Here is a 67932-nt window from a genome sequence, read left to right as displayed (position 1 = left end):
CCCATCTCACAAATAGCTGGGCACGGTGGTATGCACCTGCCATCTCAGCTATGTGGGAAGTGTAAATCGGATCATTTCGATCCAAGCCTGCCTTGCCAAAAACCTAAGACTGTATCTGAAAAAAAAAAAGTAACAAAAAGGGGCTTGGCGTGTGATATGAGTGGTCATAGGTCGAATGTGTGCCTGCCTAGCCAGATGTAATTGTGTGCCTGCCTAGCCAACATGAGGACTTGAGTTCAACCCTAGTAATGCCAAAAAGTGGAAGAGATACACAAGATGAAGAGAGCATAGAAATCAAAGAAATATCTTCTGTTGAAACATGGTTTCTATGACAAATGAGAGAAGTTTCAGAGAAATTCTAGATCATGATTCAAGAGGGACATAAAACTTCAAATCCACAGCACACAGTCATGAAACTCTGATGCAAACAGAATCTAGACCTATTTGTTGGAAGGTGAGAGTTTGACAAATAGATCTGCATCCCACATTTCTGAACTCTATCCTGCCACCTCCTTTGACAAACACCACCACTAAGAATATGTACACAGATGAAAAATCATGGCAGAAATCACTCCCAATTAATCTCTCATTGTGAGCTAGACCACAACAAGTATCAGGATGCCAGTTTTTGTTTAGTCTTCTAAATGGAGAGATCAACTTTTCTAAGTGAGAGGGACACCTAGCGTCATCCTGAAGCACCAGCTGTACAGAAGAAAAGGATGAAACAACTTAAGAGGAAAGGACTAAAATAAAATAAGATAAAAACGATATCCTCAAAGTAAGTGGCACCTGACAATTCATCTTAAGCCAGTTCTGCTTATGGCCTCTTCCCATGTTGACATCGGAGGAGAAAGTCTTGTTCTCCCCCTAGAGGACATAGTCTGTAACAGCACCTGCCTACTCTTCCACTAACTTTTTTTGTTCTATTATTATTAATAATTATTTTTAATTAGGAAGGTTAAATTTATTGGGATTGAAACCTACAGCAATGAGATGCCTTATTATCAAATATTTCTTGATTTACAAATATATTCTCATTGGATAGCATTCTTTGCTCTTTTGAAATTGCTGAGTAGGAACAAAAGGATTAAAGTGCCATCTAATTATGTATCATAAGTGTTAAAATCACAGCACAAATGCTGGCAATGGCCTACATGAGCTTAATAGTAAGTAAAGAGGTTAGGTGGAGCAGGAGTTTTCATGCTAGCACTGCAGGATGCCACCAGCTCTCTTACAGCACTTTCTTCCTTGTACGGAATGCTGTGCTCCATTCCCCCACACAAGGTGACACAGTTTCCTAAATGTGGCTTTAATTTGCAACCAATTTTAAATTGCACAGACCAATTTTTCTGGTGATTTGGTAACTGCTGGAATAATTGAGTAACTGTCACATGCATTTTTAGTTTTACTTTTTTGTTTTTTCCTTTCCTCTCACCATCCTTTCCTTCCACACATCCTCTCTTTCCCTGTCTTTCTTTCTTCCTTCTTTTTGTTCTTCATTCCCTCATTTTATTTTCTTGGTTTTTCAAAACTGAATCCATAATAGCAATGGCTGTCTTTGAACTCACAACCCTCCTGCCTCATTCTCCCAAGTTCTGACTATAGGTGCAACTCAACACACACACACACACACACACACACACACACACACACACACATTACCCGATTGTGCGTCCAGGAAGAGAAGCCAAGTCTTCTTTGAAGACCAGTTCCTAGCAGGTAGTCCATTTGCCACAAGAGGTCACTAAGGGACAAAAGACCACTGCTTCTGAGCAAACTGAGCTGAATACACTAGGTTTTGTTTTGCTTTGCTTGTTTTTTACAATGACTGGGATCTGAGGAGAGTGATCTGAGAGGACACCAGTAGTCTGTATTTTCCACAGACGCTCATTTGTTTCCAGGTAGTGAGGAAGATTTTTCTTTGCCCAATCATACCACCAGCCACTATTGTAGAATTAGTAAAAGGCTGAGTAAAGAGAAGTGGTTAAGCCCATAGGCTCTCGGGGCCATAAATATTGGGGTCATATCTCTGCTCATGAAAAGTAAGTGAGATAAACTCTTGAGCCTTCTAGTTCTTCATCTGGAAAATGGAGATCATGATGAGTTTCAAGTTAAGACAAGTATATAAAATGTTTAGTACATACTGAAAGCAAGGTAACTCCTAGTTGGTTTGAATCTACTTGATACAGGAGGACAAATGTTCAATAGAGGTGAGGTGCTGGTTAAAATGGAGACAATGGCATGAATAGAGTGAAGCATTTGTGGAGACATTTGTTAGAGTGAGCATTTGTTGATGAGACGTTCACTAAAATATATAGCTATTCTCTCTGGATTATTCAGTCTGGCTATTATACAGTTTCACTACTTTATCCCCAGACCTGTGAGGATTGTGACTATTGTACTTTGAAGACTAAATACATTTGTATTAGTCAGGAAACAGAGAATAACAAAGAGAATAACAGCAGCTTAAAGCAGGATTTTGTTGTTATAACACAGCAGGAGCCAGGCAGGCAGGCACCCTAGGATTGTGTTACCCAGAGCTGGATATGTGGGTGTGTTTGCCCTGTGCAGTCATACGAGACCTCACCCTCAAAAGCACCCAGGGTTTGGTTTAATGATTCGCTGTCACCATCTTGAAAATCTCAGTAATCTTATATCTAAATACATGTTAAGTAAAGTCCAGTAAGAAAAAAGAGCATACACAAGAAGTAGAAACAGGTTTGTTTTTTTTTTATTTTACTTTTTGTGTTTTTTCCTCCCCTTTTGTCAATTTTTTTTATTTCTGGGCCTTTTGTCTTATATATAAGTTTATCCCATCTGGGGAGAGGAAGGAAATGTTGGGTCTAAAGGTGAACTAATTTAGCAGTGATACTGACTAGACACTGTTGGAAATGGGCTATATAACTTGGCAGGGTAGGGGATCAGGAGGGGAAAAATGGGAGAAAATGAGGGAGGGATGACACTGTTGAAAAAGAAATATACTGATTTATGTAACTATAAACCCTCTGTTCATCACCTTTACAATTAAGAAAAGAAATGGAGAAAAATAAGATAAATTTGAGATAAAAAAAGAAAAGGAGCATACACTTAAGCAATGGGGTACATAGTAGTGTGTGTGACTATGGTTCCTTGGTGCCATATTTATAGGTGGTGTTGGTCTATGAGTAGGGATTTCCAGCCAGCCCAGGATGTCTTGAGTTCAGAGAGAGTCTAGCCCCTCTGTTCCATTTAGAACTTATTGCTATTATAGAAAGAAAACAAAGGGACTGTAAGAACTGCAACGAGGGAACCTGGCCACACCCTTTCTTCTTGTATTACTTCCTAGAATCAGATGGCTATTTATTGTGAAAATGATGACAGAAAAGAAGGAAAGAGAAAGCCATCCCTTACTTCCATTTCCTATCCATCCTTCCTTACTCATCAGCAAGTTGAAGGTAGAAGCTATTGATAGAATGGGTGTTATCAAGAAAGTGAAATGGAAACACTGAGTTATTTTTTTTTGCCAGTCCTGGGCTTAAGCTCAGGGCCTGAGCACTGTCCTTGGATTTTTCTCAAGGCTAGAGCTCTACCACTTGAGCCTCAGCACCACTTCTGGCTTTTTCTAAGTATGTGGTACCAAGGAATCGAACCTGGGTCTTCGTGCATGCTAGGCAAGCACTTTAACCACTAGGCCAAACTCCCAGCCCCATACACTGAGTTATTTTTATGTGACATTTCCTCTCTTCTGGGAAGAGTGAAATATGTATGCATGTACAAACCACAGGATGTGAACCGAAAAATGTTGTGATTCCATATACAGGCTGAATGTTTTTATGGTTTAAGTTCAAGCTAGCGCTGTATAATATAAAGATGGATGGTTGATGTGAATGGTTTACATTTTAGGATTTCTATGCTTAGATCATAACTTTGGGATAAAAATAACATGAAAAATAAACAGAAAGGGGGTGTCAAAAGGCATTGTATTCACAGATTGACATGTGGAATTGAGAGCCCTTTGTACAAGTACTCAGACAATACTAAATAATAAAGAAAAGAAAAAGCATATGGAAGGAAGAAAAAGGAACTTGATAATGTTACTACTTACAATGGCTCTCTCTTCTTTTTCCTTCTTTTTTTATAAAGGTGCACATATTGTAAAGCTCCTTTATCAGACTGACCCAGCATTTTTCATGTCTAGCTCAAGAAAATGAAGGTCATATCATTTGGAAATAAAGGAATGCCTGCCCATTGTTAATGCTTCTCTGGGTGGTTTTGAGAACCATCCTAGCCTCACAATCACAAAGGGACAAGTGAGAGCAGGAGACATGAAGAAACTATTCATCACAGCTCAATATTCACCTCCATTCTCCAATATGAATGTGAGCACACACACACACACACACACACACACACACACACACACACACACAACCCTGCAAGCTGTATCTTAGAACCAGATAGATAGACTCAACACACTCCAGCTCTTTGTTCATGGCTTAGTCATTCTGATTCTTATCCAAAGCCTCTGAGATTAATACCCTGAACTTGGGCACAGTGTTCTGCCTTGTTTTTCTTCCAGCCTTCTCCACACAATCTTAGATTATCCTGAAAGGAGAAATCAAATTGGTGATGCAATAATCCAAGCATCTTTGAAGGAAGGTGAAACCTGTCCATGGAGGTTTTATTTTCTTTTTTGAAAGATTTTATTAACACTGATTTTTACATCATATTTCAAATGTCATGTTTAAAAAAAAACAAGTATTCAAGAAGGGAATCTCTATAGGAAATCACAGCACATCTCATCATCATGAGGATTAAACTGGTGCAGTGAGGTTGGGGGTTATGACCCTTGGACCTGCCTGAACTGATTCAGTGAAATGAGAAGCTCTGAGCTAGGACTCAGTGTGTATGCATAACTGTACCCTAGTACTTGAAAGTCTGAGACAGGAGGATCAGGAATGGGAGGCCAGCCTATATTATACAGTAATCTTCTATTATCTAAAAAGAAGTAAAGGAAGAGGAAGAAAAAGAGGAGAAGAAATGGGAGGAAGAAGAAAAAGAGAGAGAGAAAAGGAGAAAAGGAAGGGAGAACTTATTACACAACACCATTTCTGGGATTTCTTTAAAACTGCAGGAAGGCATTGGACTCTAAGAGTGCTAGAATGAATGTTTGACCCAGTCTTCTCTGGACCTAAACATTCAAGAAGGAGCTGAGCTTAACTCTGATGGATAGGCAGATAGATATCTATTCATATTTATCCATAGTCTATCTATCTATCTATCTATCTATCCATCTATCTATGATTTTTGCCTGATCTTCCCTATTAGACTTTCTGTCGGAAAGGACCTGTAAAGAAGGTGCTTTGTAAAAATACCACAAGCGGGCCAGGAGCATAGCCTAGTGACAGAGTGCTAGCCTAGCATGCATGAAGCCCTAGGTTTGATTCCTTGGTAGCACATACTCAGAAAAAGCCACAAGTGGTATTGTGGCTCAAGTGGCAGACCACTAGCTTTGAACAAAAAGTGTCCAAGGACAGTGTCCAGGCCCTGAGTTCAAACCCCAGGACTGGCAAAACACACACACACATACCACCACCACCACCACCAACAACAACAACAACAACAAACAACAACAAAACACCACAAGCAATTTCCCTCAGGACTAATGAGAGGGAAGGTCCCAGAGACAAGATAGGGGGCTTTGAGGGCTGGGAGAAGGGGCAAAAACAGAGTTTAAAAGGACTGACACACTGTGAGCCAGAGGTCTGCAAGAGATAGTCACCAGCACAGCCATATTCATTGCAGCATTATTTACCATAGCTAAGATATGGAACCAACCCAATGCCCCTCAGTGGATGATCAGGAAAATGTGGTATATATTCACAGTAGAATTTTATGCTTTCATCAGAAAGAATGGCATTGCCTCATTTGTAAGGAAATGGAAAAACTTGAAAAATATTAAATGAAGTAAAACAGAGTCAAAGAAACATAAGCAACCTGGTTTCCCTCATTTGTAATAACTACAATATGTCTATAACTCTACAAATAAATATAATGGATAATAAAAGACAATTACACTTGGACATGATTTAATAACACTATAAGCATTCACACAGTAAAAACAAAGGAGAATATTCTTATGAGAGGATCACAATGGCTCAATGACTTTACGTATATAAACATATAAAATGATACTCATTGAAATGAACTCCAAGAAATGGAAACAAGGGTTTTTTTAATGTATTATTATTGTAATGTTTGCAGCTCTTTCTTTTTTTCATATATTTTTATTGTAATTAATAGAAGGGTTACATTATATTTGCCAGATGGGAGTTGCATTAATTCACATACATTGATACCCTTTCTCATGTCTTGGTCTCCATTTCTCTCCCCCCCACCCCCATCCCTCATCTTGTTTTCCCCCCTTCCCTATCCAATTTCAAATAACCAAATACAAATATATCCAATATATCCGATAACAAAGTGAAATACTGTAACAATATGAGATAACCAAGGGACAGCAAAAGAGATGAGAGATAACATAGTACATTAAGGACAACAATCACTCATTATATGGCTTTTGTTTCTGTATCCTAGAGGTCCTTTCATTTAGTGTCATACTATATGGCCTTTTGTATCTAGGTTTTGCTCTATCACAAATCTCTGCTATGAGAGCCCAAGGTTTCTACTGATTATGACAAATGAGGGAAACCATTGAGCCTATGTTCCTTTGAGTCTGGCTTACTTCACTTAATATGATTTTTTCTAAGTCTTTCCATTTCCTAATAAATGGGGCAATGTCATTCTTTCTGACAGTAGCATAGAATTCCATTGTGTACAAATACCACATCTTGTTGATCCACTCATTAACTGAGGGGCATCTAGGTTGGTTCCATATCTTTGCTATGGTAAATAGTACTGCAATGAACATTGTTGTGCTGGTGGATTTAGTATGTCCTTGTTTCTGGATGATTGGGTAAATGCCAAGTAGTGAAATTGCTGGGTAATAGGGGATCTCTATGTTTAGTGTTTTGAGGAACCGCCATACTGCTTTCCATAGTGGTTGAATGAGTTTGCACTCCCACCAATAGTGTAGTAGTGATCCTTCCTGGCCACATCCCCTCCAGCATCTGTTGTTACTAGTTTTCTTGATCCTGGCCATTCTAACTGGAGTGAGGTGGAATCTTAGAGTTATTTTGATTTGCATTTCTTTTATGACCAGAGATATCGAGCATTTCTTCATGTGTCCATAGGCCATTTTTTTTTTTTTGCCAGTCCTGGGCTTGAGCTCAGGGCTTGAGCACTGTCCTTGGACTTTCTCAAGGCTAGAGCTCTACCACTTGAGCCTCAGCACCACTTCCAGCTTTTTGCTATGTATGTGGTACCGAGGAATGGAACCCGGGTCTTCATGCATGCTAGGCAAGCACTCTACCACTAGGCCAAACTCCCGGCCCGCCATAGGCCATTTTTATTTCTTCTTTTTTTCTTTGTTTTCTTTCCTTTGGTTTATTACCTTTTGTCACTGTTTTTTATTTCTGTACCCTTGTCTTGTATATAAGTTTATCTGATTCAGGGAGGGGAAGGGAATCACAAAAATGGCTAGACAAAAGGTGAGCCAATTCAGTTGTGACACTCACTAGACACTATGTTGGAAACTTTACAGCTTCGTGTGGAGGGAGGTTGGGAGGGGAAAAGAGGGAGATAAGAGGGAGAAGGTGAGAGTTCAAAAAGAAATGTACTTTTTATCTAACTTATGTAACTGTAACTCCTCTGTACATCACTTTTACAATAAAATTTAAAAAAGCGAGATAGCCAACTACAATTCTGTTGAGTAAATGACTGCCTCTTTATTCCTCCCACTTCTTGAGGTGACAGCTTTCACATTTCTCCCTGAAATCAAGGGGAATCTATTCTCCCTTAATAAAATGACTCAAAAAAGGAGCAGCAGAAGTGGGCACTGTGCCTCTGGATCAGGAAACAGATGAAGAGCCAAGGAGGCTGCTGGGAGATGAGGATCAGGATCACTGTGTGTGCAGACTTCTGCTGGGTGCAAGGATTGGAAGCAAACTTCGCCTGGCCCCTGGCCACAGAGATAACTTGTTCCAGCCTCCTATTTACACCTCCATCTGTCAGTCCCACATGGGGCTAAGTGCCCTGGGCCTTCTCTGAAGCACAGAGGACATGCTGGTTCCACGAGCCTGGCCGTGTACTCCCATGGAAAGGTGCTGCTGATGAAAGCACTTTGTCTGCCAGCCTGCCTTCATCCAGCCAGCTCTTCAACTTCATGTCCCTTGCCCCATTCCACCAGGAATACTGCCATTTGCTTTCTACTTCTCAAGTCTGTTTCTACCTCATCTGCCTCCTTCTGTACATTATTAGCTGGTTCTTGTCCCAATAGGGGGGAAGTATTTGCTTATTTATTGGTCCTTCAAATTTTCTATTGAAGAAACTTCGTAAGAGCAGGTATACGATTTTGAGATGTGTCCAGCTTAACTTCTCTACAATGTCATCTAGCTCTTAAGTCAAAATCTTCCTTTCTGAGTCTCACACTTGTGTGTGTGTGTATGTGTGTGTGCACGCACGCACGTGTATGCACACACATACACCATGCATATGCGTACATACATCACATGGGTATTAAATTATGTCTAATTTTGTGAAGTAACATGATTGACAACACTAAAGGTTGACAACAGGGTTGTGGGGCTTTATATATTTCAAAGCATCTATTCAGATGGCATCATCTGAGGAACATAGAAACCCTATAAAGCTCGGTAGAACTGATATTCCTAGGACCCCATGCACACCAGTAAGGGAAGAATAGAAGGAGGCTAGACTGTCTATTAAGTTTCCTGGACAGTCTGAAGCAGGGCAGACTTCAGCACACAGACCTCCTGCTTTCTCACTTGGGAGTTCTGCTTCTGGAACAGCACTGGGTAATGCTTTTCTACCTAAAGGCCAATAGTTTGGTCAAAGAGATAAGAAAGAGTTATAAGAAGTACTGGTCTGGGGGTCAGGAGTTTGGCCTAGTGGTAGAGTGCTTGCCTAGCATGCACAAAGACCCTGGTTCAATTCCTTGGTACCACATACATAGATAAAAGCTGGAAGTGGTGCTGAGGCTCAAGTGGTAGAGCTCTAACCTTGAGAAAGTCCAAGTACTGGTCTGGGTGAGGGTCATAAATGACATAAATAACCAATAACCTGATTAGATAGTGAGAGAGAAGTTGGACTTTGAAATGATTGAGCAAAAGGCAAAGAGAGAACACTGATGAAGTAGTAAATAAGCCAGTGGGGGTGGGGAGGTGGGGTATGGGAATGTGGGGATAAATTGGCCACTGAGATCCATAGTGTAACTCTTTCCTGTCAGGTAAGTCCTGGTCCTTCAGTAACTGAAATTCTTACCTAGTCATTCTAGTCTTACGTTATCCTAAGGACACGGCCACATCCCTTCAGATGTGGAAAACCTCAAATTCCTCTCTCTTTCTCCTCCTCCTTCTTTCTTGACAAGATCTCACCAACAGGTACAACCTGACATCACACTTTGTCTTTCCCTCCTGAAGGTTGGCACAACAGGTGGGTATCATGACCATGCTCAGCTCAAAAACCAAACATTGTTTTATGTACATGCATTCTTTTTTTCATGGGTCATGGAGCTTGAACTCAACCTGGGCACAGTCCTTGAGCTCTTCAGCTCAAGGCTACTCCCCTACCCTTGAGACAAGCCCCACTTCTGGAGGTAAATTGGAGATGAGTCTCAGGTCCTTTTGTGCCCAGGCTGACTTTGAACCTTGATCCTCAGATCTCAGCCTCCTGAGTAGCTAGGATTACAGGCGTGAGCCACCATGCCTGGCTTGTACATGAATTCTTGAGGAATAATGAATATGGTTCTAGGCACAATCACTGAAGCAGATTATAGTATAATGAAATGATATGTATTACAGATTTGGAAATATATATATATATTTTAAAATTCTAGACATGATTCTACTAGTTGCATTGTCTAGATGTAGAATGCTTTCTCCATTTCAAGTTTCCTTTTTCATCTCAAGAATGGAATTTCAATGATCTAATTGGAGATAAGCATCTCAGGTCCTTTTGTGCAGGGGCTGGCTTTGAACCTTGATCCTCAGATCTCAGCCTCATGAGTAGCTAGGATTACAGGGGTGAGCTACCACGCACGGCTGCAACAATTTTTTTTTTAATTTTTAAAGTCCTCTACTGTTTCCCAGCCTTAAAGTCTCATGCTATTTGTAAATAGCGTAAAAGTCCATTTTGAACATTGTAAGGTTTATGAGACTTAAAATAACAATAAGAACAAAATTCTTCCAGTGACCTCCCGCAAATGCTGCAACAACAGCAAGCTAATACAATAAAGAGAAACAATCACACAAGAAACAACACAAAGTTAAAAAATAAAATAAAAAACCACACCTCAACAACCCTGCAAGCAGTCTGTTTTGGTCAGCAGATGCCCTTTCTCTAAGGTCCAGTAAGTCATGAGCTTGTCAGAACTTTGCTGGACTTTGAGTTCCAGTTGAACATGAAGCTGGGTGTGTTGGGGGGGGCGGGGAGACGTCACAGGAGCAGGAGCAGGTGGCTCTGCTCCATAACAGGCATGCTGCTGCTCCTCCCACATGCCTGTCCAGGCTGCTGTTCACGTGAAATGACGTCTGCCCTGCATGGCCAGGAACAGCTAGGTCTGCCCACCTAAGTCATAGCTTTCTGATTAATGTGTGTTTAATGTCCAAAGTTATAAACTGCTGAGAGAGGGGATAGGAAAAGGGTTAATCTGTGCTTGTCTGTGCTTGCCAGAATGGAAGCAGGACTGTGTTACACCACTGACTGACAGACTATGTTCTCTGACTCCTTGTCGACAAGTTGCTTACCCTGTGAACCAAAGTTCCTTTGTGCATAAAATAGGAGTCATAATACACCTTACCTCAGAGGGCTGCTGAAATAGAAGATCATGTATGGAAAGAGCTAAGTATATCATAGAATCCTTAAACAAGAAAAGGTAGCTCTTGATAGCATTGTCATTGTTAGAGCAAGAATAACGAGAGCTAGCAGCATTAGTCACCAGGCGAGTATCTTAGCTGCCGTCTAACCATTCCAGCCTTGTCTCCCACCCAGACCATCACTTGACTCACTCTTCATTGTCTTAGCACCATCTACTCCTTCTTCTTCCATTTTTTTAAAGGAAAATCATGCTGGATCAAGTCACTTTGTCCAATCAAGTACTGCATGCTTGTGCAACTAGAGCCAGTTAACAACAGATTGCAGAGTTAGTATTCAGGCACATTTTTTTCTGTCTTGTTGTACATTTTATGTAAAAGGAATATGTTCCAGAGATTTGATTCTACAATTATGGTTATTCTATTATTTAGAGTTCTCCCTCTTACCTCATTCAATGTTTCTCTCAGGAAGCATTTAGTATTTTTAGTTACATTCTCTAGAATTAGTTTGGAGTTTTATCACAGATAAAAATGAATAATGAAATCATACTTGGTATTGTATTGGGGGTCCTGGTGGCTTAATTACTTTGTGTTTAATTCTAGTTTTTAGCAACTTTGAAGACAAAAGTATAAAGGCCGAAGTAGAATGACAATAGTGCAAGTGACTGTGGCTTCTGGGATAAAATATATTGGAGACTGGGGAGGATAGGGAAAACATGGTTTTGCAAAATAAGACATTTGGATTTGATTTTCTACCCCCACCAAAGATACATCTTTCTTTTCATTTCTCTCATCAAAAAAATTAAATTCAAGCGGGGCCGTTGGCTCAGGCCTGTAATCCTAGGATTGAGGTTCAAAGCCAGCACAGATAGAAAAGTCTACGAGACTCTTTTCTCCAACTAACTACCAGAAAACCAGCAATGGCACTGTGGCTCAAGTAAGTGATAGAGTGCTAGCATTGAGCTGAAGAGCTCAAGGACAACACCCAGGCCCAGAGTACAAAAAAAAACAAAAAACAAAATCCCTCACTCAATTTTAACTATAGATTACAGAGTAAATTGTTGGAACGGACTACTAATGAAGCATTAATGATACATAATGAAAATATAGTGTTGCTCACCTAACTTGGAAATGATTATTGGCTGACTATTGAATACAGGCATTTAATAAACTCAAAGCTCCTAAGAAGGGTCCTTTTGACAGAGGAGGAAATCACACTTCAGAGCAAAATAAACAAAAGCTAAAATAAATTAAATAAACAAATAAATGCTACAATAAACAAAAGACCTTGACCAAGGTCATAAGTTTCTTGATGCACAAAAGCTAAGTCTAAGATAACACTCTTCTCAGGACCCCTTGATGGACACTGAAGCTCAGTTATTTGCTAGCTGAATGATTTAGGGGAGAATCTCATAATCCAGTGTGCCTAAATTCCCTCACCCGTTTTTTTTTTTAAAGCAAGTTCTTAGTAACTGCATAATCTTAAAAAAAATGTCCTTTGTAGCTTTAACCTTCAAACATAATGCATGTGAACATGGCTATTAAGAATTGATTGCTTATTACCCAATCAGAGATATTGAATGAACACCTCCCGATTGGCTAGTCTAAGATAAAGAGGGAAGGGCAAAACTTAAAAAAAAAAAAGTCTTGGCTGAGACCTCTATAAAACCATGTGTTTCCAGAGATTCCCTCCCAGGTAGCAGCTGCCACTGCACTGACAGCTTCTAATACCTAAGAGGACTCTCCGCTCCCTCAGACTGTAAGTAAAATTCCTTTGGAAACCTAGGAGGCTCTGGTGGCCATGAGAGTTAATGACAGCACTAAGCCTGGACAGGGGAAAGTTAGTTTGCCTTTGTTTTCAGGGAAAGTTTGGTGTCTGCTAAAAAGAACTATTCATTCATACCTTTCCCAAAAGGTGACAGAATCCTCTGGCTTGATTGCTACTTCCTGTTTACCTGCATGAAATAGTTCAGAAACTTTGGTCTAAGGAGAAGAACTCGTGTGTGTGTGTGTGTGTGTGTGTGTGTGTGTGTGTGTGTGTGTGTGTGTGTGTGTTCAGGGTTTTTTAATTTTTATTTTGGTTTGGTTTTGGTTTAGTTTTTGAGATAGGGTTTCATTTTATATCCCAACTTAGCCTTGAACTTGCTAAGTAGCTCAGGCTGGCTTCAAATTTATCTACCTTTCTCAGTATTGTGACTGTTAGGATTATGGGTCTGTGCCCAAATAACTCAAACATAGCTTAGAAATGTCACTGGATGTAATCTTCCTGGGCCTCAGTTTACACAGAGTCACAGACTGAGGTCACTTATAGCTCTATTTTTACTATTCATATTATTTTGTCCTATCTATCTATCTATCTATCCATCTATCCCAATTAAGAAATCTAAAATGAATGAAGTGAAATGTGAGGGTTTCCTCACCTCATCCTACATACCCCAGAAGTAAGCCAAGACTGACTGTGAATGGCCTATCTACACAGATGTTCAAACAGTGTACAAGTATATCTTTTTTATTTCTTAGTTAAAAATAGGGTGATTTTATGCATTGCATATGTCTCTAAAACTTTGTGGATTATCCCCTCACTTAATATAATGTGAACAACTTCTCAACACGCTTTAACCATAGTTGACCTGAGACTTTAGTGATTACAGCTTAGGGACATAAAACTCAATGCCTATAAGTTTCCTTTCCAGGCTGGCCTTCTTTTTTCCAGTGGTGAACATTGGCCTGTGATCCTGTCTTATGATTAACAGAGGGATAATATTTGTGCTGATGTGGTACAGACCTTTAATCCCTCTGCAAAATTTAACTTCCTTAAACAGAAGGAGTCTGACTTTTCTCTGTTATTCTGAGTCAGATAAAGAAAACAAATCAGTCATAGAAACATCAAGGTCTTTAGGTAATTTTTTAATAAGTTGAAAAAATGAGAGAAATAGTACTATTTGTATTTGTGGTTTTGCTGTCCCTGTTATTTTTACTTGTTTTTATTAGCAGATGTTAATTATACAATGGAGTTTATTATGATTTTTTCATGGATGAATATAGTGTGCTTTGAATTTAATACCTATATTTTGTGTTTTATAAGACATGTTCATGTCTAGGTACAAATTCAACAAATACATTTTGAATTGCTTCAGTGCTCAGGGTGTTTATAGGTTACATGTGAGTTACTTATTCATAAGACAACCAGAGTAAATATTACCAGCACCTAGATCGGTAAACTAAGACTCAGCGAAGTTACCTGACTTGTCCAAAGTAACAGTTATGGAAGGAAGGGCTAGTCATTGAACCCAGGCTGGTCTGATTTACTAACAGTAAATATCTATGTGGATGTGTTAGATGTTTACAATTTGTTCATGTCTGTGGTACATGACTCATAGCGTGAGGTCTTCTCTGAATGTCATCTAAAGGCAAATTTCTTTCACCATCCTCACTTTCACTTGAATAGTAAAAGATCCAACTGTGGACCTTATTACTATCAGTTCTTGGGCAGATAATTTACATTCTCATATTCTTTTTTGATCAGTTAAACAGGAGAAAAGTAATTACTTTCTAAGATTATTGTGAGAAATAAATTAAATGGAGTGTGTCAAGCAGGTAGAAACCTAAGAAATAGCTATTTTTTCATTTTGCTTAATTAAGGAAACATTTTAAAAATTATTTCAACCTTTCTGCAAAAGAATGCACTGAGAGGGAAAATTTGTACTTCAGTTTGAAGTCAATGTCATTAGGTTGGATTTTGTCAGGATGAAAATATGAAGTCCACGCCCCAAACTATAGATCCTTGACTATAATATGAAAAGTTAACTTGTAAACAGGGAAAAATCCTATTTGCCTGTGTCTGGGATGTAATGGAGCCTTGAAAGATCAAGTTTTAGAAACTGATTTTTTACTACCTTTTCTTTGTGCTCCTGTGAAAGCATTATGGTTCTATTCCTTTGGGTTAAAACAAAAACTCCTGCTGAAGTGGACAGTAGTAAGTATGAGGTTATCAGTTATGCCTTCTCAAGAATTATTCAGCAGACATTGACTTTTTCTCTCAAGGCAAAGTATTGGAAGCCTGCCCTGAAGAGATGCAGAAAACCTGAAAAAGTAGGATTGTCATAAAAGACAGGACTGAGTAGCGAATTGCTGTCTCATGCCAGCTTGGAATCTTGGACTTCTACTGAAAAATCTTGGATAGAGTTTTTTTTTTTTGAACTACAGTCTTTCCTTGCTAAAGCAGCAAAGCTGAAAGTCACTGCAACCAAGATTATCATATAACGTTAGCAGCTTCAATGACCAGAAGAACGTCTAATTCAGAAGCATTTAGTGAAAATTCTCCCTGGTCTTAACCAATCTCTCTCAGAGGGTTGTGTGAGGAGCCTTGCACCTCACTCTTTCTAGCCTACAATAAAAGAGGTTAACTTCAAGGCCATGTATACATTTATCCACACAAACTTGTTTCCTGGAAAATAATCCACTGGAAGTGCCAGCTAAAAGAAAGTGGGGGCCAGTTACAAAGTCTAGAGGCTTCACTGTTCTATTCTTCCAGCCAGTCAATGTATCCATTGGCACCAAAAATCCCCAGAAAGGAGAGCTTGCCCATCATTGAAGTCCTTGTTGTCAGATTTTCATGGTCCTCTGGCCCCTATCCAATATGACTACTTGCAACTACTTAAGTGAAAGTAAAACAACAGAACTGATTTCACATCTATGAAAGTGAGCATCCTGGTCATGAATCAATCCCAGTCACCCACATTTCTGTGCATGAATCTCTTGAATTCTTTTCCAGACCTGTCACCATGGCTCACCGATTTCCAGCACTCACCCCAGACCAGAAGAAAGAACTCTCAGATATCGCCCAGCGCATAGTTGCCAATGGAAAGGGCATCTTGGCTGCAGATGAATCTGTAGGTGAGTGTGGGAAACAGGTCATGTCATAGTATACTCTCATTTTTACCCTTAGCAAAGGTAATGTGGTAACTACTCTTCCTCTTGAAGGAAGTAAAGGTTTGTGTACTCACGAGTGGAAACAGAAGAGTCAGAGTCAGTGAGTCCCTTAGTAAGTCTAGCAGAAAGATTGAAGAAAACCAAGGGGGGAGGGACTCCTCCATTGACTAATTTGGACTCAAAAGAGAGGTCATTTGAATCTAGTTAGTAGAAGGTCAGGAACTCAGGAACCTGGATAAGGTCAATGAGAATTTAGTTTCAAGCAGTATAGAATTGCATTCTGTAGTAGAACAGAATTTATGACTGAGGAAATCCCCTTGTGGCCAGGCAGTGCTGTGACACGCTTGTACAGGCCGTTCTGAGATAAGTAAAGAGCCTGCATCCTTCCTTCCATTACATGTTCATCCAGTGACACTGCAAACCAGAACAGGGAGGGCTGGGGCCTGAAGGACTTCCATGTGCCTCTGGGTCCAATGGTGGCTTCCACCCTGGTCCCTGTATGTACAGCACATACACTTCTTATTCAGCAAGAAATGTTTGTACCCTGAGAAATAAACCAGCAAAAAAATAGTCAGAAGCTATGAACATTTGGATACAAAAATAGAGACTTGCTTTCCATTCTGGCGAGAACCACTCAGTATGAACTAAAGTCACAGGAAAGCCCTGGCTTGTTTCTTAATGCTGTTTTCACCACTCCCAACTCTTACACCTTAGGCACCATGGGAAACCGGCTGCAGAGAATCAAGGTAGAAAACACCGAAGAGAACCGCCGGCAGTTCCGAGAAATCCTCTTTACGGTGGACAATTCCGTCAGCAAGAGCATTGGGGGAGTGATTCTTTTCCATGAGACACTCTACCAGAAAGACAGCCAAGGGAAGCTGTTCAGAAATATCCTGAAGGAGAAGGGCATCGTCGTGGGCATCAAGGTGAACACTTTCATTCATACTCACCCCTGCTTCCTCCCAGGCACAGGCCAGCATAGAGCCAACACTCAAGATCCTTAGTGTCTAATGTCATCACCTTCCTATGGAGAAGCAGATCATCTCTTCAACTTTTCCTCCAGTGTGTTTGATTTTTCCTATTTGTTGTTGTTTGATACCTGTTCATCTTTCATTCAGGTTTTCCCTCTCTCCTCTCTCCTCTCCTCCCTTCCCCTCCCTCCCCTCCCCTCCTCTCCCTTCCCTCCCTCCCCTGCCCTCCTCTCTTACTTTTGCTAGTCCTGGGGCTTGAACTCAGGATAGACTTTCTCAGTGCTAGCATTCTCTCACTTGAGCCACATCACCACTTCCAGCTTTCTCTGTGTGTATGGTACAGAGGACTCGAACCCAGAGCTTTGTGCATGCTAGGAAAACACTCTACCATTAGGCCGTCCGTACTCACAGTGCTCATTCAAGTTTTCTACAACATACTTAATCTTTTTGCATGTGTACTTCTTCACTTATTAAAATAAGATTATTTGTATCTACCTCAGGAAGTTCTTTCAAAAATGTTCTGTTCACTTAAGAGCAGCTTCTTTTATTAAAAGCATTTACTTATCTTTTAACTACAGCTCCTATTTCTCCATCAGCTTCTCTGGAGAAATCAAGCACTGACTGAACTTACAATTCAATTCATTCAATCTTTGGCACAATATGAGGAAGTAGACTTGGTTATTATTTTTATATTAGTTGTAAAAACAGAACCCCTGGGCATAATGTAACTTTGTATACAGTCAAGACTAACTCTTCAGTTCAGTCTTTTGCTAGTTTGAGAGTAGAGGTTGCAGCTGTCTTCTCTTTCCTTCCTTCCTTCCTGTCTGACCACAATGTCTGATAGCAGCAAGTGATCAGAAAGTGTCAGAATTGACATTTCCCTACTGCTCCTTCAGAAAAGTATTCATTCTGCTGTTACTGAACTGAACCCTTGCCAAAGGAGCTCTGTTTGTGTTTTCCGGGTACCTGACTTCTGCTAATTGTTAATTATTTGTATCCACAGCTAGACCAAGGAGGTGCTCCTCTTGCAGGAACAAACAAAGAAACCACCATTCAAGGTAAGGAGATTGCCTACGTATACCTCATCCCCATATATTTAGAAATGAAGGCTAGTAAAAACAAAATGGGAACAAGTTTTTTTTTTTAATACAAAGATTGCAGGGCCTTTAGAGCCACCTGCTTCTACTTTTCAGTCCCAGCTTCTCCATATAATGATGAAGCCACTCACCTTAAAATGGGATAGCAATACCTACTTTGTTATGGAATTATACAAAATGTACATAGGTGGCTATTGTAGTACCACTCAAAGAAGATACTCTGTCCTGGGAATCATTTAAAAGAAAAATCCAGCGGCAATAGAGAAGAACGCCTACCAAGCTTTGGGATCAAACACTTGAAACTGAATCCTTGTTCCATCACATGCTAAACAATTTTGCAAAATACTTTACTGAACAGGTACACCATTATTGGCCTCAGCATTGTTTTACCTAAACAGAATTTGAATCTTGTGGTTACTTGCTAGCCAAACAAACTTTATGGTAAAGTCCCTTAATCACTGTGAACCTCATTTTCCACATCTGTAAATGAGTATGTTATGATTTCCCTCTATTCTGCACATTGAGGATCCATTATGTATGTGGAAGCCACAATCCTTAAGTGTGGGCCCAGTATTGTGATGGACACTTTACTTAGGTGTTGTTAGTTCTCAAGGTCTGGCACTGAAAGTGAAGAGAGAACTTCACTTTATCATAGGCCCCTCATGAACAGAAATAGGAGTCTAAGGACATTTTTCTGTCTTTTGTGATTCGCAGGCCTTGATGGTCTCTCAGAACGTTGTGCTCAGTACAAGAAAGATGGTGTTGACTTTGGAAAGTGGCGTGCTGTGCTGAGGATTGATGATCAGTGTCCCTCCAGCCTTGCCATCCAAGAAAATGCCAATGCCCTGGCACGTTATGCCAGCATCTGTCAGCAGGTGGCTAATCTGCTTTTCCCTTGGGCTAACAAACAGCAGGCTAGAGCTTTCTTCAGAACTTTTCAATCTTACCATAACCCTACCAGTCTCACCTCTTCCCTCATTAGTGTATTCTGGTACCAGTTTTGTTTACCACATTTTCTATACTCAAGTATATAGGGAGCCATTTGGCTCCACAAGCCAATTAGAGTCTGACCAAATTGTGGGCACAAAACCAAAGCCAACAACTGCTTCCCTCTGCCCACATCCTTAAGTGAAGCCTTAAACACGACATGGCTTTTGATGCCTGAGAGCTTGCTCCATAATATTCAGGATAGGATCCCTTTAGATCCAGAGCTAAACATACAATCTCTAATCTAGTCCCAGTCCACATAAATACCTGGAGGATGGTGGCTTGATACCAAAGTTTCCAAACAATATCGGATGAAGTATTTCTGGCTCAAAGTTAAGCTTGGTTTGCTTCTATGAATACCTGGAAGTTAAAACTGTACACTCTGCTTAAATTCCTTACCCATACTGTCTTAAAAAGTTGCTATTAGGGTGAAGTTCTGAGGTAACTAGAATACTTTCTAGAGTGAGGTCCAGACATGAAAGGGTTCTATTTGTTTTGTTTTGAATCTGGTTCCTGAAAACTTTTCCTTTATCCTCCCTGTATTTCTTGGGCTAAGCCACAAATCTCAGTAGATACCTCATAATTTATTTTCACCACTTTCAACTCCACAAGGGCTTCATTTTACACCAGCTGCTCTGTTGACTGCTTCCAACGGAAGGATCACATTCAGCATGGATTCACTTCTCTTCCTTCCTTCCATTTTCTCTTTTAGAATGGGCTGGTTCCTATTGTTGAACCAGAGGTAATTCCTGATGGGAGCCACGATTTAGAACACTGCCAGTATGTCTCTGAGAAGGTAAGTCTGATGTATCAAGGAACCAATTGCAGTTTAAAACTTTTACTTTGTTTAAATATCAACTGTTGCTCAGAATATAAAGGATGTCATATTTGAAATACCATTTTGTTCAGAATTGTTATATAGCACAGAGTTTGTAGAGAGGCACTCATCAACCCTTCTCTTTTTGGCCACATAATATGTGACTTATGAAAAAAAAAACTTGCAATGTTGAAGGCTTAGGTTAGAGAATCTATTTTCCCACAGTGGGACCTTGAGATGGTCATGTTATTTCTTCTGGATTTCAGTTTCATTATGTGTCTGCTAAGGATTTTTTAAATAAGATTTGAGGCTCACTAGAGAAAATGTAACTAGAACTTATATTGTTCTCATTTAACTTTCTTGTCATCATAGTTTCGGAAGAGAGTACTTTTCCTCAGGCACTGTGAGAAAAACATAATTCACCAGAGTTTAATTACTTCACTTGCAAAATTATGTAGCTGAAATGGGATATGAAAACACTGAAGTTTCTAAAATGTAGGTTTTTTTTTAATGACCCTTCAAGCTTCTATGAAAGTGAAGAGAAGATGTCTCCAACTGGCTAATAAGTCTCATTAGAAGGTGACACTGAGGAAAGGAGTAAAGTGGAGGAAGAATCTCGAGGAGATTCTTCTAGGAGAAGTTAGAGTAAAAGTATGTGTGTGGGGGAGGAAGTCAGCTTATACTTAATAGCGATAGTTTGCCAAGTACTGACTAGGGAAGGCATAAAGGCTGGTTGAAAACTTTTACACACACAGAGAGAGACAGAGACAGACAGAAATGGAAACAGAGGAGAGAAGATGAAAGGAGAGACTTAGGGATTATAATAAAGGGGATGAGCTTGGTCAAAGTACACTGTATTAATTCTCATTTACTCTTAATGTAAACCAATGGACTTCATAAACCAAATAGCTGCAGCCACACAATATACATTCTTGGGGGATTGAAGTACCCTGATCTAAAACATCTGACTGCTGATTTGGTTCACCCATCCCTCAGGTTCTGGCTGCCGTCTACAAGGCCCTGAACGACCATCATGTTTACCTAGAAGGCACTCTGTTAAAGCCCAACATGGTAACCGCTGGTCATGCCTGCACCAAGAAGTATACGCCAGAGCAGGTGGCCATGGCCACTGTCACAGCTCTCCACCGCACCGTGCCTGCAGCTGTTCCTGGTATGGTCTTGCTCCTCTAACTCTGGCTCTCATCCTCTCAAAGTCCCACAAGCATTTGTGCTTGTGTAGAGTCTGCTTCTGTGCTTGCAACAGGATACCTGTCATCTCAGCAGGCATCCAGTAATTCTCGCACGATGCCACATATCTTTCATGTGTCCAAGGGTTCACACTCATTTATATCTCAACATTTCACCTCTCCCCCTCCTTATTAAAGCCCTTCTCTCCCTAAATCACCTAGCCTCAGCCAGGACAAACTGACTTCTATGATGCAGCTCCATCAAGCCAAGTACAGAAAAGGGTGAAACATCACATTTCTTTTAGGCTTAGTGTTTGCTTTCTCAGACATAACACATAGGTGGGACTAATACCATAGAATGACTTTTCTCCTTCCAGGCATCTGCTTTTTATCTGGCGGCATGAGTGAAGAGGATGCTACCCTCAATCTTAATGCTATCAACCTTTGCCCTCTGCCCAAGCCCTGGAAACTAAGTTTCTCTTATGGACGGGCCCTGCAGGCTAGTGCACTGGCTGCCTGGAGTGGCAAGGCTGAAAACAAGAAGGCAACACAGGAAGCTTTTATGAAACGAGCTCTGGTAAGATGCTCCTCCCTCTTACTTACATGGTCAAAGCTGTTATATGGGCCTGACAATCTTGCAGAGAAGCACTGGTTTCTTTAGGTAAGGAAGGTTTTTTACAGGTAATGCTAACTCCATCAGTAGGAGAACTGAAGCTACAAAGAGTTTTGAATTGCCCATTATGCTAAGTGGGTTGATAACAGTAGGACTGCTAGACAGTTTCATAAGAGGTAGAATCAGAAAGAAGAGGAGCAACACATGAACTTGGGATGCCTGAGAAAATCAGCCTTTAATAACAGGATGAACCAAAGAATCTGGGAAGAGAAATGAGTTACAATAGTAATATGACACCAAGAGATTTTAAAAGATGAGAAAAGTATTTGGATTAGCATTTAGGAGAACATCAGTGATCCCCAGCAAACTAGTTTCAATGATAAGAGAAAAGAGAAGGCTCTTTGTCAGAAAAAGATTCCTAAAGGTGATCAGAAGACATGAGCACCAAAAAGGGTTTATTCAACTAGAAACCACTGTTTCTAAAAATACCTTCTAGGAACCAACAACTGAAGTAAACAAATCAGGCATAGTCATTGCTTTCAGGAAGCTGGGAATTTTAATAAAATAGGAAAGAGACTGCTGGCAAAAGATCCTAAGGAGAGAGTAAAGAATAGGGGTCAGAGATACTTAAAGACAGATTTTTGAAGATGTGGGTTTACATGATATTCAGTATGGGTGGCATTGTTGATTGTGAAGACAAAGGTGAACAAAAGACAGAAAAGGTGAAAGAGAATGGGGTTTGATTGCAGTAAGTTTGTTAGAAATGAAGAGATAAGGCAGTTGAACACGGATTACTCCTTGGGAAAATGATTAAGAAATGGAGATTTCAATCCTGATTGTGGAGAAGGCAAAAATAGATGTTGAAGGAAATCAGCTGAAAAACTGACCAGACATTATGGTCAGACATAGCCAAGTATCAAGTAAGGCGCAGCTGAAAGGAGAATGAATTAGTGATTCATTAGCCTAGTTCCTGAATTTTCCTAACTACTCTCTAAGGCCTTAAGATAGATCCAGAATCAGGTTCGAATGGGTATTACCCAGGTGAGTGAGTAGAATGTTAACAGGAGGGAAAGAGTGGTAAATTTTAGTGACAGCCTCCTTTGGCTCATTGATCATAGAAGAGTAACAGCACAAGATCCAAATCAACCACAAGTTTGGTGATGAGGCTCTCCAAGGAAAGGAATCCCCAAGGAGGCTGAAACCCCATTTCTGGAAAAGTATGAGCCATTCCTTACACTTTTCTTTGATGAAAGGACACAGGGCACGCATGTGATGGCAGATGGCTCACACACAACATGGAGTAATAATTCTCAGTGCAGATTGGAAGGGCCATCCACAAAGAAAGGAAGTTGAAGTTCTCACCTAAGACAGTCATTTTCCAGCTTGAGTGTGTGTACCCTGATCATGAAAAATGCAGTTGCAGAATCCCTCCCAGTGAGTTTCTAACTTAGTCTGAGGTGAGGCCACAGATTGCCCGTTTCTAACGAGTTCCTGGGCAATGCATATAGTTCATGAGACTCTTGGAGAACCACTGATGGGAGTTGTCAAAGTCATGGAGCATCTTGGAGATAAGAGACAAAAGTAACAGTGACTAGAAGTGGTACCAGTGAGTGACATTTGGCTATCACTATAAAATTTCCATAATTCGAGCCGTGAGTTTGTCCTAGTAGTAGAGTGCTTGCCTAGCATGCATGAAGACCCAGGTTCGATTCCTCGGCACCACACATAGAAAAAAAAAGCCAGAAGTGGTGCTGTGGATAAAGTCGTAGAGCTCTAGCCTTGAGAAAACCCAAGGACAGTGCTCAACCTTGAGCCTAAACCCAAGATTGACAAAAAAAAAATTCCACAATTCTATGTTCACCTTTCATAAGAATGAAGGTGGAGAATCAACTGATATTACAGAACAGCTACATCTTTGTGTGAACAAACAGAATATGGAAACATTCTTAAATCAGCACTTCCTTGGAACAGTGCTCAATACTGTATGAGTGGGAAATTTTTCAATTTTAATTTCTAGTAATGTTGCAAGATGGTTAGGACTAAAAAGAGGTTTTCCCAATAACTGATTTGCCAAAGAAATGATAGAAAAACTTGGATTAGAAAAAAACAGATAACATTCTGGAAGGAGACATGCCCGGGAGTATGATTATGAGGGGAGAGATAAATGCAAATGTATAAGTGGTTTCAAATGAGAAATAAAGAGGTTCAAGTCTGGGCTGTATTTCTTTAACTCCATATCCTCTCTTGTGCTCTCTTGTAGGCTAACTGCCAGGCAGCCCAAGGACAGTACGTCCACACAGGCTCTTCTGGGGCAGCTGCCACCCAGTCACTTTTCACCGCCTCCTATACTTACTAGGCACTGATAACCTTTAGTTTGGCTCCAGCTCTTCTAGTATCATGGTGGGAGGCCAAAATGGAGTAACCTTTCAATTACCCCTGGAAAGTAGACAAAGATCAGACTTAAAACACAGTAGAAACCTCAAATCAGCTGGTGAAACATGAGTATAGGTATGTCAAGCTCCTGACAAAATTTCACACAGTAGTTCACATTTCCAGTGCACCATGCTCCAGAGTATTCACCCAAAGGAAAAACAGGCTTTATTTAAAAACGAAAAAACCCCCAAACTACTTCTTTATCCAGAACTGCTGAGTAAAACACACAAAAGCCAAGGGTGAAGTCATAGCATTAGTTGATTATAGAAACAGCTGTAAACAACAAAGAAATAAAATGTTCTGTACAACAGCAGTGGGACTGGGGTTTCATTTTTCCTTTTTTTTTTGATGGACTATTTCATCATCTTTTATTCTATTGGACAAGACTGGCATTAATGGGATTTTCAACTTTGGGTACTGACTGGAAATAAGCAGCAGATTCTTGAGCCAAATCTTACCCTAACTAAATCAGAAATTCTAAATAGGGGGTCCTTCGAATTACTGGACTTTTTTATTTTTTGCCGTACTGGGCTTGGGCTCAGGGCCTGAGCACTGGCCTTGGACTTTCTCAAGGCCAGAGCTCTACCACTTGATCCTCAGCACCATTTCCAGCTTTTTTCCATATATGTGGTACTGAGGAATTTAACTCCGGTCTTCGTGCAAGGTAAGCACTCTACTACTAGGCCAAACTCCCAGCCCCACTATTAGACTTTTAAGAAATTCTCTTGGTGATTCCAATAAGCAGCCAAATTTGGGAATACTTATCTAAATTTCAAGTTGGAGGGTATGTGAAAATCACTGTAATTCGTGGTATCACACCAGCTATCATGTATAATGGTTTCCTCAAACTTGTGGAAGTGTTACGAGTAAACATGATGTTGATGCTTGGACTATTTCTCTGTAAGTGTCCAGACGTAGTGAAAAAGGCGATTTTCCTCTATGCAGTGAAACATGCCACCTAGTTTCGCAACTAATAATGGTCATATAATTATAGTGTATAAACATTAAATTTTCTCAATTAGGCTATAGAAAAAGTATTTCAGAACACCATGGTTACAAAAGAGAATTTAAATATGACTTTGCACAATATAAAAGGCATGATTAAACTGACTGACTAAAAAAAGTGAAAAAGTAGAGGAATACAAAGGTAATCAGGAGTATTACATAAACTTGATAGGTTAATAAAGAGCTAGAGCTACAGTTTAGCTGTAGAACATCTGTCTAGCAAGCACAGAGCTGAGTTCAAATCCCAACACCAATAAAGTAATAAAGGAAGTACATATGCATAATTAAAATGCATATTGCATTTATTATAGATTATAGATGAAGGTAAAAAAAGGAAAACTCTTGTCTTAAATAATATAAAATGATATGTATTGAGATAAATTAACTGAGAAGAAACAGGCTGAGCACCAGTGGCACATACCTGTAATCCTAGCTACTCAGGAGGCTAAGATCTGAGGATCATGGTTCAAAGCCAGCCTGGGCAAGAAAGTCCATGAAACTCACATCTACAAATTATTTACCAGAAGTTCCATGTGGGTCAAATTTGTACAGTGCTAGTCTTGAGAAGAAGAGCTCAGGGACAGCACCTAGGCCCAGAGTTCAAACCCATAACTGACAAAGAAAGAAAGAAAGAAAGAAAGAAAGAAAGAAAGAAAGAAAGAAAGAAAGAAAGAAAGAAAGAAAGGAAGGAAGGAAGGAAGGAAGGAAGGAAGGAAGGAAGGAAGGAAGGAAGGAAGAAAGAAAGAAAGAAAGGAAACATAGGCATTTTGAGGTGTAAGGGCAGAACTAAGATGGAGGCCTGGCTCAAGTGGTAGAGCCACTTGGGTAACAAGGGCTGTGTCCTTCCTGACTTCAAAACCTAGTTCGGAAAATTTTAAAAAAGCAAAAGGGGGCTTCTGAAGACAAAGACTGGGAAGAAAGGCATGGGAAAGATCATTTCTACTTATTATACACCCTCTACAGCATATGGATGCTTATTTCATATACTTCTCGTTACTTTTCTATAAGCAATATTCATCTAAGCAATTTAAGACAAATCTAGGCTATTTAAACAAGCACTTTCACTTTATATATGTCAGTGTCAAAACCAAGCCAGAGCAGTTAAATTACTTGTCAAGGGTCACACCTGTAATGAAGAGCTCAGAGGACAGAATCAGGTTTCTTTCTCTCATAATGGACACAGAGCCAGGAAGGAAGGTATGCTGCCCAGGACCTGGATTTGTGAACATCTTCCCTTAGGAAGATAATAAAATGTGTCACTCAGCAAAATTACAGAGAAATGAAGTGTGATAGTGAATTTACAAGACTCCTTTTATTTGCTTAAAATTTGATCTTCTAATTAATAATTTGCTTCACCTACTATAACACTAATTTATTTCCAGACTCTTTAATATTTATTTACTTCCAAAATTGTTTCCTATAAAGCTGAGTACTGGGAGGCTCACATCTAGAATCCTAGGTATGAAATACAGAGGATCTTGGTTTGAAGCCAGCCTGCAACATAAAAGTCTGAGATTCCACTGCTAAAATAACCAGAAAAAAAGCTGGGTTGGAGGCATGGCTCAAGCGTTAAGAGCACTGGAAGTTCAAACTCTGGTATAAGAAATCATACATTCAGGAGGAATTTGAATAATACTGCCAAACACTGTCATCTGTTCTCTAAATACACTTTTAATTACTCCCTCCTCCTCTTTCTTTCTAGTGTCTTCAAATATTTTCACAACGCCCTGTCCCTCCAAACCACTCTCATTACTCTTTCCCTCTCAAAACATGAATTTCACTTATTTGAAAAATGAATCATTTCAGATGAATTCACATTTTCCCCTTCCCTAGTGAGGCACTAATGGTAAATCTGACCGCTTTTCTCTTGTAAGAGGAAGGTCCCCAAATGCTAGGGCCATTAATGCTGGAATTCATTTTAGCTCATCCAATAATTTAATCAGTTCTCTTCCTACTGTTCTCTATCTTTAACCTTTCCATTAGCTATGTTCCAAACATAGTGGTCTCATTTTTCTTTAATGTCAATCTACAGCCCTCCTTTTAAATTTAAATGACAATGTTATACAACATTCTTTATATCCAGACCAGTAACTCCTTTATTCCTTTGTCAGATCAGGAAAACTGAGTAAAAAGAATGAAAAAATAAGTTGTTGATACTGTCTCAACTAAAACATACATTTAACAAGTGTATCCTCCCATTACTGTGATTTTAAAAATGACTTTTTCACTTGTAAAGGGCCTGATTTCAGAATAAAAATGAATCAATTTAATTTTACAACAGTTCACCCTGTCCTTACTTTTACCAACTGAATGTAATTACAGTAGTTTACTTGTACTGACAGATGATGATTTCTCCAGAAACTATTCAACCCTCTGAAAAAGGATTCCTTTTCAGCCTCAGACGCTGCTAGAAAAATTCTTTAATGGCTTCCTAACAATCACGTTCAAAACTCTTCAGCCCTTCTTCCCATCCTCTGCAGCACTATTCCAGGTCAGTTTCCTGTAGTCTTCTCTTTCTCTTCCAATTAATACTAAACTCATTCTGTTTATACTCCTCAAACCTATCTCCACAAATTCCCTTCACTTTAGCTGAAGCACTATAATCTCCCAATTACTTCACATCCAACTCATACTTTTGAGACAAAAAGAAATTGGGGGTGGGGTAGGGGGTCAGTGGTGTGGCTTGAACTCAGAGCCTAGGCATGATCCCTGAATTTTTTGGTTCAAAGCTAGCACTGTACCTCCTTGATTTATATATACCTATATATGTATATATATATATGTGTGTGTGTGTGTGTGTATATATATATATATATATATATATATTTTTTTTTTTTTTTTTTGCCAGTCCTGGGGCTTGAACTCAGGGTATGGGCACCACTGTCTTTGGAAACTTTTTGCTCAAGGCTGGTGTTCTGCCACTTGATCCACAGCACCACTTCCAGCTTTTTCTGAGTACGTGGTACCAAGGAATTGAGGCCAGGGATTAGTGCATGCTAGGCAAGCACTCTACCACTAGGCTATACTCCTGGCCCCTTAAGACAATAATTTTGCATATAAATTTCTTTTGGTGGTGAATGAATTCTAGAAAACCACATGAAGAAGAAGAGAGATTAATGGAGGAAGGAAGAAGGGACTGAAGGGCACAAAATTGCAAAACAGAAATAAATTGTTTTCAAAAAAATTTCTTTTGGTGATATTGGGGTTTCGACTTGGAGCCTTGCAATGCCAACCATCTACTACTTTAAATCACAGCCATTTGCTCTTATTCTGCACAGGGTCCCAAATTTAAGCCCAGACTACATTCTTACTATGCACACAGCCCATGTAACTGGATGACAAATGAATGACATCATGATTAACTCTTAATTGATGGAGATGAGGGTCTTGAGAACTTTTGCCAAGGCCATCTTCAATGATCCTGATTACCATCTCCCAAGTAGCTAGGATTAGAGGCATTGTCACTGAACCAAGCTGCACATACAATTTCCTGAGCATAACACACACCCAAAAAAAAAAAAAATCTAAGAACTATGGTCTTTTCCATCTATTTTGTGAACAAATACACACTGAATTAAAATACAGTCAACTCACTATGCTTGGGTGTAATATTTGGAAAAGTACACTAGAGGAGTATTTAGGATATCAGTGAGACTATTTAAGCTACATGCTGGTATAAATAATATTGGACACTGGTTTTTGCAAAAACTCAGACCTCTATAATCTAACACATATAACATAATTAAATATATAGCACCACAGAACTTTAGAAGTCTGCAGAGCACAGGAAGCTTTTTGCTCTGTGGCTTCCTTATCTCCTACTTGATTACTGAATTATCAAGCAAACAAGAGTTCAACGCTGTAGCTATAACAGTCTGCCAGATTCTTTACACTGTCACCTTGACTGGTATTCACATTAGTCTCACTAGGATGAGCATCACCTGTTGAAATACTTACCATATTCTTCTTCTTTTAGGTTCTTCCTTAAGAGTGCTCTAACACTATTCCATCATTTTCTTGGGAGAGAAGTGAACACAGCTGATTTAAAGTAAAAACCAATTGTTTGGCTACGTTTTTAATAAGCAATGAATGACACATAAAATTAAGACTTGATCACTGCAATCAGAGTTTTCAGTTGTCACTCCAAATTCATGTCCTTAGTTGCTAAAAAAAATCATTAAAATCATATAATTCATTTGCTCAAACTATTAGCAGGTTATAAAATTCTAAGGTCTAGAATTCTGAACTCAGAAACTAAATTAACAAGACTTTTGAGTGTATGTGTGCTGGTACTGGGTCTTAATCTCAGAGCCTGAGTGCTATTATGTTTTTTTTTGCTCAAGGCTCATGCTCTGCTATGATAGCCACAGATCTATTTCTGGTTTTTGGTAGCTAATTGGAGATAGTGTCACAGACTCTCCTGAAAGGGCTAGTTTTGAACTGCAATCCTCAGATCTCAAGACTCCTTTGTAGCTAGGATTACAGATATAAGTTACCATTGCCTTACACTATCTGTGAACTACACACACATATGAAATCCTAGTTATTGGCCCATGAATAAAAGCAATTACTGTAAAATTTTTTATCTAATTTAAACATCCCAGCAATGTATTCAGTAGGACTGATTTTAATATTGAAGTAACAATTCTTATGCAGAAAAACCAAAACAGATTTTAATTATTAAAACATATGAATTAATAGGTTTATAACAACCACTGAGGGAAGTCTTAGAACCAAGATTTTAAAATAGCATGCAAAAATCTACCAAAAAATCTGAAGGAATACCAAAATATCTCAGCTTTCTAGTATAAGCTTCATGTCTTTGTATTTCCAATTCTTGGTATTCAAAAATTGTACAATTTCACATGTTCCTGATGTGAACGAATAAGCTTATTCATGTAGTATTACAAACATTTTTCACAGATGGGAGGACACAAAAGAACAGTAAATTTCCCCAGGGTTATGGGAGAGGGGACTATGGGGAAAAGGCACTCCCAAAGATTCCTTGATAGCATCTTTGTAGGTTTCTTATCATATGATCCTAAAATGTGAAATTGATGATGCACTTAGTACACTGATTTGGGAACCGCCAAGCATAGGGATTGCCTTTCATGAACCCACATGCCAAATAACTGACTTGAAGGACCATAAGCTTTTGCATACTGATTTCAAAACATTTGTGCTTTGTTTGAACATATACATATGGGTATGCTTAATCGATTGGATTTTCCATGAATAACCAAACATTCTAGTGGAACAGAGGAATTATCATATCACATGATCTCTCTTTTTTTTTGCCAGTCCTGGGCTTGAGCTCAGGGCCTGAGCACTGTCCTTGGACTTTCTGAAGGCTAGCGCTCTACCACTTGAGCCACCACACCATTCTGGCTTTTTCTGTGTATGTGGTATTGAGGAATTGAACCTGGGTCTTTATGCATGCTAGGCAAGCACTCTACCACTAGGCCAAACTCCCAGCCCCGATGATGATCTCTTTTAAATCACTAACAGTTAGTTTACAAGATCTCCCATTCCAACTCAACACTCCCAAATGCTCCGAATTTGGGTTTGATTTCTCTGCTGAATGATTTGTTAAAGAAAGATGCTTAATCCTTCTCCATGATTATGAAAGCAAAGAGCAACTGGAAGTCAACTGCCCACAGGGAGTTACTCAGAGAAATCTTGCCTGAGGCCAGGAAGAATTTGCTTTATCAGTTTATCTGACCCACACTGAGCCACACTAAAACTGCACTTGGGTAGCTAGGCTCAAATTTAATTGAAACTATTTCTCTACATTTGCTGCATCCATGCAGTATGTAATTTTTGATGTTGAATTAGAGAAATGTGGCAAGTGAAGGCTTCACCACAAGCATCACATTCGTGGGTTTCTTGAGTTTTCAACTCTGCATGGATCTTCTGATGGTTGACAAGGCTGCGCTGCTGACTGAAACTTTTGTCACACTTCTCACATTTATATGGTTTCTCCCCTGTATGTATTCTCTGATGTTGAATAAGACCTGAGTTCCGACTAAAGGCCTTCCCACATTCTTCACATTTATGGGGCTTGTTACCTGTGTGAACACCCTGATGGCGAATAAGATTACAGAGTTGACTGAAGCTTTTGCCACACTGTCGGCACAGATAAGGTCTCTCACCAGTGTGGATTCTTTGATGTTCAATAAGAAATGAGCTCCGACTGAAGCTTTTCCCACAAACAGTGCACAGGTAGGGCTTTTCGCCAGTGTGGATTCTTTGATGTTGTACAAGATGAGCACTAACACTAAACATTTTCCCACATTCATCACATTTGTAAGATTTTTCCTTAGGATAGACCTCCTGCTGTATAACAAGACTGCAATTTGGATCAAAACTTTCCTTAGTTTCACTGTATGGAAAAGTCTTCTCCCTAGTGTGAATTCTCTGATGCTGAATTAGACCGGAGCTTCTACTAAAAGCTTTTCCACATTCCTCACATTTATGAGGCTTGTCTCCTGTATGTATCCGCTGATGACGAGTGAGGTTGCAAAGCTGACTGAAACTTTTCCCACATTCTTTGCACTGATAAGGCCGTTCACCAGTATGGATCCTCTGATGTTCAATAAGAAAGGAGCTCCGACTGAAGCTTTTGCCACATTCAATACAAAGAAAAGGCTTCTCACCAGTGTGAATTTTTTGGTGTTGTATAAGGTATGTACTTAGTCTAAAGGCTTTCCCACATTCACCACACTTATGGGGTCTTTCTCCAGTATGAATTCTCTGATGCTCAACAAGTAATGAATTTCGACTAAAGCTTTTCTTACATTTGGTACAGTGATAAGGCTTTTCACCAGTGTGAGTTCTTTGATGCTCAATCAGGTGTGACTTCCAACTGAAAGCTTTCCCACAGTCACTACATTTGTGGGGTTTCTCACCTGTGTGAATTCTTTGATGCTTAACAAGGCTCCTTCTCTGGCTAAAGCTCTGTTTACATTGATTACACTGATAGGGTCTCTCTCCAGTGTGGATTCTCTGATGTCTAATAAGGGTTGAGCTCACACTAAAGGTTTTCCCACAGTAATTACACTCATAGGGCCTTTCCCCAGTGTGAATTCTCTGATGCTCAATAACAAATGAACTTCGACTAAAACTCTTCCCGCATTCATTGCACTGAAAAGGTTTCTCACCAGTATGGACCCTTTGATGTTGAATGAAATGGGCCTTGCGGACAAAACCCTTTCCACATTCTTCACATTTATGGCATTTTTCTTCTGAATTTGGTCTCTTCCGAATAATTTTAGTGTTTTCTCTGAATATTTTCTGTTCCTGGGTCAAACATTCCCGTGGTATTTCCCATAAGAAGATCCCTCTCTGTTTATCTAACCTACCTACAAGTTCAAAGGTTTCTTGGCCCATGGGATCTTGCTCAATTTCACTTTTTATTCTTGTAACTATTACACCTTGTGGTTCCCCATCTTCCTCAATTTCTTCAATTTCTTGTTTCACAATTGGCTCTTCATCCTTATCTCTGTTCAAAACATCTGGAACATTTGTAAATAAAATATGAAAGTATCAGCCAAGTTCTTTAATGGAAATGACAAAGTATCAGAAAAATAAGGTAACCACGATAAATTAATTGACTGAATCTCAAGATGTTATTTATTACTCACAGTATCTTTAGCCTCCTAAAGATAAATTAGTTTATATGTGGAAAGTCTTCCTATATAAGTTCATGCTGGCTGGCCGCAAGCTCCTAAGCTCATCAAATCCTCTGGTAGATGAGAAGCTGGGACGATAGGCATATACCACTGTATCTGACTTAATATTACTATTTGATATTTTTAATTACCTGATTAAAAGAACCAAAAAAAATTTGAGAGGTATATGAAGAGTGTTTAGGAGCCATAAAGTAAGAGTAGGAGTAAGAAGAGTTGAGTAGAAGGGTTGTTAAATCCATAGGAATTATGCTAGGTAACATGGATGAACAACAACAACAAAACAAAGCAAAATACATAGTGGTGGAATGATCAAGGAAAAAAGATAATGAAGGAGAAGAAACCCAGCAGGTTCAGGAAAATTTAGGATGAGGAAGCATTTCTAAGATGTGATCAGACCAAATAATGGACAAAAAGGAACAGATTTTAGGAACAGATTATAGGAAGGATAAAAGGCAAAGAACCAAGGAAAAAGAGACTAGAATTTATTCACTAACCATTAAAGAAATACAGACACAATGTAATGAGCCAAAATTTAAAGGTACAGCATGAAGTCCTCTTCCAACTACAATGAATATTTAATAAGCATTTATATGATTAGTAAATAAAAAATAACTCATAAAGATAAAATGTCTCAACAAAAAACACAAGGCCTTTAAGCGATACAGTGTCTTATGAGCTGACAGAAAGGTATTACCCAGCAACTGCTTAAAACCTTGATTTATTCATTGCCTATTCAATGTTCCTTCCCAAATTACTTTTCACAGACTGTTTCCTTTCACATAATAAACAAAGGATAAAAGAAGTTAAAATTTTTGCCCCATCTTTAAAATTATCTTCAATAGTACATGAACATGGAGTTTACTCATATCCAATGCTAACCCTCCTACCTCTTTCCAGATCCCATTCACCTACAAGCAGTTGTTTAATTACTGCTTCTACTTTTCTCAGCCCACACTTTCCAATTATACATGCCTATTATCATATAAATATGTCTTATTGTATTTTGAACCTGAAATCCTTTTCCTGATGAAAACCAAACTTTGAAAAGATCTTAAGGTGACAGCTTTGTTTCCTGCTTACCATGTTCAATATTTTCTCATTCAATTTCTTTTGTATGCTATTACAAAATCTGTTTCTAGCACACAGGGAAACATCTCACCAAATCAACAAATACAATGTAAAACTTTCAGTCCTTATTATTTTCAGTGACATCTTACATTGCTAGATCATCCACATTTTTTGTGTTTTCTGTTACACTGTTTTAATTTGCTCCCTAATTCTCTGATCTCCTGTAATTAGTTTCCTCATTTATTTCTGTTCCTTTGACAACTAGGTTATGTACTTGTTACTCAGGTTTATGTCCACACACATCCTTCATATCCCAATGCCAGCTCACTAACCTTACCATTATGTTTTTGTCTCTTCCTCTGGACTTTAAGTTCCTGGTAAAAAGGGAAGTCTTTATAATGGTTTTTTTTGTTTTTTGTTTTTTTTGCCAGTTTTTTGGCCTGAGCACTGTTCTTGGACTTTCTCAAGGCTAGAGCTCTACCACTTGAGCCTCAGCACCACTTCTGGCTTTTTTCTATGTATGTGGAACTGAGGAATCGAACCAGGTCTTCGTGCATGCTAGGCAAGCACTCAACCACTAGGCCAAACTCCTGGACCCTTTATAATGTTTATATAACAAAGAGCTAAGACAAATTTGTCTTAGCTACTTGAAGATAACCATGAACGGCTACCTAAGCTTTCTTAATCAAATGAAAATAACAAGAGCCTGGTGGTGACTCACGTCTGTAATCCTAGCTACTCAGGAGGCTAAGATCTGAGGATCAAGGTTTAAAGCCAGCCCAGGCGCAAAAGGACCTAAGCCTCTTATCTCAAAGAAAACAGGAAATGGGTCTTGGCTCAAGGGTAGGGTGGTAGCCTTGAGCTGAAGAGCTCAGGGACAGCACCATGGCTGAGTTCAAGCCCCACCAAAAAAAACAAAAAACAAAAAAAAAAACAAAAAAAAAAAAGAGAGAGAAAGAAAACAACAGGATAAAAATCTGGTATTTGCCACCAAGAAAAAAAGTAAATATCACAGAATAATAAAATATGTGACTCATAGTACTAACAAAAATGTAAGACCAGGATTTAACGTAACAAGGAATGTACAGATATAATCAGTAATGGTGGTACATACCTGTAGATCCAGCAACCAGATCTTCTAATAGTACTATTATTTCTTACCAAACTATTGAGTGAAGTTCACATTCCTATCAAAATTATATGAACCAAGTAAAAAAAAAATATAGGAATCTAAGTTTCAACCAGAAAATTCAAGCAAGTAGTTAAATACACCCTGAAAAGGAATACTGAAGAATGATACCAGATATAAAATATCACCCAAGTAAATAAAACAATGACATAGAACACAGATTAGTATGTAAACAGAACAGGAGGATAAAGAAAATGAGTGTAGGCTTTCAAACAGAGCAGCACTGAAATGACCTATCTATTAGATTGGGACCTGATTATGATGTCAAGCTTGGTTTTGTGATTACACCTAATTTATCTATAGTAGGCAGTTGGCTAAAACTGATTCTCTTCAAGAAAACTAAAACACCTACTTGATTGGAATGTGGCTAGATTGTAACTTAGCCATAATGACAAAGACATATGGTCATAAGAAGAAAAAAATACTCTACTTAGGGCATCCCCCCCCAAAAAAAAACAGCATACAGTGCTATGAGTGAGATGTTGTATCACCTATGAAAACACATACAAATATCCTGACAACTCGTGTGTGGGTATTTGAAGATGAGACCTTCGGTAGGTGATAAGGTTTAGATAAGATCATGAGGGTATGGTCCATATGATGAACTCTACAGTTCTTTGAAGCAAAATAAAGACAAGCATACTCTTCCTGCTCTACCTCTGCTATGTGAGGACAGGGAAAGGAGGTAGCTATCTTCAAGCCATGAAGAAGGCTCTCACTAGGAACCAAGTCTAACAGTATGTTGATCTTGGACTTCCCAGCGTTAAGAACTCTGAGATTAAAAAAAAAAGTCTGCTACTGGCCCAAGAGCATGGATTAGTGGTAGAGTACTCACCTAACATGCAGGAGAAGCCCCTGGGTTCAATTCCTTGGTACCACTTAAACAGGAAAAAGCCAACAGCAGTGCTGTGGCTCAAGTGGCAGAGTGCTAACCTTGAGGAAAAAGTGTCCAAGGACAGTACCCAGACACCAAGCTAAAGCACCAGGACTGGCAAAAAAAAGTCTGCTACGTAAGTCACCAGGTTAGTCTTCAGCAGTTTGTGAGAGCAGTCTAACACAGAATAATCTGACTTTTTGAGATTCAGTTTCTGCTTTTAGCCCTTTTTTGCTCTTCACTTATAATCATGAACGTATGTTCCATAAGACATCCTTAGGTTCCTATAATAATGCCATTGTTGGATTAAGTTAGGTTGAGTTAATTTTAGTAATCTTTAAACAGTTCTAATAATATGGTAGCTTATGGGAGAGACAGTTGGAAAGAAAATGGTAATGTGGAAGTAGATAAACTTTAGGACAGAACAAGACTGGGTTAATATGATAGAAAGCTGAAATAAAAGAAGAAAGTCTAGCTAGATGCTCCTAGCTACTCAGGAGGCTGAGAGCTGAGGATTGCAGTTCAAAGCCAGCTCAGGTAGGAAAGTCTCTGAGACTTTCTTTATCTCCAATAAAGTATTCAAAAAAAGCTGGCAGTGGCATAGTGGCTCAAATGGTAGAATGCTAGCCTTGAGCAAAATAAGCTTAGGGAAAGTGCCTATGCTGTGAGTTTAAGCCCCATGAAAAAGAAAGTAAAGAAAGAAAAGAAAAAGAAAAACGACAAGAGCTTAAAAGCAGAAGATCATGGATAAAATCATTGCCATGCCTTTGTCCAAACAGTATTCAATGCAAACTCCAGCAGTCAGGACTGGCACTGGTCTGGTCCTATCAACCAGGATACTGTTTGTCTGGAAAAACAGTGGCCTAGTGATAGAGTGCTTACCTAGCATGCATGAAAACCCAGGTTCGATTCCTCCTCAGTACCACACACACAGAAAAAGCCAGAAGTGGTACTGTGACTCAAGTGGTAGAGTTCTAGCCTTGAGAAAGCCCAAGGGCAGAGCTCAGGCCCTGAGTTCAAGTCCACTGGCATATTCAATTTTTTAAAAATCATCAACTGATATGGCTGGAGATTAAAATGTTATGAAAGAAATAACAGAATAGACAGAAAATTACAGGCCAAAGCTATATTTATCTTTAGTCCCAATATAAGAAATTAAAATTTTTGTCCTTTTTTATATTGTTGGTTGTAGGGCTTGAACTTCAGGCCTGCATGCTGTCCTTGAGCTCCTTTTTGCTCAAGGCTAGTGCTCTACCACTTGAGCAATAGCACCACTTTTGGTTTTCTGGTGGTTAACTTAGAGATGAGCCTCACAGACTTTCCTGCCTGGGTTGGCTTTAGAATGCAATCCAAAGATCTCTGCCTCCTAAGTAGTTATAGGATTACAGGTGTGAGCCACTGATGCCTGACAAAAATTTTTGTCCTTTAAAGCTGTAAGAAACAAAAATTCTAAGCAATTAATTCATATTTTGGTAAGAGAATATGTGAAGAGAAAGGGAGGCTGGTAGCCAGAGGTTGAAGGCTACGATAATAATCCAGGAAAGAGATACTGAACCCTAAATGAATTGTACTTACTCAGTCACATAAATAATTAACACATACAATGCAAGTCAGGCTCCATAATAAATGCAAAAAATTAAATGAAACCCATAGAAGTTACTGTGGCTAGGGAAATAACAAACGCAGTGATTACAGAACAGGATGATAAACACTGTTAGTATAGATAAAATAGTTCAGAAAATGGAATATTTAGCTCTGGGAAGGCCTTTAAGAACTTATTGGATTACATGGTCTTCAAAAAAAGAAAACTAAGAACTTGAAAGTCAACACAGAAGATGACAAGAGTAATCAATATTTATATTGTACTTAGGACAAACTAGTCAGTGTCCTAAGTGCTACATATAAACTAATTTAGTTAATACTGACAACAATCCTAAGAGGCTTTATATTATTTTTTTTAAAGAAAGAAAAGATATAGAGGCACAGGGGAGTAAAGTAATTCACTCATATTCATAAGGCTACTAAGGGGTGAAGCAGGATTTGAACACAGGCAGTTGGGTTCCATCCTCCCTTTCTTAAGGGGAAATGAAAACACATGATAACCTGTCATTAATATCACTTGACACCAACTGAGTGAAGATAAGGTCCCCCCAAGCAAAGTGAACAGATAGCCAGGAAGTCTGACAATTCAAACAAATGGTGAGAAGCAATAAAGAAGTTCAAATAAGTAAGAGGTGATGGTGCATGTCAATAATTTCAGCATTCCGAAGGTTGAGGCAAGATCATGAGTTTAAGACTGACTTGGGATACACGGCAAGACCCTGTCTTAAGAAAAACCAAACCAATCAAAGAAACAGTTTCAGACATTCACAAAGAGGTGAAAGAAATTATTGTCTTCTGCATTTAACAATGAAGTTAATATTAACCACTATTTACCAACTTAAGGAAACTGGTGAAGACAAGACAAAAAGGCACAGAAATTAATGGAAGGTAAAAGTAGTAGGGAACACACAAAAATTAGGCTGTGAAAAGAATAAACAGCAAGTTATAGAGTACATCAAGAGGAAGACTTTGGCTCAAATGAGAATATTTTTCTTTTCTCCCTTCCCTCAGTTGAAAAGGCTATGATATATCTATTATCAGATTAAAAGTTATATGGGAGAAGGAATAAAGACTAGCTATTAGGGAATAAAAGATGATTTTTCCTCTCCTCCTCCTAAAGATGACTGATACATATCCTCCTAATTTTCCTTCTTGCCAGTCCTAAGGCTTGAATTCTGGGCCTACGCACTGTCTTTGACCTTTCTCAAGGCACAGGCTCTACCATTTGAGCCACAGCTTTTCTGTTGTATGTGGTACCAAGGAATAAAACCCAGGGCTTCATGCACTATAGGCAAGCACTCCACCACTAGGCCACATGGTCAGTCTAAAAGATGACCTAGGCAATAAGCTCTGGAGATTGATGAGTACAACTTTATGGGTGTGGATAAGGGCCAGAGAAGTTGAGAGTTCATGCCTAGTGGCCTATATTTTCTTCGTGAAACGGAAGTGAGGTCCATAGAGTCAAGGAAACTCTAAATTTTAATGTCATTAAAAGATCTGAGAAACATATCAACAACAAAAAAAATGCTCAGATGCGAACTTAGTATGATTGGAAAAAAAGCCACACGTGTTTATAAGCACTGACCCTTTTGGTTAATAAATTTTTTCTTGCTAATCAGGTAGGAGAGGTGAAAAGGCAGATTTTACAAAGACAGGATTTGAATTCTACAGAATAGCATCAGATCAAGGTGAGGGCAATACAGTCTGTCAATTTACATGGGAAGTCAAGCCAGGAGAAGACTGAGACCATGGTGCAAAACCAGACATATCAAGGGGCAAGAAGCACATAAAGAAGAAATACGTTTAGTGTAATGATATAGAAGAAACAGAATGTTAGGGTGTAGCAAGCCAAACAGGGGCAGAAAACATGTCGATTTATTTATTGAATGATAAATAAATGGTCAAAAACGGGTATACAAGGCTTCAGATTTGCCTATTGTGAAAAAAATTGAGGGCCTTATTAACTGAGCAGCTAAATCCGCATGGAAAGCAGGCTCCTTGACATTCACAGGATCCAGATCTACTGAGGCTCAAGCACTGACTGGGTCACTGATGGTGAGGATTAAGTAGAAAAAGATTGTGAAATGTGCTAAAGTTACAGGGAAGGACCAAAGACAAAGCTGACAGATGATGGTAAAAAGTAAAGAAAAACTGTTAGGGTGTCAAAGGAGAAGTTTTGTTTGAAGGTGGAAAACTAATGCATTGGGATCAACACAGAAAAACTAGAAGAACAATGACTTCTCCCTTCCAGCTTTGAGACAAAGGATGGGGAAGGAGGAGGATATGGGAGAATAAGCCACCCCTACTTGAAGGACTGCCAGAGAAGTGAAGTCCTTGGAAAAGTGCCAAGTTTTAGTTAAGGGCAGGAAGGGTAAGGAACACTGTGAAGAGGAACAGGGGCTCCAGAAGGCAGAGTGAAAAGGGGGTGGGAAGAAAACAGTGGGAGGATGTGCCAGGAGGGAGAGTACAGAGCAATATGGGAATGAGATTATGAAGACAGGAAGCCAGAAAAGCTTACATTTTGGTCACTGCAAGGAAGCTAGAAACAAGAGAGTCGTGGCAACAATTGATGGCTGAAGGATTTGAAGCAGAACTTTGAAACAAGCAGATTTGATACTCTCTCTGGTCTAAGCATTCTGGGTCTGAGTTCTGGTAACTTCTCAAGATATTTTACTTAGGGAAATAGTACATTCTTACCCAGTGAGACCAGGTTTCCATAATTCTCCATTATGATATCTTTGTACAGGCTTCTCTGATCTGGGTCCAGATACTCCCACTCCTCCTGGGTAAAAAACACAACCACATCCTTAAATGTCAGCAACCCCTGAAATAGTATGATTTCTGCAGTCAATTCCTATTGTCTCAAGGGCACTTGGTAGGTAGAAATCACCACTTACCATGCCCCAATAGGCTACAGGAGATGTAACTAAGAGGGCCAAAAGGTGTCCACTTCTTGGTACTGACTATAAGAGACATCTCAGACTAGAGGGTTGAGTGGGTTAGATCTGTGTTCTCTGAAGTAAAAAGCCTAAGGATAAAGTTTTGGGGGTTGATCCTTATACTCTAACATTTAAATTTTAGTAAACTGCGCCCAAGGCCTCTAAGTTTTCTTTATCTCTCTAGTCTGTTCCCATACTCTAATCTCATTAGAATACGAGCCTATCTGATGCTCTAAGCACCTACCTTGGGGTTCAGGTATCATGGACAGGCACAGAAGACAATAGGATGGAAAACAAAAAAACAAAAAACAAGCCTCACCTGGAGAAGCTCACAAATGAGGGCTAGCTTGGAGCGATGCTAATTTTCTCCAGTCGATTTATCCAGTCACTCTGGAATGCACTGGAGCGCTGGTGGGCGATCTGCAAATAGACTGTACCCCCAGAGCATCCGGAGGGAGGGAGGCGGAGTCCCAGCCGGGCACTAGCGACCAGACGATGTGGAGCAGCAAAAGTGGGGGGGGGGCGGCCTACCCGCTCCAGGCTAAGTGACAAGATAACGGGGAACCCTAGACTTACCTTTAGCTTCAGCGGGGGGCTCAGGGAGGCCATCACCCGGCCAGAGTGTAGAGGCGCCCGCAAGGAAAGGGGGCTCTGGTAGGGCCTGGCCGGCTGCAGGAAATTAGGCCCAACCAGGACGAGGTTCCTCGACGGGGGCCGGCCAGTTCCTACCTCGGTCCCCAGGAGCAGTCACGTTCCCAGCTGCATGTCCGACGCGCTACCCCACCGCCTTCAATGCCCTCCCCTTGCTGACTTGTGCCGTTTTTCAGGCCTCCCTAGAGCCTCCTTCCCGTGGCCAGTTCCACCTCCTCCTCCTTCTCCTCACAGCCAAGCAAAGCGAAGACCGACCATCCGCCCCCAGACCAGAAAGCGTCACCCAGAACCTTTCCCGGACCCCTTCCAACTACAACTCCCATCATGCCCCGAGGTGCGCCACGACTCTGTCTCCGCAATGATTGCCGAGACTACATTTCCCAGCGTGCAAAGGGTGAGGGCCGATGACCTGTTTACTAATCTTGCACCCGATTGGCTAAGAGTGAGAGAGCCAGCGCGCTTGTGGGGAGGTCAAGGTTGAGACTCTCATCGAAGATGGCGGCGCTCTATGGGTCCGGCGTTGCTGGGAGAGGCTTGACGCGGACATTCTTGGGGTCAACACGCCGAGAACTTTGGTCTCTGTCTAGGTAAAGTTTTAAGATAGCCCCTCCCCTGCAGTGGCTGACGTTCAATGATGGAGAAAAGTGAGGGACGAGCTCTGAGGGCCGTGTGGTGTCCTTGAAGATTGGGCCCCCGGTCCCAAGGCTGATGGTGGAGTTGACCTGGTGAAGTGGATCGGGATTCTAAGATCAAAAGCTCTAGCGGGGTCTCTGCTGGTGTCTAGCCACCGTCACCTCCCTCCGTGCCCGAAACAGGGCTCCCTTTGCCTTCCGTCCCGGGTCTCAGTTTGAGCACAACGGGCTGGCTGCGCATGCGCGTCGGCCACCCCGGACCCCGGGTTTGGAGCTTTTGGTGCCGGCGGGCCAGCTAGCTGTCTTCTCTCAGGTAGGCTGCAGCGTCCTGCGCCCAGTGTGGACTCCTCGATACCCTCAGCCGTCTTAACGACTTCTCTGCAAGGGCATTCCCCTTTTTCTTTAAAAACAAAAAACATCTAAGTATTAAGTAGTTGTGCAAAGCGGTTGCAGTTCCATACGCCAAGTACGACGCGCATGGATCCTTGTCACCCCTGTCCTTCGTTATTCTTCATTCCTCCCCTCCCGCCCCCATGCTCACCTTCAAGTCACATAGTTCAGTTTTTACATATTGTGTGTTGCGTGGAAGGTCTGTGTTTGCTCACCCATCCAACCTCCATTCGTGTGGGGAGAGTGTTTTTCCTAAGTGAATCGAAGCCCTTTCTCTTCTGACTGAAGAAACTGAGCCCCCCCTCTCCCCCAGGAGTGCATTTCCCCAGAATTAGAAAGGATAGAGTGAGAGCTAGAACCCAGGTTTCTTAATTTTCTACTATTTTTCCCACACTGCATTGCATGGTGTCACTTGAAAGTAAACTCTGTTTGGCCTAGCTAATTTTTAACGGTATCAAAACATATGATGGGACCTCCTAAGTTTCAAGTTAGTCTTAACAGGCCAGAAGGATTTTTGCCATCAACTCATGTATTAACCTCTTCTCTATCTTCTCTTTTGCCCAGTGTTTGTTACTGATTACCTTTGAAGTCTACAAGTTTGTTTTTGTTATTTTTTGTCAAGTCTACAAGTTTATTTTGTTACGTCTCCAGCAAATATTTTTAGTGTTGAGTCTATGCCAGGCTGTAGTTTAGGTGAAGGATGGAGTGGCTAATTTAGACCAAATCTTAGTCCTCCTGTGTGCTAGTAGAGGGGAAGAAATGACCAAATCTAGAATATAATTTTCAGGTGGTAAATTATGTAGAAAACAAGAGCATTTAAAAGATGACTAAGCCAGGGGTGATGGTTCATAGTGTGATCTCAGCACTCTCGAGACCAAGGCAAAAAAGGCCCTGTCTCAAAAATGGGAGAGAGTGGGTTGGGGAGGAAGGGAAGAGGAAGAGAGGGAAACACACATACACACACACACACACACACACACACACTTACCTTGTATTTGTGAGGCATCTTTTATAATATTTTCTCTTACAAATTTGCTTTTTAAAAAAATTTTTTTTTTGCCAATCGGGCTTGAACTCAGGGCCTGGACACTGTCCCTGGACACTTTGCTCAAGGCTAGCACTCTGCCACTTGAGCCACATTGCTACTACCAGCTTTTTCCGTGTATGTGGTACCAAGAAATTGAACCCAGGGCTTTGTGCATGCAAGACAAGCATTCTACCACTAGGCTGCACTCCTGGCTCAAAGTTTTATTTATTTATTTAGCCAATCTCAGGGTTTGTACCCAGGGCCTGGGCACTGTCCTTGGGCTTTCTCAAGGCTAGAGCTCTACCACGTGAGCCATAGCATCACTTCCTGCTTTTTTCTATGTATATGGCACCAAGGAATCAACCTGATCTTCCTGCATGCTGTGCAAGCACTCTACCATTAGGCCAAATTACTGGCTCCTGAGGAGTTGTCAGCTATTATGTTTTCAAACAATTAACTCTTAGTTTTTTATTTGTCTGTTCATCTTGTTGTTTTGTGTTGCCAGTCCCAGGGCTTGAACACAGGGCCTGGACACTGTCCTTGAGTTATCTCAAAGCTAGCCTCTACCACTGGAGCTACAGCACCACTTCTGGTCCTTTCTATGTATGTGGTATCAAGGAATCATGCCTAGGGCTTCGTGCATGCTAGACAAGCACTCTACCACTAGGCCACGCTCCTGACCTCCCTCTTAGTTTTTTTGGCTTAACTTTTTTTTTTTTTCTATTTCTTACCTTCTACTGGATTTGTATCAGTTATAATTTTGGCAGTATGCAGTTTGAATGCAAGTCATTTTACTTGCTAGACAAGTGTTCTGCCATCTGAGCCACACTTTTTGTTTTTAAATGTTTTTCGATAGGGTTTCTTACTTTTTCTTTTGGGACAGCTTTATACTGAATTTTTTTTAATGCCTCCCACATAACAAATCATTTAAGTAGGAAAGGAAGAATTGCATTAATAGTAGTTTTCTTGACCAGAGACCATTTCATTTCTAGTGCTTCAGGTCTCTGTAGGGATGATAAATTCCTGTCAGATGTCAAGGCTATAGAACTTCCTAGGTAATTCATAGACAAACCTTATATTAAGCATCCAAATGATAGGACAGGCAGATCCCTTTTCACTGGCCCATTTACTCAGTACTTATCCCAGTTGTTATTAAGTATGTTTTTAAAGAGGCCTTAAAATCAGTAAAACAAATCTGTATTAGGAACTTATAGTTTGGCACAATAGCTCTCAACTGAGACAGAGTTGCTAATTTAGGATAATTAGCAATGAGGTTTGGGTGTCATGCCTGGGAAGTAAAAGTATTACTAACATCTAACAGAAGCCAAAGCTGCTGCCATGCAGCTTATAGTGAATGGGATGGCCTCCTACAATAAGAATTGTGTAGTCCAAAATATAAATGTATTTAACACGAAGAAATCCTGCTCTTGTAAGGGTAATAGAATGTAAATAAAATTAAAACTTGTGATGTCCTTAAAATTTCCTTGTTGAGCAGTATAAAGTGCTGAGAAGATCTGAGAAACATATTTGAAGAAATCAAGTTGAATTTTCTTGGAAAATAATGATGTCATAAAAAGATACTTGCCTGCAGGTGATGTTATCCAAGAAAAGATGGAACTTGAGTTAACAAATGGTATCAGGAAACAAAATATACATTTTTGGGGGGAAAGACAAAAATATAGATTGGTTTGAATGGGCCTGTAGAGCATCTAGGAAATTACTGGGAGATAATTAGAGAAAGTCATTGATGTTAAATATTAGAGAACTAAGGATCTTAGACAACATGACTTACATTGATTCTTAGGGTTTTTTATTTTTGTTTTTTGCCAGTCCTTGGGCTTGAACTCAGCCTCAGTGCTGTCCCTGAGCTCTTTTGCTCAAGGGTAGCACTCTACCACTTGAGCCACAGTGCCACTTGTCCCTTTTCCTGAGTAGTTTATTGGAGATAAGAGTTTCATGGACTTTCCTGCCCAGGCTTTGAACTGTGATCCTCAGATCTCAGCCTTCCAAGTAGCTAGATTTACAAGCGTTAGCCACCTGTTAGAAGTCTTAGAGTATATAAAGTATGCACTTACCTCTTATTTTCTGTCTGTACTAATTCTTTCAATTATAAGCATTCCAAGCTAAAGAACTAAGCTCTTTTGCTTTTCTGTTCTCCACAGTGCTCAGAAACTAGTAAATGTTCAAATGATGTACTGATTGTGATTGATGTGCTAACTTCAGTCAGTTGTCTGCTAACTTCATTAATAAAATGAACTAGAGATTAATGTACTTGCTTTTGGACATTTCAGAAAAAAAGAACCAGCGGTGTCTGCACCAGTAGAAGAAATAAGGAAAGAACCTGTTCTGGTGTGTCCACCTTTACGAAGCAGGGCATACACGCCACCTGAAGATCTCCAGAGTCGTTTGGAATCTCGTCTTCAAGAAGTTTTAGGTTCATCTCTTCCTAGTGATTGGCAAGACATCTCCGTGGAAGATGGTCATGTGAAGTTCAGTCTCTTGGCACACTTGGCTGATGACTTGGGCCATGCAGTTCCCAACTCCAAGCTTCACCAGATGTGCAAAGTCAGAGATATTCTTGATTTCTATAAGGTCCCTGTTAAAGACACCTCTAAGTTTGATGAACTTACTGCCAGTAATTTGCCTCCTAATTTGAAAATCACCTGGGGTTATTGAACAATTCAGAAGATAGACACACAGAATATCATTTTGTTATAAACAAGTTGAATGCTTATTAGACCTTTTGATACTTTTCCTTTTACAAAACAACTTTCTGGAGACGAATAAAATCTGTTTTGCTTTCTTTTCTCATCATGAATCAACAAAAAAGGCCTTTTTGTTATATTGTTTTTCACATTAGCTGAAGCTGTTTTCTTTTTAGTTCAGTAAGGTCACTAATTTATGGAAGTTTTTCTCAAGAGGACATTGTAACTTGGATTTAGGATAGGAGGCTATTACAAGTTCAGATGTTGCCTTTACCATTTCTAGCTATACACTAGTAGTTACATAAAAATGCCCTCATTATGGCTCTTAGATCTAAGATGACATTATACATTACATATACAAATGAAGACATTTCTATTAGATTAAATATTTAAAAGAAACATAAAGGTGTGCTTTATATTTTAAAAAGTTGTTTTGTCATTACTGTTTGAATAGAGAAAATATCCTGTACATTCATGATTAATCACTTAGAATTAAATTTTTTAAAGTAAATTGTGTCTTTAATTTTTAAGTGAAGTTTGTTTTATTTTGTTTTGCCTTGTGATTTTCTTATAGTGTTATAATTTTTGAAAAGTAAGAATATGTGTCAACTATTAAGTGCCCACTTTTAAAAAGTAAGATATATGGGCTGAGGGGCCGGGAGTTTGGCCTAGTGGTAGAATGCTTGCTTAGCATGTACAAAGACCCAGGTTCGATTCCTTGGTACCATATAAATAGAAAAAAGCCGGAAGTGGTGCTGAGGCTCAAGTGGTAGAGCTCTAGCCTTGAGAAAATCCAAGGACAGTGCTCAGGCCCTGAGCTGAAGCCCAGAACTGGCACCAAAAAAAAAAAAAAAAAAAAAAGATATATGGGTCGGGAGTTCAGCGTAGTGGTAGAGTGCCTGCCTAGCATGCACGAAGACCTGGGTTCTATTCCTCGGTACCACATACATAGAAAAAAGCTGGAACTGGTGCTGAGGCTCAAGTGGTAGAGCTCTGGCCTTGAGAAAGCCCAAAGACAGTGCTCAGGCCTTGAGCCTAAGCCCGGGACTGGCAAAAAAAAAAAAAGATATGCCAGATTCTATATATAATTGCATATTCTCACAATGCTTATTTGAAACATTTTTTTTCTGAAAGTTTAAGAAAATTATGGCCTTAGATTACTTACAGTTATTAGGGTGGCAAATCTATTTCTTTGATGTACTTTGTGGGAATTATTTGAATAGATTACTAGATGGTGCTGAATGACAAAATTGGTGATTAAATTAGAAATGGCTTTTCTTCAAACTTAAGGTATCACTAGAGAAAAATGAGACGGGAAGATGTTTGTTACATTGTTTGCCTTGACTACTGACAATTCTCAAGGAAACTTGATTATACCAAAGAAAAATGCTTTTCTTCTTTGTCCCTGGGTAACTTCTTTGGAAAGGGAATTGAAAATTCCAATGTTTTGGGGAAAAATTAGTAAAAGTCCATTCATTCCTTATAAAATGTCATGGGCAAGCACTTCATTCCAAAATGTTAGAAATTTGTGTAACCTTGGATCTTAGACATTACAGCTGATATAATTATATCTCTTCTAGTTGAAGCAGAACTCAGCATGGACTATGTGAATGTTATGCATAAGATTAAATTGCATTGTTTCCCATGCAGAGGCAAAATAGAAATAAAAAAATGAATAGTAGAGTGCTCACCTACCATGCATGAATACCCAGGTTCCATTCCTCGATACCACATACATAGAAAAAAGCCAGAAGTGGTGCTGTGGCTGAAATGGTAGAGCTCTCTTCTTGAGAAAGCCCAAGGACAGTGCTCAGTCCCTGAGTTCAAGCCCTAGGACTGGCAAAAAAAAAAAAGTGAAGTGATTGGTGTGGAAACTGGCTATAACTGGAAACATGAGGGCAAAAATGAGGCTTTGTAGATTGCAAAAGCCAGACTTCAAAGCACATGATTAATCCTAGCACTGGGGAGGTTGAAGTTGGAGATTTTCAAGTTCTAGTCCAACCTGGGCTAGATAGTCTAAAAAACCAAAATAACAAAAATCATATGACTACTAAGGGAGAAAGTACTCATTTATAACCTAGAACAATGTTTCTGTCATTTGGGGATTTTGAGTAACATGGTCCTAAATGTTCCTATTGAAATGAGAGAAAAGTATCCTTTTCTGAAACAATGGTTAAGCTACATCCATCCATAACTGTGGAGGACATTTTTGGTTTATAGGTCCATACAATGGTTATTTCATCAATGACCCTTAGCTTTCCTTTAAAGGGTAAAACTAGGTTTGCTAATTTGTTTACTGAGGTGACCACACATATGTATTAGGCTTAGATATTTTAATTATACAATGATTACTATATGAAAGGGGTATCAGTTACCTATTTTACCTAATTGCATCTTTAAATGCAATGTGTTTTTACAAAAACAAAAATCATGGTCAATAGAAATGGTCTTATATAAACTATATGTTTGAAGTTGTATAAGAGACTTCCTAAGGCTGGGAGTTTGGTCTAGTGGTAGAGTGCTTGCCTAAGCATGCACAGAGATCCAGATTTGATTTCTCAGTATCACATACATAGAAAAAGCCAGAAGTGGTGCTGTGGCTCAAGTGGTAGAGCCTTACCCATGAGAAAGTTCAAGGACAGTGCTCAGGCCCAGTGTTCAAGCCCCAGGAACAGAAGAAAGAAAAAAAAACTTTCTAACATTGTTTTGTGATTAAAAATAGCACATTCTTTTTATATATAAAACTGGTAAGTAGAAAAAAGCAGAAAGAAAGATTCATCACTCTCATTCCTTAGATTTCATTTAACGTTTTTGTGTATTTTCAAACAGAAAAATATTGTCGATTGTCAATCCTGGGGCTTGAACTCAGGGTTTGGACACTATCATTGAGCTTTCTCAAGCCTAGTGTTCTACCACTTGAGCCATAGCACCACTTCCAGCTTTTTCTATGTATATGGTACCAAGGAATTGAACCCAGGGCTTCAAACTATGTTTTTTCTGTCTTACAGCTACTGTAATATTATGTCCCTCAACTCTTCCTTCACTTTATGAGCACTTAGAGAAAAACTTTTGACTAATAGCATATTCTATAATTGGGCGTTATGCAGCTTTCTACCAATAGTTTACTATTGGATATTTAAATTATCGCTGGGTAATTGCTTTTTTTTTCTTTAATTTTTTTATTGTAATTAGAAAAAGGGTTACATGATATTTGCCAGACAGAAGGTGCATTAATTCACATACATTGATACCCTTTCACGTGTCTTGGTTGCTTTTTTTTTTTTCTCCTGGTCTTGGGTCATGGGGCCTGGGTGTTGTCCCTGACCTCTTCAGCTCAAGGCTACCGCCCTAACCCTGAGCCAAGCTCCACTTCCCATTTTCTAGAGGTTAATTGGAGACTCCTGAGTAGCTAGGATTACAGGCTGAGCCACCGCGCCCAACTTAGTTGTTTGTTTTTACCTTCTTTTTATCTGCCTTTCAAGTTCCTTAATGCTTTAAAACACCTTTCTGGGGCTGGGAGTTTGGCCTACTGATAGAATGCTTGCCAAGCATGCACGAAGACCCAGGTTAGATTCCTCGGTACCACATACATACAAAAAGCAGGAAATGATGCTGTGACTCAAGTGGTAGAGCTCTAGCTTTGAGAAAGCCCAAAGACAGTGCTCAGGTCCCTAGTTCAAGACCCAGGACTGGAAAAACAACCAAACAAAAAAACAACACCAACAAAAACCCACCTTTCTATTCAGAAGTTATGCAAATTTATTGATCCTAAAGATGGAATTTTCCATTCAATCTTGCCTCTTTGATTCTCAATTCCATTAGAATTCTATGAATTCTAAAACACAAAATACTAGGGAACTCAAAATTCATGAACTCAATTTTACCTGCAACTAACTTTTCAGTGGGAGGTAAGGAGCAGTCCTGGGAATTGAACACCAGGCCCGGATGCTGTCCCTGAGCTTTTTTGCCTTAGTGCTCTATACCACTCAGGCCATAGTGCCACTTCCAACTTTTTGGTGGTTAATTGGAGATAATGTCATGGACTTCAATAGCCTTGAGCTGAAGAGCTCAGGGACATTGCCTAGGCCAAGAGTTAAAGCCCCATGACCAGCCCCCCCCCCCAAAAAAAAGAAAATGTCATGGACTTTCCTGCTCAGGCTGACTTTGATCTGTGATCCTCAAATACCAGCCTCCTGAATAGCTAGGACATAGGTATAAGCCTCTTGCACCATATATTATAACTACTTATATCCTTTCATGTTTTCACGAGGTTACTTCATAGTACAAAAGTATGCATTTATTTGAATGTTTTCTGCATTTAAAAATAGCCTATGAGATTAGCTTTTGACTTGACAGAATTCTAGTGTAATTGTTGATGCATAGTGCATCTTCTTTTCATCATGAAATATCTATCCATATGCCTAAGATGTAAGCAGTAGTCATATACTCCCTATATTAAATTTTTACCAGTCTTGATAATGACCTTAATAACTTGTTGCAGTTTGTATCTTAAATGTTCCAAAGGGCTAGGTGTTAAAGGCTTGGTCAACAGCATTTGGCAACCTGGGGCAGTGATAGGATAACTTGTCCCTCATATGTTAGGACTCCAGTCTTGCTTCTTAGCTGCCACTGAATGAGGAGCTTTGTTCTACTCTGTGCTTCTTGCCACAGTGATTTGCCTTACTACAGAACCCAGAGCACAGTGCCACTGACCATGGGCTGAAAGCTGAAACCATACACCAAAGTAAGTCTCAGGGATTAAACTTTTTTTTTTATTGTAAAGAGGATGCACAGAGGGGTTACAGTTACATGAGTCAGGAAATGAGGAATTTCCTTTTGAACATTTCCCTCATCCTGTCCCAGTTTTTCACCTCCCAACTTTCCTTCCCCCAAAGTTGTATAGTTCATTTCCAGCATAGTGTTTAGGAGGTTTCACTGCTGAATTGGCTCACCCAATATCCTACCATTTTTGTGTTCTTCCCCTTCCTAAATCAGATATATAAAAAAGGGTACAGAAATAATAAACCAGTGTCAGAGTGGAATACACCAAAGAAAACAGGAAAGAAGAAAACTCCAAATAGTATACTAAGAAAGTCTTTTCATTTCTTGGAATTCATTTCAATAAGCATCATTTTATATGATCTTATACACATAGCTATTAAGCCTTTTCAATTCTCTCTTTAAAATATTCTCCTTTATCCTCACTGTGTGAATGTCTAAAATGCTATTTAATTAACTATGTCCAGATGTCATTATTTGTCTTTTACTATCCATTGGGTTTACTTGTAGATTTATAGGTACATTCTAGTTATTACAGATAAGAGAAACCATGCCAGCCTATGTTTCTTTGGGTCTAGCTTACTTAGAATAATTTTTCCAAGTCTTTCCATTTCCTTACAAATGGGGGAATGTCATTCTTTCTTCTTGAAACATAAATCCATAGTGTGTTTACACATACTACATTTTATCTCAGGGATTTGTCACAGCAACAAAAATCAATTTCATCTCTAATCTAGAAGTCACTCCCAGTTCATTTAGTCATACACTAATTATCAGTTAGCTTCACTATTTTATTTTCTTTAACTTAAGCCATTCTTCAATATTATTTTTTCAATTAATTTATTCAATAACCTAAGTTGTGATAATAGTGACATAAATGTGTTCAGAATATTCCTCCTGTTTTTTTTCTTTTAGTGTCTATTGCAGCTGTCATGATAAGCTCTCTCATTCTAGTTACATTTTTGTTTTCTGTCTCATTTTATGGCTAGTAGGTAGAGTTTGATGACCTCACTGATCTTTCCAAGGAAGCAATATTTCTGAAACTTGTCCTAATGTTTAATTTTCTCTTTCAGTAATACATCCTTTTCTTATTTTCTGCTTAGATAGTTCTTTTTTTTAAGGTTTGTGCTTTTTAAGTGCTACTATACAATGGTGGCTGGGAATGGGAGGAAAAAACTGGGAGAGAGCAAAAGAAAGCATGACACTTAGAAAAGAAATGGACTCATTACTGACTTATGTAACTGTAATCCCTTTGTATATCACCTTTAGCCATATATATATATATATATATATATATATATTTAAAAAGAAATAAAAATCAAACAAAAACCGGCTTATAAAGAAAAATGAATAAATATGGGCAAATTATGACTACCTGCAAGAGGAAGAGATTTGGAAAATATAAAATGAAAACAGAAAAAAAAACAGAAGAGGGCTGAGTTCACTAAAATGTAAAAGTTAATAGCAGACTAGATCAAAGTGTGGGTGGTAACACAGGTGTTATCATGCTATTAAGCCATAAAGGACCTGAACTTTGGTCTTAAGTAAGGACAACCTTTTGCTGGAAAGAAAGCTCAAAAGGATAAGGTTGAGTTTTTAGTTTGTCATTAGGATTATTTCTTCTGTGATTACAAGTAGGATAACATCAGTTTTTTCCCATTTTGGAACTTAGCAGCTTACAAAGGCAAATAGTATTTCTACTACAAGTCAACTAGACTTCTGTAATTCAAGGAGCTGTGGAATACGTGAAGGTGCCCAGGTAAGGGTGACTTCTCGGTCAGATTTTATTTAGAATGGATGTTAATAGGAACTTGCTAATAATGAGACTACCAACCTCTAATCATGTTTATTGAGGAGAAAGAGTGCCAGAAATCACTTTATTCTACCTTTCTTACCCCATTAATGTGTCCTCCTCTTAATGATATTTTGTAAATTATTAGAAAAATTTCCATCTGGAAAGCTAAATTGTGGTCTTGTTTATCTTTTGTTTGCAGGATACCATTAAGATAAGACTAATGACCTACCAGGACTAAATTCTATAAGATATTTCTAAAAGCCTATTAGTATTAGACTGATTTATGCAACTCAGAAATGTTTTCTGATAGCAACCATCATTTTGACAGAGAAGACTAAAGCAAGTACAAATGAACTAAAATTAATGAGTTTCCAATTCATTTATTTCTATTTGGGTCAATTATGTGATGTTTAATTAGATTAATGTATAGAAGGAATTCTATACTCTGAGCTTTTTTAGAACCTAGTCTTTTAGTCATATGGTAGACCCTTGATGAATTCTGTTAAACTACTAATCACTAAAAGCTGGAGATATGCATTGTGTTTCTGCCTCTTCTATATAATTCTATGTAACCTTAGTCATTCAATTTCTTGACTATTATAACAAGTAAAACAGGGTACATCTGAGCTGTCAAGTCACTTGTCTTAAGCCTCTCAGGAAGCAGAAGCAATGCCTTATTCATTAATTTCTTATCCAGCATTTCTCCTTATAGGTTTGTGCTTAACTACTTTCAGTGTATTTGTGTAGGAGTTGTTGCGATTGATTGCACATTAGCTATAATCTCAGCTCTAGTAAAGCTCTATAGTGTTCTGGTTTTCATTGGTTTTTGGAGAGCAAATGTTATTTATATTATTTATTCTCTTGCATGTAGTATTTCTATTTTCCCTTGTTACTTTTAAGGTTTACTTTATAGGATCAGTTTCTGACTAAACTGCAATCATTGTGATTTTCTTTGTTTTTGCTTTCCTTGTGTTTATTAAGTTTCTGCTGACTGTGACGTGATATTTTTCAACAAGTTGGGGGACAATTCAGACATTTTTGAAAGTATTTCTTCAGTGCCTATCTTTATCTTCCTCTTTTTCTAAGGCATCAATTACACATACATCAAAGAATTTCTTCCATGCTTCTTATACGGCCTATTTTCTTTCACAATCATTTTTCTTTTTGTAATTTAATTTGGATAGCTTTGATGAAGCTGTCCTTATGTATGTTGGTTCATTTCTATTTCCTGTCTAGTTCCAACATCTGGGCTACTTCAGCTTCTACTCTAGTATTTTCTCATAGTCACATTTTCTTTTCACTGCTTTATTTCATAATTAAATTCTGACTAATTTACATAAAATTATGACTGAAAATGAATATTTACCTCCAAGAAAGAACATACCCCTATTGTAGCAAAGTATTGGAATTAGGACATGTGTTATTCTGATCTGGATCTGCCCTTCATTGAAACTTTATTTGTTTGAGTTGCTTCTGGCTTTCATTTTTATTTACTGATTTGATTGTGAGATTGGATCTTTCTTATCAGAAGGTCCTGGGTTGTCACTATTAATGCACTTCTGGGGAAATCTTTGTTTTATGACTATGTTTCTAGTCTTTAAAACTGGCAACTTTGGTTTTATAGTTCTTTTGGAAGGTCAAAGGCATTTTCTTGGTTCTGCAATCTTGATTCTGGCTTTCTAAGCATAAGACTAACTCTGCTTCTCTACCTTCATCCTATGGAGAGTAGCTGCCTTACAGAGGCCTACAGGGCCTCTGCTAGGTTCATCTCCATATATGTCTCTGTGCTCAGTTTTGATGTGCTATCTATGAACACACAGTATAGTTCTACAAAAAACTGGCAGATGGAGAAAGACATGGTGGCTGGAGTGTATCAGACTTAAAATCCATCAAACAGCTGCCACATAGCCATTAAAAATTACATTACGTTTTCTATTTATTTCCTCTTGCTTTTCTCTATAAGGGTTTCTGTTTTGTTACTTTGTCATCAATTAAACTTAGCATTTATCCAGGAAAATTTCCTACCTCCCATATGTACCTTGTAACTTAATTCATTTAGATTCTTAGTATACTTAGCCATCATTTATAGTGAAAGCAAGGCTGGCAACCCAAACCCCCAACATTTGCTTTTGTAGTTTTTCTTCATCCTTGTGACTCTTAGAATGAGAACAGTAGTTAATCTGGCTTTCTATTCCTTAACCAAAAGGTGAAGGAAAGCTATAAAAGGAAGAGGTTGTAAAAATATCAACAAGACCCCTGGACTTGAAGACCTTATTAGCTTCTAGTTTTGCTTTAGGACTTGATAAAATCTATATGTAAAGCTAGAGATACTTTTCCTATAGGAAGCAAAACACACATCACTCTTATTTTCTCAAGATTTTCTTCATTCTGCTGAAAAGACTTGACCCTACTTTTTATTTTTTAATGATCTGTTGGAATTAAGCTTTTGCATAGTAATCATAAGATTCGGGGAGGAAAGGGGTAATGGAGTTCACTTTTCTGTATAGGGAGATGTGCAATAATCCACTCTGATTTCAACCCTACATCCAGTCCTAATTTACATTATGCTTATTGTTGTTCAAGAGTATCCCATGAAAGATTATGATATCTTGTTTGATGTATTGGCATTATCATATGAATGGGGATTGCTGCTTTCTCAACTTATAAAATGTATGTATTTTGTCAAGCTCTAGTGGCTTACACGTATAACTGGCTATTCTGGAGGCTAAGATCTGAGGATCACGGTTTGAAGTCAACACCGGCAGGAAAAGTTATAAGACTCTAATCTCCAATTATCCATCCCTACCCCAAAACAAAGCCACAAATGGAGCCATAGCTGAAGTGGTTGAATGCTAGCTTTGAACAAAAAAGCTCAGGACAGTGCTCTGGTCTTTGAGTTCAAGCTCTAGGACACACACACACACACACACACACACACACACACACACACACACACCTAAAAAACAAAGTAAAAGTTATCTATTTAATCTCTCAGATGTTTTGTACTACAAGATTAAGATTATAAAAGAATATTTGCTAAAATCGTTAGAAAGTTAAAAACAGTTCTAAGAGGTATAATTGCCTTTCTATTTTGTTGTTCATTAACTTCACTCGTATCTACTTTCATTCATCCTTCTTTTCCCTTTTGAAGCTTTGTTGAAAATATTTCTGGAGAATTACTCAAGGAGCCACACTGCCAAAATGGTTCAGATGACAGCGACACCGCTCAGTGCACTTGCGGATGAGCCAGTGCGGATCCAAGTTACAGGCCTGACACCTTTACAAATGGTGTGTTTTCAGGCATCGGTGAAAGATGAGAAGAATAACCTGTTTCGTTCTCGGGCCTACTATAGGGCCGACGAAAATGGTGAAGTAGATTTGGAGCGTGATGCTTCCCTGGGAGGCGATTATGTGGGCGTCCACCCCATGGGTCTTCTCTGGTCCTTGAAACCTGAGAACCTGTTAATTCGACTGCTGAAAAGAGATGTGATGAATAGCCCCTTCCAGGTCAAACTACAAGTTTCTGATCCACTCGTGCCACTCAAAACAAAAGCTGCCAGTGCTCCAAAGGCCACCCTGACTTTGGAAAGGTGGTATGTGGCACCCGGAGTCACAAGGGTCTTTATAAACGAAGGTCGTCTTCGGGGGGCTCTCTTTATCCCTCCAGGTGAGTAGAATTAACTCCAGTTGTCCTTATCCAGATCTTTTTCCTCTTTCAAATGCCTTATTCCACTAGGGATTGAGTTTGATTGGTTTCCTGTCTTCAAAATTAGGGCTCACTTTAGGTCAAAACAAGAGTGTGGTAATCATTGCATTCTAAACCTAAGTCTCATGGTAGTAGTCCTGGAGTTTGTCTAAGGACATGATGACAGGTAATTTATGTAGTCCCTCCATTCTGAGGTTTCCAAAACTTTGTATATTATGCTAAATTTATCTTCATTAAAGCTTTCCTACCTAAAGACTCTCATGTTGATAACAAGACAACCATGTCCCAGCACTGTCCTGTTGTTAATAACACTTGATTATTCCATTGTTGACACAAGTTTATGATGTGATGGACTGAAAGTCTGTCACAAAAAAGGAGAAGACCAAAGAAAAGAACAGGAAGTAGGTAGCAAAAAGTTTTGCTTCTCTAATATTCCTGTTAATAATTTGTATGTTGTTGCAGGACTTTCACCTAAGGATAAAGTATTGATTCATGGTGTGCTATTTGTTAATCACGGGGACATTCAATGTAGTAGAACTCTTGTTTCAGGTGTTTGTTCTGTGGCCAGGTAAGGGAGGGATGAGTTGTATGTGGTAAGAAAAGGTTTAAGCATACACAACTCAAAAGCTTCAATGCAGTTTTTCAACTCCATATTCTGGCAAGATGGAAGTATTTGTTTCAAGAAATTTTCTACAGAAAATGCAAAAGAATTTTTACTGATTTACTCAAATGCCACTTTTAAATAAAAATATATTATTTAGTATTTCTTTTTTCAAAGAAAAGCAAATTTTTTAATTCTCAGTTCACTTTTAATCAAATCATTCCTTTTACATGGATGTCACTAAAAATACACTTAAAAGAATAAACTACTCACATAAGTGCAATGTGAATTTCTTTCAGTGTGTAGGTTCTACTTTATTTTGGAAATAAGCTGCCAACAAAGAGAGGAAATAGAGTAAGTGGAGCTATGGCTCAAGTGGTAAAGCAACAGCCTTGAGCTAAGGGACAACACCCAAGCCCTGAGTTCAAGTCCCAATACTGACACATATGTACATATTACACACACACACACACACACACACACACACACACACACACACACACACACATCCAAGAGAGTAAATAGAATGATACTCTGATCATCCTTTCTTTCATTAACTATTAGGCTGTATTAGACTGTATTATGCTGATGGGAATAGAGAAATACTCTCTGTTACTGAAATGAGGATTCATTGTTTACATCTGCTTGGGTGGAAGATTCCATCATGGTCCCTCTGCTCAGTGTTAACAGCATAGTGTTCCATCTGGATTTTAGTCAATGTAATTATTTTAAATTTTTTGAACCATAGACTTCTTTGGAAAGTTAAACCCATGGTTTCCTCCTATGTGATAGTTTCTATTACTGTAACAAATACTTGAGATAAACAATACATGAAGGGAAAGAGGTTTTTAGACCATGTAAATCATGTAGGGGTTTGAATTCGCAATTGGTTGGCCTCATTGCTTTGGGCAAATGAGCTGGGAATTTGTGGGAGGGAAAAGCTGCTTGTCTAGTAGTTAAAAAGCAAAAGATAAGAATAGGAAGCTAGGGTCCCACCACCCCCTGTCAATGACCTGAAGAACATCCATTAGAATTTAGCTCTTAAACATTCAATGACAGGTCAGTACTGCCACCCTGGGATCAACCCCTTGATACACATGTCTTCTGGGGGCATTCCAGATCCTAGAGCATCTCTCATTACTAAAATGCACATGTTAATGTACATACCATATCTAGTATCTCATTTTAGGATTTTGGTAGGTTTCCTGAAATCTATTTGTACTTATTTTAGAAGTTAAAAAACTCTAGCTCAGTAGAAACCTTGGGCTCTCCTAGCAGAGATTTGCAATAGAGCAAAACCTAGATACATAAGGCCATACAGTATGATGCTAAATGAAAGGACCTCTAGGATATAAAAACAATGAGTGATTGTTGTCCTTAATGTACTATGTTATCTCTCATCTCTTTTGCTGTCCCTTGGTTATTTCATATTGTTACAGTGTTTCACTTTGTTATCTAATATATTGGATAAATGAGTATTTGGTTATTTGAAATTGGATAGGGAAGGGGGGAAAACAAGATGCGGAGTAGGGGTGGGGGGGGAGGGAAATGGGGACCAAGACATGAGAAAGGGTATCAATGTATATGAAGTAATGCACCTTCTATCTGGTGAATATAATGAAACCCTTCTATTAATTACAATACAAATATATGAAAAAAACTCTAGCTCAACCTTCATGGCTTTGTTTATTACAAGATTATAGAAATAAGCCCCATTATCCTGGGCATCAGGGATAAACAAGTCTGGGACATCCTAAGAAAATGTCTAGAGAAGCCAGGCACGGTGGCTCACACCTATAATCCTAGCTACTCAGGAGGCTGAAATCTGAGGATCATGATTCAAAGCCAGCCTAGGCACTAAAAAGTCTGTGAAACTTTTATCTCCAATTAATTACCAGGAAATGGGAAGTGGTGCTGTGGCTCAAGGGGTAAGCTGAAGAGCTCAAGGACAATACCCAGGCCCAGAGTTCAAGTCCCACTACCAAGAAAAAACAAAGAAAGTATTTAGAGAGTGTGTGTGTCATATTGTTGTCAGTAGATCTCACTTATGTCCTGGTTATAAGGTTGAATATTTGAGGTCTCATTTGAAGACATATACACTCATTTTCCAAATTTGGATGCATTTCTTCCTTGTGGTTTCATATTTCATTTATAACTTTGTTGTGCTTTCATTTTTCTGATTTCCAGGAGAGGGCCAGTTCCCAGGGGTCCTTGATTTGTTTGGTGGTACTGGAGGACTGCTTGAGTTCCGGGCGAGTCTCCTGGCCAGTCATGGCTTTGTTACGCTGGCCTTGGCCTACCACAGCTATGCAGACCTGCCCTCTCCATTAGAAAAGGTAGATCTGGAGTATTTCGAGGAAGCTATCAACTTACTCCTCAAACATCCTAAGGTAATTTTTCACCATTTAGTGCGTGTTTTTTTAAAAATTGTCTTTAAATTAGTTGTACAAAAAGTGTTTCAGTTCAGCACAATGTACAATTCATATAATACGTATTTCTTTTTTTGCCTTTCTTTTTTATTGCATTTTATTGTCAGGGTGATGTATAGAGGGGTTACAGTTACAGCACAGTCAGGTAGTGGGTACATTACTTCTTGAACATTGATACTCCTCATGTTTTTCTCCCACTTTCCCTCCCTTCACTCCCTCCCAATCATTTTGTTTTCCCCCTTCTCTTCCCTATTTCAAATAAACAAATAAATGTATATGCAATATATCAGATACCAAAGTCAGATATGGTAACAACATGAGATAAACCATCAGGGGAAAAATTAGAAAAGAAATAACATCACATAGTACATGAAGAACAACAATCACAAAGATAAGCCTTTTGTTTCCATATGCTGGAGTTCATTTCACTTAGCCTCATCCTATATGGCTACACATACATAGCTTTTGAGCTATTGTGGTCCTCTGCTAGGATAATTGTAGATGTATATTAATTATTACAAATGAAGGAAACCATGGAGCCTATGTTTCTTTGGGTCCGGCTTACTTCACTTAATATGATTTTTTCCAAGTCTTTCCATTTCCTTACAAATGTCATTCTTTCTTATGGCAGCATCGAATTCCATTGTGTATAAGTACCACAACTTCTTGACCCATTCATCTACTGAGGGGCATCTGGGTTGGTCCCATGTCTTAGTTATGGTAAATAATGCTGCAATGAACTAGTAGCTTTAGTATGCCCTTGATTCTGAACATTTTGGGGTAAATGCCAAGGAGTAGTATTGCTGAGTCATAGGGAAACTCTATGTTTAGTCTTTTGAGAAATTGCCATATTGCTTTCTAGAGTGCTTGTACAAGTTTACATTCCCATCAACAGTGTAGTAGCTTTCTCTTCTGGCCACATCCCCGCCAGCTTCTGTATTTGTTATAATATACATTTCTTTGAATAATAGACCTGAATCTTTAGTTACATGAGAGGACTTGAACATGAGTCTTCAGTACTTTCTAAAATATATCCTCTCTTTAGATCTTAATGTGCTTTGCTGCTATATACTGGGATTGGTGCAAGTACTACATAATTTTTCAGATAAATATCATCAAAATATTGTTAGGATTACAGTAATATGTTGAGCAACAATACTTGGTGTGCTGGAAATTTTTTAATAATTGCATTTTATTTTACAGATACATTCATCATGTAGTGGGTACATTACTTCTTGAACATTAATACCCCTTCCCATATTTTTCTTCCAATTTCCCAATTTTAAACAACTAATTTATGCATATATCAGAATTGTCCTTGAATGATCAAATAGGCATTATTACTCTTTTAATAGTCTTTTGATTTGGATCAGAAATAAAGAGCTTATGAGATTCTACTTTTCAGTTTCTTAATTTGGTCCTTCATAGAGTTGCTGAATGGCTGTTCTTGCAATGTCACAAAACTAGATACCTAATGATTATCATAGACCAGAAACTGATTTTCTTTCCTAGGCTTTGAGTAACTTTAACTGTGTTTCACAGTGTCTCTTCTGTGGGATGATATTCCACAGACTTCAAGTTTTTTCAACTATCTTTAAACAGTTGTACAAGAGAAATTTCAGTTCAACATGCAGTTCATGTGTATAACTCATATTGATCAGTGCTATCACTTCTAAAGTCTTATTTCTCTACTTAGTCATATTAAGTAACCTTCATAAAAATCTGATTCCAAATTTGGTGGCAGGGTTATAATGAGTTATTGTTCCTTCATAGAAGAGAAGTGAATTAAAGTCTGCACATATTTGAGTCAGTCACTATTTTTTGCTCATTTTTTGTTATAGTTGCTTTGACTTTATCTTTCAGAGCCAAATACATTGTTTTCCATTTCTCCTTGCCACAACTGTGATCATTTTATTTGTATTAAGACATAAAATTTCAGAAGTGAGAACAGGTTAGGAAAAGGGAAATGTTAGACAAAGGGTACAGATTTTCAGTAAAACTGGAGGAATAAGTTCTGATCATATATCATGCGCTATAGGTGATAATAATGTACTGCATAGTTCAAAAATGGCTGGATGACATGTTAACCTTGAAATTATATAGAATGGCTCTTGTATAGGTGATTAACAGTATCTACTATATTCAGTATAGTACACTATCCCTTCATATTGACTCCAATTTTATGTGAAAATTTAATTTATAACTTATGTCTTATGAGCATCCTGTGATGCTACATTTATTCTCTGTCAAAATAGGTTGGCAGGCTTGTCTGTATGCATTCTTAGGTCATAGAATTTATATTCCTCTGATTATCTGTACTTTTCTTTCATCTTCCTGCCTCTCCATTTGGCAGAGAGTTCCTTAATAAGATAGTGTGCCTTTTCTAGCACTTATTTGATGGCTGACAATAAAAAGAAAACTAAACTAAGCCCCCTTTGGAAATCTTTCAGAAACAGTCAAGCCAAAAGCTCTGTTCAAGCTTCATATTCTGTCTTATTAACTTCCTTCTCTTCTTTTACTAGAAGGTGCCCACGTCTCTGACTCTCTAGATACTCAGATTTTATGCAACCAAATTTACCCATCCATTAACCCCTGAACATTATTTATAATATTACATTGGTATCTCTTCTATATTGTTATTTCTTTTTTTTTGCCAGTCCTGGGCTTGGGCTCAGGGCCTGAGCACTGTCCCTGGGTTTTCTCAAGGCTAGGGCTCTACCACTTGAGCCACAGCACCACTTCTGGCTTTTTGCTATGTATGTGGTACCGAGGAATCAAACCCGGGTCTTCGTGCATGCTAGGCAAGCACTCTACCACTAGGCCAAACCCCCAGCCCCTATATTGTTATTTCTTGAAAGCACCTTAAAGTCATAACCAAACAGACATTGTATCCATAATATTTAGTCAGTAAGGTGTGATGATGACTGTAATATTTGAAGGCACATTTCCTTTTAAATTCATAAAATTCAATATTCAGTAATAGAGAATTCTGTATTCCAGAACTCTAGAAATGCTTTATATAAATATATGGATGAGAAGGCTCTCATTTCTCACCCAACTTCTTGATTGAGGTAGAACATTTCCTAAGTGAAGGATGGAGTAACATTTTGTTTCCATTATTTTCAGGTGTTGGGCCCAGGTATTGGGATAATCTCTATATGCAGAGGAGCAGAGATTGGCCTCTCTGCAGCTATTCACCTAAAACAAGTCACAGCCACTGTGCTCATTAATGGTCCCAACTTCATCATCGAGGTTCCACATATCTACCGTGACAAGATTATACAGCCCACACCCTTCTCTTTACACCTGGAGTCCTCAGATGTCTTTGGATTTACAGAGTTTTATCGAGTTTATGAGGAAACTGGATGTAAGGATAGCCGGTATTTTCTTCCCATTGAAAAGGCTCAGGGGCATTTCCTCTTCATTGTGGGAGAAGAAGATAAGAATATCAACAGCAAAGTACATGCTGAGAAAGCCACGGAACAGCTGAAGAAACATGGAAAGAATAACTGGACCTTGCTATCATACCCCGGCGCCGGTCACCTGATAGATCCTCCCTATGCTCCCCTGTGCCGTGCTTCCAGGATCTCCTCTTTGACCTCAGTCATCCATTGGGGGGGAGAGATTATCCCACATGCCGCTGCACAGGAACATTCTTGGCAGGAGATTCAGAAATTTCTCAGGAAGCACCTGGTTCCAGTGGGGGCCAGTCAACTCTGAAAAGACTAGATAGTCCTCAGAAATAGAGAAGTAAATTTCTTTATTAGCAGCTTGTCTCAGTTCTTACGAAGGAACAGCTTTGCTCTCTTTTGTAATACAGAAGTTAAGACAGGGAAAGGGCAGAAGGATTGAGAAAGGGGAAAAATGGTTTCCACTTAACTGAATATACATTGGGAATCCTAGATTTGTAGGAGTAAACTTACCTGCCCTAAGTATTGTTAGCGAAGCAATTCTCAGCCAATCATTAAGAGGATAAAGATGACCAATGATTAGTCACAGAAATCTTAGATTTATAAAGACAAACCTGAAAACCATTATATACCATCCATTTCCTAAAATTCAAATTAAAATGTACATAATGCAATCACCTATGCTTTTAATTGCTTCATGAAAGCAGCATGCATAATTTTATGGTTGCTTCATTATTATTAGAAAACTCAGGCTGTATATTTTAAGGCAATATGTAAACACATCCACAAGATCATTGAATTATTTATGACCAATAAAATAATGAAAGCTAACAAAATTATGTCTGTGTTCCAAAATGTACCACAGTTTGTATGTATCCTAAACAATTACAAGGGGAAATCAAGACCCATAAAATTATGCCTCAAGGAAGTAGTAATTTTGGGAGCTAGTTACCTTTCTGAATTAGGAGCTGGCTTATTTTTTTCTGTAAACTACAAGAGAATGAATGTTTTAAGTTTTATGGGCCAGAGGTCTAGATTACTATGTCTTACTTTGATACTTTAACACAAAAGCAGCATGTAATTAATGATACTGTCTGTGTTACAATTAAACATTTATTTAAAGACATGAAAGGTTCTTGGTCATAAAAATTTTATTTGTTGCAAAACAGTAATTTTCTTTAGATTGTTCCCTTCAGCATCTTATAAATGTAAAAGACTATTCCTAATCTACAGACAACACACATTTTTTTTCTGAGCCGGGCACCATGGCTCACGATTGTTATCCTAGCCACTCAGGAGGCTGAGATCTGAAGATCATGGTTTAAAGCTAGCCTGGGCACTAAAAAGTCTGTAAGGCTCTTATCTCCAATTAATCTCTAGAAATTGGGAAGTTGTAAGGAAATGGAAAGACTTGGAAAAAATCATATTAAGTGAAGTAAGCCAGACCCAAAGGAACATGGGCTCAATGGTTTCCCTCATTTGTCATAATTAGTACAAACCTTGGACTCTCCTAGCAGAGGATTACAGTAGCCCAAAACCTAGATACATAGGCCATATAGGCTAAATGAAAGAACCTCCAGGATATGGAAACAAAAGCCATATAATGTGTGATTATTGTTCTTAGTGTATTATGTTATTTCTCATCTCTTTTGTTGCCCCTTGGTTATTCTCATATTGTTATAGTATCTTACCTTGTTACCTGGTACATTGTATATACAGTTATTCAGAGAAGTAGTTATGCGTCACACCCATGGTCAATCAGAATACCTCACTTTGATTCTTCTAACCAGTTAATTTGGCCTGATTATGTATACCTCAGTTTACATTTTATGGACTTTTATTGAAACCAAGATTGTTTGGGGATTTTTATGTGCTTTTTTTGAGCATCATCAGAATGTATAAATTCAACAGACACTGGAATAACAAAGGTTTGTAACCCCACTAGTGTAAATGTACATTTTCCTTGTCTTTAACTGTTTTTGCTCAGATTGGTAATCATGCTAGTCACTTTTTTTTAAGTCATCTATTTTTTATTTAATCTTTCTTTTTTTATATGAAAGCAGCTAGTCACTTTTTCATATATATATATATATACATATATATATTTTTTTGCCAGTCCTGGGGCTTGAACTCAGGGTCTGAGCACTGTCCTTGGATTTTCCTCAAGGCTAGAGCTCTACCATTTGAGCCACCACACCACTTCTGGCTTTTTCTATGTATGTGGTACCGAGGAGTCGAACCCGGGTCTTTGTGCATGCTAGGCAAGCACTCTACCACTAGGCCAAACTCCCGGCCCCTTTTTCATATATTTTTTTATTGTAATTAATAGAAGGGTTACATATTTACCAGATAGAAGGTGCATTACTTCACATACATTGATACCCTTTCTCATGTCTTGGTTCCAATTTCCCACCCCCCACCCTGACTTAAAAGGGGAGTGATGTTTTCTAGCTCACTGTTGCAGAGGTTTCAACCCATGGTCATGTGACTTCATTACTTCTAAGCCTCTGTGTGGTTCAGGGAGTATGTTGGGAAGCAAAGTGGGTCACCTTATGCCAGGCGGTTGGTAGACAGAGAGAAAGACACACGAAGTTGCAAGGGACAAGATATACTTTGAAAGACTTGCCTCAGTGACCTACTTTCTACAATTAGCTTCCATCTCCATGATAGTAATTCTTGATAGTGCCATTATCTGGGGCCCTAACTTCAAAGCATGAACCTTTTAGGGAGACACTGCCTGTCCAAACCACAACAATAATCCTGGTGGTATTCAGGATTGGTGTAATATTTGTAACCATCTCACTTGACAGTTTTTAGATTTGTTCTAGAATGGGAGAAGCCACCTCAGTAGTTTTTGAGGCAAAGACATTCCTATCACCACAATTCCATTAACAAATCTGATTCCCTTAGCTTCTGCTACATTATGCAGAGCTAGTGATCGAGCTTGTACAACAGTTGAATGTTTTGTATACCAAATATTTACATTAGTCTTAGATGTGTGTATATGTGTGTGCAAATATGTATGGGGGGGCAGAAAATTGCAGCTTAAAGTCATGGCCAAAAGTTTTTGTTTGCTTATTGTTGACACTCTCTCACTTGAGCCATGTGTTCAGTTCCAGGTTTGTTAGCAGTATGTTGAGATAAATAAGTATAGATTGTGATGCCAACTTTTTTTTGCCAGGTTTGGGGCTTGAACTCAGGGCATTAGCACTGTCCTTGGCCTTTCTCAAGGCTAGAACTCTAACACTCTAGCCACAGTGCCACTTCTGGCTTTGTTTTTGCTGGTCCTGAGGCATGAATTCAGGGCCTGAGCACAGTCCTTGGGCTTTCCTCAAGGCTAGCACTCTACCACTTGAGCCACAGCACCACTTCCAGCTTTTTCTGTGTATGTGGTACTGAGGAATCTAACTCAGGTCTTCGTGCATGCTGGGAAAGCACTCTACCACTAGGCCAAACTCCCAGCCCATGATGCCAACTTTTTATGTAAGCATATTGGTGCCATTTTGAGAATTAAAACCATAGTGCTATTGATAGCAATTGGTATGATGAAATCAAACAATTCCTGGAGTGATAAATTCTCATTTACTAACTCAATGTTTAATCTTAAAATTCAAATTACTTACTTGAAACATTGCTAGCTATGACTGAATACCTGACAGAAACACCTTAAAAGACAAGAGATTTATTTGGGCTCACAGTTTGAGAGGTTTCAATCCATAGTTGATTGGCTCCACTGCTTAGAGAGGTCTGGCCGACAATGAGTCAAAGCATCATGGTGGCAGGAACATATGATCGAGGATATTGTTCACTTGACAGTGAGAAGGAAGGAGAGAGAGACAGAGCAGAGACACAGAGAGACAAGAGGAAATACATGAGAGAGTCAGAGAGATGTACAGACAGCTGTTGAGACAGGAGGCAGGGACAGGGTATGCATATTTTAGGGCCCAAATGCTCCCAAATGACCTATTTCTCCCAACTAGGTCCATCTCCTAGTGTCTATTACTTTCCAATAATGCCATCATATTATAATTCCATCAAGGGAAGAATCCATTGATTAGGTTTCAAAACTCCATCAATTGGCAACCAATCTCCCAGCACATGAATCTTCAGGACATCTCAGATTCCAATCATAACACTGATCTGTCATAAGGACATCTAGATAGTATTATAACTATTGAGTGTTTTTGATATTTATTGACATCTAGTGATAGCCAAATACATTTTGTTGGTCTTAAGGTATATTTCAGGTAAGATTATTAGCTATTTAATGAGCTCTTCCCCATAGGATTATTTATTTTAATTCTGGGTCTCACAAATGCAGGGGACAAGTTCATACATGAAATGTAGTCACTGCTACGATCTTAATGTTGGTGTCTTTCTAAACTTCATATGTTGAAATGTACCCTCCCCATACCCCCAAGATAATGGTTAAAAGAAGGAGCCTTTGGTAACTCCTAAGTGTTCTGCTGTTAGGATGGGGTTTGTGCCCTAATATGAACGTTAAAGGAAGCTGTATTGCTCCTTCTATCACAGAAGATACAGAAACAAGGTGCCATCTATGGAATCAAGAATGCAACTCTACTAGCCATTGAATTTTCTAGAACTTTTGGAGTTTCTAAGTCTCCAGAACTACTACGGTAAGATATGAGGCATTTTATTATAGCAGAACAGACTTAGACAGAAAATGGTATATTATTAGAACAAACACTAAAATGTGGAAATTGGTTTTGAAACTGGATAATGGATAAAGGCCAGTAGAGTTTGGAGATGCATTGTTTTGAGACTCTGGTGAAAGTTCAGAGAAGAGTGTAAGATTAGTGAAAGTTTCATTCTTTTAAGAAAATACTTGTTAACCATCAGAGTATAGACAGAACCATGGAGAATGAAGGTGTCTGTGATGAAGAATAGCAGTATGGTATATTTCATGGGACACAGGGCCAGCTCACAATACACACAAAAAATTGAAGGTGACTCCAAAATGTGAGAAATAATTATTAATTAGGAATTACCCATTCTAAGGTGTGTTGTTACTACAACCCAAAAGCACACTCACTTTCTATGGAAGATTTATCAGTGATTTGGCTCTGCCTTGTTGCAAAGAAAGATGAAAAACTGTAAGTCAGCCTAACAGGAAAAGAAAATAAATGGTGTTTATTGAAAACATCACAATCTCTGTTTTACTACCTTATTATAAAAGGAGCTTTTAAAGTATCAGGTTCTTTAAAGGAGTTGGTAAGTAGTTATGTACATTATTTTCTTGAAATCATGAAGTGTCGGCTTTGAAGACCTGTGTTTGTGTGATCTACTGCAGTGTATCTTAACACTATCAGCATATTATATAAGATCTGTCAAGTTGGAATATCAGAAGGTATGGGGAACAGACTCATTAGCTAATAGACTTCTCAGGCAAATCTTTTGCCACCTGCTCACTCTGTTCCAAAGATGGATAATTGGGACATTTCATCTTAGGA

The 67932-nt window shown here is 38.9% G+C and overlaps 4 protein-coding genes and 1 non-coding gene across 6 annotated transcripts; 3 read left to right on the top strand and 2 right to left on the bottom strand.

Moving 5' to 3' along the window:
• The first annotated feature begins 12592 nt into the window (after positions 1-12592).
• On the top strand, positions 12593-23927 carry Aldob (aldolase, fructose-bisphosphate B). Its single transcript, XM_090330342.1, has 9 exons — positions 12593-12690; positions 15706-15827; positions 16578-16789; positions 17838-17892; positions 18646-18806; positions 19631-19714; positions 20732-20906; positions 21300-21499; positions 23796-23927. The coding sequence occupies exons 2-9, from the start codon at positions 15716-15718 to the stop codon at positions 23889-23891; spliced, it is 1095 nt and encodes a 364-aa protein (XP_090186468.1). The 5' UTR covers positions 12593-12690; positions 15706-15715; the 3' UTR covers positions 23892-23927.
• Positions 23928-30362: 6435 nt separating this feature from the next.
• Positions 30363-41352, bottom strand: Znf189 (zinc finger protein 189). 2 transcript variants are annotated; one of them, XM_090330340.1, is made up of 4 exons: positions 40913-41352; positions 40656-40767; positions 40095-40179; positions 30363-32487 (listed from the first exon to the last, which is right to left on the bottom strand). In XM_090330340.1, the coding sequence occupies exons 3-4, from the start codon at positions 40123-40125 to the stop codon at positions 30761-30763; spliced, it is 1758 nt and encodes a 585-aa protein (XP_090186466.1). In that variant the 5' UTR covers positions 40126-40179; positions 40656-40767; positions 40913-41352; the 3' UTR covers positions 30363-30760. The 2 variants fall into 2 exon arrangements, with proteins under 2 accessions (XP_090186466.1, XP_090186465.1); XM_090330339.1 differs by lacking the exon at positions 40656-40767.
• A 106-nt stretch (positions 41353-41458) lies between these two features.
• Mrpl50 (mitochondrial ribosomal protein L50) lies at positions 41459-46246 on the top strand. The gene is made up of 2 exons (XM_090330341.1): positions 41459-41574; positions 45328-46246. The coding sequence occupies exons 1-2, from the start codon at positions 41483-41485 to the stop codon at positions 45710-45712; spliced, it is 477 nt and encodes a 158-aa protein (XP_090186467.1). The 5' UTR covers positions 41459-41482; the 3' UTR covers positions 45713-46246.
• A 5831-nt stretch (positions 46247-52077) lies between these two features.
• On the top strand, positions 52078-63592 carry LOC150065697 (bile acid-CoA:amino acid N-acyltransferase-like). The gene is made up of 4 exons (XM_090330338.1): positions 52078-52279; positions 55467-55982; positions 58810-59012; positions 62178-63592. The coding sequence occupies exons 2-4, from the start codon at positions 55517-55519 to the stop codon at positions 62769-62771; spliced, it is 1263 nt and encodes a 420-aa protein (XP_090186464.1). The 5' UTR covers positions 52078-52279; positions 55467-55516; the 3' UTR covers positions 62772-63592.
• A 1686-nt stretch (positions 63593-65278) lies between these two features.
• LOC150065696 (small nucleolar RNA SNORA66) lies at positions 65279-65411 on the bottom strand. The gene has a single exon (XR_016535037.1). It is a non-coding gene; the product is annotated as a small nucleolar RNA SNORA66 (small nucleolar RNA).
• Positions 65412-67932: the final 2521 nt, after the last annotated feature.

Source organism: Megascapheus bottae, chromosome 3, assembly GCF_031878675.1.
Source record: "Megascapheus bottae isolate mThoBot1 chromosome 3, mThoBot2.hap1, whole genome shotgun sequence".
Classification (NCBI taxonomy): Eukaryota; Metazoa; Chordata; class Mammalia; order Rodentia; family Geomyidae; genus Megascapheus; species Megascapheus bottae.
This window is presented reverse-complemented; position numbering and strand designations above follow the sequence as displayed.

Coding starts and splice junctions, on each gene's coding strand:
- Aldob (XM_090330342.1), top strand. CDS start 15,716: ATGGCTCACCGATTTCCAGCACTCACCCCAGACCAGAAGAAAGAACTC. Junction 17,893..18,645: donor CAAAGAAACCACCATTCAAG/GTAAGGAGATTG, acceptor TGTGATTCGCAG/GCCTTGATGGTCTCTCAGAA. Junction 20,907..21,299: donor CGTGCCTGCAGCTGTTCCTG/GTATGGTCTTGC, acceptor TTCTCCTTCCAG/GCATCTGCTTTTTATCTGGC.
- Znf189 (XM_090330339.1), bottom strand. CDS start 40,945: ATGGCCTCCCTGAGCCCCCCGCTGAAGCTAAAG. Junction 40,180..40,912: donor GCCCCCCGCTGAAGCTAAAG/GTAAGTCTAGGG, acceptor TTTTTTACCCAG/GAGGAGTGGGAGTATCTGGA. Junction 32,488..40,094: donor TGGAAACCTGGTCTCACTGG/GTAAGAATGTAC, acceptor CAAATGTTCCAG/ATGTTTTGAACAGAGATAAG.
- Mrpl50 (XM_090330341.1), top strand. CDS start 41,483: ATGGCGGCGCTCTATGGGTCCGGCGTTGCTGGGAGAGGCTTGACGCGG. Junction 41,575..45,327: donor GAACTTTGGTCTCTGTCTAG/GTAAAGTTTTAA, acceptor TGGACATTTCAG/AAAAAAAGAACCAGCGGTGT.
- LOC150065697 (XM_090330338.1), top strand. CDS start 55,517: ATGGTTCAGATGACAGCGACACCGCTCAGTGCACTTGCGGATGAGCCA. Junction 55,983..58,809: donor GGCTCTCTTTATCCCTCCAG/GTGAGTAGAATT, acceptor TCTGATTTCCAG/GAGAGGGCCAGTTCCCAGGG. Junction 59,013..62,177: donor TACTCCTCAAACATCCTAAG/GTAATTTTTCAC, acceptor CATTATTTTCAG/GTGTTGGGCCCAGGTATTGG.